The sequence below is a fragment of the Onychomys torridus genome, chromosome 5 (assembly GCF_903995425.1).
Source record: "Onychomys torridus chromosome 5, mOncTor1.1, whole genome shotgun sequence".
In the NCBI taxonomy this organism is placed as follows: Eukaryota; Metazoa; Chordata; class Mammalia; order Rodentia; family Cricetidae; genus Onychomys; species Onychomys torridus.
In genome coordinates, this window is record NC_050447.1 from 63,247,555 (window position 1) to 63,309,837 (window position 62,283).

A 62,283-nucleotide genomic window follows, 5' to 3' on the forward strand; every position below is an offset into this window, starting at 1 on the left:
CGGTTTTTAGTGAAGTTAATTAAATCCATGTCTTTATTTCTGAATGGGAGAGAATGTACATCCACAGACCAGGCAAAAGGAGGTAGGGTGGAAATGGAATCGGCTTTTGTACACAGGAAGCAACTTCTGCCCACTATCTAATTGGTCTAGAGAATAAGCACAGATGACTAGTTCTGAAGACCAGGAAGGCGGTCACACACTTACTTAGTACATTTGTTATTCATTTTGGGGGCCAGTGGCAAAGCTGAATCAAACAAGATAGAGACACCAGACTGGCAAATCCTCAGCTTGTAGAGACCATCAGAACTAAAAGAAAGTGAACTGTTCTGCATTGCTCGGCCATGAGCAACTTAGAGCAAGAAAGGTTTGTTTGGGCTCACGGTCCTAGATGTTTCAGCCCATCTTGTCAGGGCAGCATAGAGAAGCTTCCATCATGACGGAGTGAATGCATACAGAAAGACAGGAAACAACCAGGCATGATATGCTTCCTAGGAACACCCCTATCCCCCAGTGACCTACTTTCTCTTCCTTCTGTGTCTCCAGAACTTCCCAAAAAAGCAGCTCAGTCAGGAGACCAAGCATTCAGATCCACAAGTCTCCAGGATACCGTACACATCCAGACGATCAGAAGGCTGTGCTAAAACACAGGTGGTCGGGCTCTTTATTATGATTCCCTGGATCTAGGGAAGAACCTGAGAATCAATTGCAATATGTAACAAATTTCCAGGTGATGCTGCTGGTCTTGGGGTCAACTTAGAGAAACCTCCCAGAAGAGCATTAGAAATGATCTATTGGACTTTACTCCGTGTCCTTCTCAGACATAATTCCCTCTCACACCTATTTCCACATCCTTCTTTTCTACTGCAGGGAGCAATGCTGATGCCCACTTACTTCCCGCTGCTCCTCCTGCTGCTTCTGGGGGCCCCTGGGACCAGCGTCTCCCACAAGTTCTACAACGCTGGACCAGTCTTCAGCTGCCTCAACACAGCCCTGTCTGAGGTCAAGAAGAACAAGCTGGAGGATGTACCCTTGCTGAGCAAGAAGAGCTTTGACCACCTGCCCCCACAAGACCCTTTGAGAGAAGAAGAGGAAGGAGGAAAGCCTGGCAAGAACAAAAGAACTTTCTCAAGCGCTGCAGGTGGGAATGGAGCTGGAAGCAGCCGGTACAGATACCAGTCTCAAGCACAGCACAAGGGGAAGCTGTACCAGGACAAGGCCAAAAGCGACCGAGGCACCAAGTTCACTCTGTCCCTTGATGTTCCCACTAACATCATGAACATCCTCTTCAACATCGACAAGGCCAAGAACTTGCGGGCCAAGGCAGCTGCCAACGCGCAGCTGATGGCACAGATTGGGAAGAAGTAAAGCAGAGACCAGGTGGGAGGGCAGCCCATTGAGACAAGAGCCCCAGAATAAAGGTGAGGGAAACTGAGGGCGTGCCCTTGAATCTCAAAGGACGGCTGTGCCCCCCTGATCCTTCTCGCTTCCATCCTGGTTTTTCCTTCTCCTCTGTACATATACACTTAAGTGCAGTATTGTCCAGCCTGTGCAGATGATGGAGGTTAGCGTCTCTCCTGTATCCTGTGTCTGCTTTCTGGTTCCCTTCTTCAACAGGCTAATTCACACAGTGCCTCTCCTCTCCAAGCTCCTCCCTGTTGTCCACATGCCTGAGGAGAGACTGTTGAGGCTCCCTCCCTCCCTGTTCCACCTGTACCTCGGCAGAGACAAGGAGAGGCACAGCTCACCCACTTGCCACTAAATACTTCCCCTTCTGTTCACATCTGGATTAAAACCAGTGGCTTCTTGAACTTCTGTTGTCTCTGCTTTTCTTCTTTCAAACTGATTTTAGAACAGGAACTGCTAATGAGGGATGTTGCTGCTGCGGGGTCAGTTCCCCATCCCTCCCAGGGGTGGCGCTGCTAAAGAGTAAAGGAAAGCTTAAGAATCGGTCAGCTGTTGTGGTTCTGTCTCAAACCGTCTTTGTGAGATGGTCCCACAAAAAGCAGCATAATTTGGGATTTGTTCCAGAGTGGGCATCAAGCTGTGGACGAGCAGGAGGCTATACCATTCCGAATTCCTCCATAGCTCACTAGAGCATAGAGGCACTAATTTCTTAATTTCCTGTTGGGTTTTATGGTGGGGCGGGGTATGCGTGCACATGTGTAAGCATGTTAGCATTGTGGGGGCACCTGTATATTGGTGGAAGTACCTGCATGTGTTTATGCATGGTGAGGGTAAAGGCTGATGTAGTTGTCTTCCTGGATAACTCTCCACCTTATATACTGAGGCAGAATCTCTCACTTGAACCCAGAGCTCACTGACTCAGATATTGTAGTTATCCAGCTTGCTCTGGGGATCCTGTCTTTACCTTGTAGAATTTGGGATTATAAGGAGGCCACCATGCCTACCCAGCATTTTTATAGAGATACTGGGGATCTAAACTCTTGTCTTTAAGCTTGCATGGTGTATTTGCTACTTCCTGTTGCTGTGGTAAGACACTATGGTCATGGAAACTTACAAAAGAACATGTTTACTTAGTGTTTACAGTTTCAAAGGGTTAGAGGTCATAGTGGGGAGCAGGTCAGCAGGCAGGCAGACATGGGACTAGAGCAATAGCAGAGAGCACCCATCTTGAGACAGGACAAGGAAGCAGAGAGAGAATGGAAAAATATGTTTTGAAACCTGAAAGCTTGACCCCAGTGACACACTTTTCCCAATAAGGCCACATCTCCTGATCCTTCCCAATCAGTTCCACTAACTGGGGACCAAGTATTCAAACATATGAACATATGAGCCATTCTAATTCTAACCACCACAAGTACTTTACCCATCTCCCTGACCCCTTCATTGAACTCTCACCGAACCCACATACCTGCCCAGTACTGTGCAAGGCAATGTGGCAGATACTTATGTTTCTGTGATACAAGGCAAGGCTTTTGCTATCTGAAAACTAATAGGCTAACTGAATAAAAAGAAGCAAATTTGGAAAGAAGTCATTGTTACCACAATGCTACAAATGGTGAACTTGAGATTCAGAGCAGTTGTGTAAAATTACATACATATTCATAGATTTATATGACAAATTCAAAGATGAGAATATTTAATATGAACAAAATTCTCCTAAAACTGGACCACATTAAAAACTCTGTGGCTTCCTCACAGCAAGACTCAATGGCCAGATTCTCAGAAAAGAGACCATTGTCCTATTGACTTCCACACAGTGACAAATCATTAATAAATAAAATGAACTTCTGAGTGACAAAATACACAACACAACACAACACACACACACACACACACACACACACACACACACACACACAATGTGAACATCAGCACACTACCAGAGGTAAAGTCAAAATAAAAATGAAGCTGGGGTTGTAGTTCAATGGTAGATGTTTGCCTAGGTGTGTACAAGGCCCTTGATTAAATGTCCAATACATGCACAGAGAGAAAGACAAAGACAGAGACAGGTCAGTCCTGTGGACCCAGGGCTGCAGGATCTCCATGACACAGGGCAGCAATAGAATGTACAGGAGGAGCCCAGCGTCGATGGTGCAGCAGAGACCAATGATTCCTTTTGATAAACGTTTCCAGGAAAAAGTATACGGATAAAGGGTTTACTGTGTGACTCACTGTGTCACACTGCAGCTTCCATGATGAGATTTTCCCCTCCTTTCTTTTTTTCTTTTTCTCTTAAATTTTATTTTGGGTTTTTTTTTTGGGGGGGGTGGGAGATGAGTGGGATTGGGAGGTATAATGTGAAAGACACAAAGAATAAATTAAAAATAAATCAAATAGAAGCTTAGAAATGTGGCTGAACAATTTAGGCATGGCCCACTGGGCAGTTTCTTTGAGGCCTCAGCACTTAAGTGATTTTTTATCAAATTTTTAGGCTCTCAAGGTTTCTCACTCTAATTGTTGAGCTGAACTATGATTCCTATTTCCCCTATTGGCATTTTGAATCTTCGATCCCTAGCTCCTCTGTCAGTACAGATGTAATTACTTAAGTTGAGGTCATACTGGAGTAACATAAGCCCTAATTCAATATGACCAGTGTCCTATGAGAGGAGGAATTTTGGCCATAGAGGCACACAAGTAGAAAATACTATTTGAAGATTGAAGTTATGTCACAAGCCAAGACATTACCACAAACTAGGAGGGTGGTCTGGAGGAGAGCCCTCCCAAGAACATATAGAGGGAGTTTGGGCTGCTGGCTCTTTGACTCTAATGTTTAGCTTTCAGAGCTGTGATACAATGAATCTCTCTTTCATAAGTCACCCAGTTCATTGCCCTTTGTTACTGTAACACTAGAAAAATTATGTTATTTTAACTGTGGTGGTCAAGGTGGAATTGTATAACCATGTAATTACGTTTTAACTCTTACAAGAATCTTTCAGTGTAGATAATCGTGCCTTATCTGTACAAATTAGTAAATTGAATCTCAGAATAATCAAATGACCAAAAAAAGACAGGGACAGGAAGACAGAGAGAGACAGAGAGACATGCAGACAGAGTAATAAAAAATTGGAAAATGTTTGCCACGCATGTAAAAGGCACACAGCTTTCTGATCAAATATATAAAGAGCTACTTTAAAAAATATTCTCATTAGGAACTAATCCAAAACAAAAACAAACAAGGGCATGACAGATCACATAAAAACACAGGCATATGAAAATACAAATGAGCTTGAACTCTGTGAAAAGGTGTTCAGCTTCATAGACGCCATGCTACTGTAACTACCACATATAATTTCTCATCTCTCATATTAGCAAGTGTCTGTAATACACTTTTATTCTCAGTACACTACATGGAGCATCCACTCTCTTCTGTTACTCACCCTGTCCCTGCAAGTCAGAGAGACAATTAAGCAATATTTGGTGAAATTACAAAGCTTTGCACCTTTTGATTTAACAATTATCCACTTGCAAGCATTACTGGAAATTTTGTTTTTGTTTTTGATTTTTGGTTTTGGTTTCAGATTTTTCAAGACAGGATTTCTCTGTGTAGTTTTGGTGCCTGTCCTGGAGCTCGCTCTGTAGACCAGGCTGGCCTCAAACTCACAGAGATCTGCCTGGCTCTGCCTCTTGAGTGCTAGAATTAAAGGTGTATGCCACCGCTGCCCAGCATTTTAACTTGAAATATATTTAAATTTTAATCAACCTATCTCTTAGATCAATACTCCAAGCACAGAGAAATTAATATTTTTCTGAATATTACATGTTTATGAGTAAATCTTATAAGTTCCTTGGTCACTAGTGTTCCTGAAACTATGATAATATCTCACTTAATTCTTACAAGTATATTCCAAGGTATATGTATATATTCAGTTTTGAAGACAGAGATTAGAGATCAGAGAAGTTAGAAAGATAACCCAGGTCTCCCCTCTGTGAAGTGGCAGAGTCACATCCATTTGTTCATGAACTTTCTCTTAATCAGTATTGTAAGCATTAGAAACACCAGCTATCCACTCACCTCACAGAGCTATCATGAGACTCAACTGATCTGCAAATGTGAAGACATCAAAATAAGCCCCATGGGGTCAGTAGTATGTCCCCAACATGTGAGTTTACAGATGATGAAAATGTGCAGATAATTCATGAACTTGGAAGGTTGTCCAAATCCGAAACGCATCAGTGAGTGTAGATAAAACACAAGATTCTCTTTTGGCAAGCTCCGATTCCAGAGTTCTGTCTGTGTGCACACTCAAACCCTGAGTTGAAATGAAGTAGCACCTTTAAGCGTGTTAGTTGTAATGCCTTCAATGCATGGGAGGTAGAGCTGGCCATATCCACAGACCACCATTACTTTTATCATGCCAAATTTTACTTTTGTACTGGGTAAGTGTGGAGGACAGACATCAATCATTGTTTTAACATGCATAAGTCCTCTGGTCCTCCTGCTTTCTCCCGATTCAGAAGGACAGATGCACAGGTGAGGACGAGCCTGGCCGGCTGCAAGAACATAGCAATCCAACTCAAGGATAAGCTGCTATGACTACAGAGCTTTTTGCTACCCCAGCAGCCCTGGTAATCAGTAAGTGGCAAAGGGGGCTTTGAGTAAACACTGTTCTTGGGACTCCCATGAGCTCTTGGCAGGCAATCATTTGCCATTTTCCTAAGACACAATTTTTTTTTAAAGACACAATTTTTGAATTGTTCTCCAAGACAGATGTGCATGAACAATTCAATTATCTGGTGATAACTGAACAAATTCCCCAGTGTCTGTGTCCTCTCGGAGACTGTGTCATCTTTAGTGAGCGTCATGTACCCTCTTATGATTAATGGTTTGAAGGAGATCACTTAAGTTTTCTTTGATCAAGCAGAAGGAAATTACTGATCAATGCAGAAATCCACAGATGTTTCAGGCATCCCCTCTATGAGCAAGTTTTTGGTTGATCATGTTTTAGGGAAATATCAGAGGACCATGTCTGGTTTAAAATCCTGCAACTGTGACATGGACATGTGAGACAGTGTTAAGAGGAAGCACCCGGCTGGATGCAATTCATTCATGATGCTGTATAGCACACTTTTTAATTACATTTTATTTATTGTGTGCCTGTGCATACATAAGCACGCTATTCCACAGCACATATGTGGACAACAGAGAGCAACTTCCAAGAGTCACTCTGTTCTTTCACTTTGTAATTCTCATGGAACAAACTCAAGTCATTGGGCTTGGCAGCGAGCATCTTAACCAGCTGAGCCATTTCTCTGGCGTGCTAACAGACTTTTAAATTCCATTTATTACTTTCACTACAGTCTATTCTCCATGGAAACTAGGATTAGAATGTTGATTCCTAGTTGTGTCCCCAGTTGCTATGCTAAGGATAAGCGTGTGACATATAAGTGATTATGTCTCAAAGTTCTTGTGATAAAGAAGTTGTACATATTTTAAAATATAGTGTTTAGAACATTTAAGAGCAGCTAGCTTAGAAGAAGTACATTAAGCCCTTTAATTCCCACTTTAATTATGAATACTTCATAAGTAACTTAAAGTTTATATGGTTAAGTAATGGTTTTTCTAGTGTAAGAACATCCTTGGGACAGTTAAGGGTACTCACCATACTTATAGTTTAAATCTTTAAATTTAAAAAGAATTACTAAGAGTTTGTGGAAAAGTTTGTCATACTGCTACCATCCTTAAAAGGAAATAGAATATATTAAATTCATAGCCAATCTCAAATGTGGATCAAATGTAGATCCTGTTTAAAAGCAGGTGTGTGTGCTTGCCTCACTTAAAAGCTGAACATGTGCAGCAGCTGCCTGTACTCAGAAAATAAATCCCAGCAATTGGAAAATAAAGGTGGGATCGCAGGGCAAGCTGAATACTACACTAGCTGAATCAGCAAACTGCATTCATCTAAGAGACCTTGCCTCCGAAATAATAGAGAGGGTGATTAAGGAAGGCATACACAGCATCTGTCCTCCATATGCTTGTGCACACATGGGAACATCACTTGCACACACACATGCTTTCCCACATATGAATGCACATATGAATATAAGCACACACACCACACGCATACACATGAGAAAAGTCAAACCAGATTTATAAATAGTGGGAGCCATGGGTTTATTTTAAAACTTAAGAAACAATGTTCATTTGAATATTATTATGTTGTTAAATTTTAAAACAAAATAAAATCTACAAATGTTCTTTCTTGGGGAAAGGAAGGGAGAGAGGGAGCGGGGGAGTCAGAGAGAGAGAGAGAGAGAGAGAGAGAGAGAGAGAGAGAGAGAGAGAGAGAGAGAGAGAGAGAAAATATTCACTTCACTAGTGCCCTCTAGTGGCTAAAGAAAAAAGCTAACAGGTACATTAAAGAAAAAACAATGTAACAAAACTGTAAAGCACTATATAGTATATGCAAAGGGAAGAATCATCACCTATTACTTAATACCATATTTTAATATAGAGAGAAATTCCATAGCATAGCTCAGCTATTCCTAAATCCTGGGCGGGAGTGAATGGAGGCTCTAGATTGCTTTGGTTATTCTAAGAGGACACAAGACAATAAAATTCCAAGGTTTCAGAGAATAAGCAACCTTTGAATTGTGTTCTAAAGTAAGAGTTACATCACTGGCCAAGTATATACTAGCAAATGGGGAGAGACTATGTTGGTTGGGATTTATGAGACCACTGTGACAGATAGGAGTGGAAATGTAGTTGGTATGAGTTGGAAAAGACTACCCACCATGTGCAGAAGTTTATACCTTATGTCTAAGAAATGGTGAGTCATTAAATCCTGGGGCAAGGGAGCAAGATCATACAAGCTGTTCTGAGAATGCTCAGGCATGGAGCAGTGGGAGGGGGGTTAGGAAGTCAGGACAAAAGTCAGGAAAGCTGTTGAGGGGGATTTAATGATGCAAAAAGGAAGACGTAGACTCTGAAAAAACTACAGAAGCAGAATCAACAGTAGCTGGTTCTATATAGACTATAAGAAATCGGGGAGGCAGTAAAAGTTAACAGTGTCATTTAGAATCTGCACAAACAAACAGAGACCACTAAAGGAAAAAACACATTTCAGGAAAATAGTATATTTTCAGGAAGAAAGTGTTTAAGTGTACACAAAGCATCTTGGAGAATGTGTCTAGAAAGTAGAAAGTTCCGTGTAAGACTTAACAGAGAAATAAAACTTAGAGATAAAAGAGTGAACAGTCCCATTTCAGATCATGTGTCTGTGAGAGAAGTGTCTCCACTAGGGAAAGACAGTGTGGAGGAGGAGTCTGATGGAACACTCATTCTAAACAAGACATTTAAACCATCCCCTATAAGGCACAGTAAGCACCTCCGATGAGAGAGCAGGAAGCTAGGGAGAAGGGCTTCAGAATGCCATCTTCTAGTAGGACACATGAATTGCAATTGCTTTCTCTGTGATAGACTTTATCCCTAAAACCAGGAGGCAAAATATAACCCACCCCCCTTTAAGTTGCTTTTGTCACGTATGTCCTCATAGCAATGAGAAAATGAACTAATAAAGCCTTCCGTGCTGAACAAGTGTGAGGAACAGAGTTCAGATCTCCAGTTTCCACATAAATGCAAAGACGAGGCTAGACTAGCTAAATCAGTGAGCTCCCAGTTCATGGAGAGACCCTGCATTAGCGAATAAAGTGGAGAGAAATTGAGAAAGGCATGACATCAGCTTCTGGCTGCCACATGAACATGCTCACATACCCACACTCCTTGCAGACATACACACATACACACACACACACACACACACACACACACACACACACACACATGTAAAACAAACACACCCCCAATCCTGGACAGGGCAACTGAAGAGAGGATATGAAGATTCTTGCCTGCAGAATACTCATACCCAAATTCTAAAAATGCCCAACAACATTCTTGTTGGTTTGTTTGCTTGCTTGTTTGCTTGAATACCAAACTAAAGAGTTAAAGCCCACACTTGGAGAATGGAAAAGAAATATTCTGAAAGAATTTGTGATTTAAATGATGTATAATACATAGATAATAGAAAAATAACATTCATAATCTTTGTGTTTTCCACCTTAGATACAGGAAAGGGAAAGCAGAAATATTAAGGTTCCATATTTGGTTGGTGTTTTGTTTGTTTTGTTTTTTAAGGGGGGGGGCAAAGAATAAAGTCAGGCTTTTACTATGACATTAGAACTAATACAAGGCCGGGCAGTGGTGGCGCATGCCTATAATCCCAGCACTCAGGAGGCAGAGGCATGTGGATCTCTGTGAGTTCGAGGCCAGCCTGGGCTACCAAGTGAGTTCCAGGAAAGGTGCAAAGCTACACAGAGAAACCCTGTCTTGGAAAAAAAAAAAAAAAAAAAAAGGAACTAATACAAAATAACTCTACCTAGAAGAGACCTAGTAGTTCAAATGACTGAAATGACTGTAATCCTCAGAAGGTTCTCCTAGCAGAGCTGAATTCTACTGTACACAAGAAAATATGACTGTGTTGTTGATATTGATATATTTAATTTAGTGCAGAATTTTGGATTTTGCTGATTTGAATTTTGCTTTCCTTTTATTCATTAGGTATATAGGAGCTTGAAAACAAAGTATAACATTTTAACTCAGCATTCATTTGCATAGTCATCTTTACATCAGAAACTCAGCCCCACTTCCTCATAATCTTTTTCCAGAGCAGCCAGATCTTCCCTGGCATCTATAAACTCCCCTTGTTCCATGCCTTCTGTGATATACCAGTGCAGAAATGCCTTTTTGGCATACATGAGGTCAAATTTGTGGTCCAGGCGGGCCCAGGCTTCCACAATTGCCGTGGTATTGCTCAACATACACACAGCCCGCTGAACCCTGGCTAGATCCCCTCCTGGAATCACTGTAGGTGGCTGATGATTGATGCCCACCTTGAAACCAGTTGGACACCAATCAACAAACTGAACAGAGGTCCTTGACTTCATGGCTGTAATTGCTGCATTCACATCCTTAGGGACTACATCTCCTCTGTATAGTAGGCAGCAAGCCATGTACTTCCCAAGCCGAGGATCACACTTGACCAACTGGTTGGAGAACTCAAAGCAAGCAGCAGTGATGTCAGGTACAGAGAGCTGCTCTTGGTAGGCTTTGTCAGCAGAGATGATGGGGGCAAGGGTCGTGATGGGGAAATGTATCCTGGGATAAGGTACTAGGTTGGTCTGGAATTCAATTAAGTCCACATTTAAAGGCCCCTCAAAGCGGAGTGAAGCAGTAATGGAAGATAACACCTGGGCCATCAACCTATTGATACTAGCATAGGAAGGACGTTCAATACCAAGTTTGTGACGGCAGATGTCATAGACAGCCTCATTGTCCACCATGAAGGTACAGTCTGAATGTTCTATGGTAGAATGAGTGGTGAGGATGGCGTTGTAAGGCTCCACTATAGCAGTGGAGACTCTAGGAGATGGATAGACAGAGAACTCCAATTTTGTCTTCGTGCAATACTCTAGTGAGAGTCGCTCCATCAAGAGAGATGTAAATCCCGACCCTGTGCCTCCTCCAAAGCTTCGGTAAATCAAAAATCCCTGCAGTCCACTGCATTGTTCTGCCTGTGGAAAGAACATACGATGTGAAAATTCCACCAGATATATTCAGAGCTAGTGAACTAGATGGTAATGGCAGCATATGAATTCTCAAGGGCAAAAGATTCAGAAAGGAGGCTGGGGAGATGGCTCCATCAGCAAAGTGCTTGCCTTATAAGCATGCAAGTCTGAGTTTGATCCTCAAAAGCTACACTGTAAAAAAGAAAGAAAAAAAAAAGCTGGTCATGGTGCCATGTAGTTATCACCCCAGCACTAGGGAGGTGGAGGCAGACATATCACCAGGACTTGATGACTATCCGTCTTATCCTGGTTGGCCAGGACCAGGTCATACGAGACCCTGTCTCAAACAAACAACAAAGTAGATGGAGTCTGAGGAATGACAGACAAGGAATCCTCTGGTCCCCACATGCACCTGTGTACAAAAATACACACAGGAATACACACTTCAAAATTATTCTGAATGGTCCCTTTTGCCATTGTCAGCCACACAACAAACATAGCTACTTTGAAATGTTCCTGAATGCTCCTTCTGGAGTTGGGGAAGGCTTTAGAGTTCCACTACAGTTTGAGCAGTTCGAATCCCAAGCTTCAAAATCTTCCAAAATCCTCCCTTTCTTTTTTTTTTTTTTTTGAGTACTTACATGATGCCACTAATGGAAAGTCTATATCTGAGCTCATAGCAAAGGTAGCAGTCAACACACTGGCACACTGAAAGTACTGCACAAAATTGCCTGAAGCCTATGACTGAAAGGGCTAATTGAAATTTAAATGAATTTTACATTTGACTTGTTGGCTCCCCTAAAATTCACGTGTGTGTGTGTGTGTGTGTGTGTGTGTGTGTGTGTGTGTGTGCAAATATACCAAAACCTGGAGAAAATACCCATCCTGGAGTGGCCTTAATAATTCCACCAATAAAGTAATTCTGTTCCCAATCATTTAGATAAGGGAGGCTCAGCCCATAGGAGCAATTGACCATCTTTCATTGTTTTCCATGAATTTATCTACATATGATCTGAAGGTTTTGTCAGTAATAAATAAAAGAAAATTATCAACATACAGAAGCAAAATAAAGTTCCCTCCATAGGAGACAATGTACCTCTTAAGCTACACACTACATCCATGATGATATGAAAGGCACTATGTTGCCAGTGGTCACACAAAACCAAACTTAACAAAGGATCTGCAGATTCAAACCCTTAAAGAACCATGAGAAAGAGCAGCAAGTATCCTTCACAAAAGCTCTGCCCCTTGTCATCTTCACAAGTAGTAGTGACTATTAGAAAACAGTACATTTTAGAGAGCTTTGGAAGTTTCTGCTAACATACACATATACCCTGCAATAGTAGAAACAAGGGTAAAGGGAAGCTGCCTGCCAATTATAAAGGCTTCCCATGTAGCAGTGTAATCAAAGCCAACATCAGGACACCTAAGTATCTCCAGGAGGCCCAGAGTGAGAGGGCTGGGGAAGGAAGAGGGCAGCAAGTAAGGCTGGTGACTGCTACCACAAGATCACAGGCATCCAGCGTGACCCATTCATAGCTGAAGAGAAGCCACTTGCCAGCTTTCGGATCCTTTCTAGCACAAGTTCGATGACCTCTGAGCCCACGGAGTAGCGACCTCGTGCATAGTTGTTTGCAGCATCCTCCTTTCCATTCACAAGCTGTTCTGGGTGGAAGAGTGAATGGAACTTCCCCACACGGACCCCATCTGCAGAGAGGGAGGTGTAGTCAGTGCTTGCATTCACTCTAACTGCTGGCCCCTTTCTAACCCTGACAGGTCCTTTTCCCATGTTATGGTTATGGCAAAGGAATGGGATTTATTCTGCAGAAATGGCTTTTCTTAGTCTAGAAAAAAAAAAAAGTCTTATTGGTGTTGTTAGGCAAGGTACTATGTATTCCAAAAGGCCTTGAACTTTTCATCCTCCTGCCTCCACTTCCCAGGAGAAAGGGGCTAGAATTACAGGTGCACAGCACCATATCTGCTTTGATGTTGAGCTTAAGAACTGATTACAGGATTCCTACATGTTAGGCAAGCACTGTACCAGCTGAGCTATATCTCCAATAGTTTCTTACTTTTTTTGTGCATAACACCCAGCAGAGCAATACTTAGCCTGTAGATACACATCTTTGGTCTTACTCTTTTTTACCCCATCTGCTGTGGATATCACTCTGTGTAAATAAAATGCTGATGGGCCAGTAGCCAGGTAGGAAGTATAGGCGAGACAAGCAGAGAAGAGAATTCTGGGAACAGGAAGGCTGAGAGAGAGCTGCCAGCCACCGCCATGACAAGCGAGATGTAAGGTATTGGTAAGCCAACGAGCCATGTGGCAAAGTATAGATTAACAGAAATGGGCTAAATATAAGAGTAAGAGCTAGACAATGGTAGGCCTGAGCTAATGGCCAAACAGTTTAAATAATATAAGTGTCTGTGTGTTCATTTTATAAGTGGGCTACTGGACTGCTGGGGCTTAGTGGGACCTGGAGAAAAGGTCTCCAGCAACACCCATCCATTTAAATAAACCTTTTAATATTTTCACTATATTAACATTCATTGGCATCAATCCACTTTGTCACATCAATTTGTTTTGTATTCTAACTCTATTCTAATAAGGAAAGCAACTCTAGGATAGACAGAATGCATTTTTCTAGTAAGGCAGACTGTTTTCCAAAGACAGTCAGAAAAACACTTCCTATTATACATTTGCTTTTAGAAACCTGTTATGCTTGCATTAAAAGGTGGAGTGGGAATCAAATACCTTTCCTTGTGTCTTCATAACTATCTTGACTCATTGAGAATAGGTGACATGGCATTATGTGACTTACAGGGCTGGGTAACAAATGCCATGAACATCTGCCTGGTACCCATGAGATACTTGGTCTTGGCACCTGATCACCATGCTACAATGAGGCCTCAGCATCACAAAGACAGTCCATGTGAAGAGAGCTCAAAGCCCCAGCAGTATCCATAGCTCAGGACTCAGAACACCAACTTGAAAGCTAGGTGAGTGAATCACTATCCAAGTGAGTCCCCTGGCTCCCACCTGAATCTCCAAATCATGTGGAACAGTGAGAATTTTATCTTCTGAGTCCCACACATATTACAAATTCATGAACAAAACAATGGTTGCTACTGCCTTACACCACTGCATTTGAAGGCAGTTTGTTGTGTAGGAATAGATAACTAATATTCATCAGATCCAAACCTACCCTCCTCTCTAGCTGTTCTCTTAAGACAATACCTCCTTTCTATCTCCAGTATTTCTCTAGCTGCATTTTAGAAGTTTTAGGACAGGATATTTCAAAGTCTGCCATTGTTAATTATAAAATAGCATTTGAGCTATCAAGATGGCAAAGTGGGTAAAAACTTGTTACCAAGCCTGATAGCCTGAGCTTTATCCCTGGAATCTGCATGGTGGAAGGAGAGAGATTCTTTCAAGCTGTCCTCTGACCTCCACACAAGCACCACCATGGTCCAAAGGGGAAAGAGAGACAGAGACAGAGAGAGGAGGGGAGGGTTGCTAGAGGGAGAAAATGAAGGGGAGGGAGAGGGAGGAGAAAGAGAAAATAAATAAGTATAAATTTTTAAAAAATTAGCTTCCCATAATTTTAAGATTTGCATCGTAGCTTGTTTCTGTGGAATAATTTTCAAATAATCTACTCTTTTGTAGAAGATAATGACAGATTTTTCAGGTTCTTTGCCAATAGATTCTAGCTTTGCTCTCAGACCCAGGGAAAAAGCTTCAGTGTTCTGTTGAAGTTTGTGGATCGATAAATTTGGAGCTTTAAGATACTGCAGGCGAGGGACATTGAGATCATGATGGGAGGACGTGCAGAGATGACCGGCCATACTAGTGGAAGCCCATGAACTATGGACTGGTGGCTGTGGAGCCCCCATGAGACTGGACTAGGCCCTCTGGATACAGAAGACGGTTGTTTGGCTCGAACTGTTTGGGGGGCACCCAGGCAAGGGGATCGGGATCTGTCCCTGGTCTATGGACAGGCTTCTGGAATCCGGTGCCTGTGGTGTGACACCTTGCACAGCCTTGGTGCAGTGGGAAGGGGCTTGGACCTGCCTAGGCTCAGTGTGCTGGGCTCTGCTGACTCCCCATGGGAGACCTCAATTTGGGGTATGTGGGGATGCGGGGCAGCTTGGGAAAGAGGGCTGGAGGGTGGGAGGAGGGAGAAGGGAGGATCTGTGGATAGCATGTGGAGTGAGTAAAAAATTTAATAAAGAAAAATGAAAAAAAGAAATAATACTCTTAAAACAATAAGTAAACCTTACTTATGGCAAAAAAAAAAAAAAATGGAGCTTTACCTAGTTAATCCCACAGGAAAGGAGGCTACCATCCATTTGGGTATGTTTGTCATGGTACAGACTGAGGTTGGGAAAGGTCTGCATGATCCTGTTAATATAGATTAGCACAATCTCGTAATCTCACCTGCCTGGTTTGTTTGAGTTGGGACTTGGTTAAAGCACAAGCAAGTCAAATTTAGATTACCTATAACAGTTGGTTCTAGGTCCATGAAAAGCGCTCTGGGCACATGCTTTCCGGCTCTTGTCTCATGAAAGAAAGTGTCTAAAGATGTATTCCTATGTTCCATTTTAGTATTTTCCAAATGATCGTGTTGACTGTCCAGAATGAAGCCATCTGGCTGGATTCCATGTTCCAGGCAATACAGTTCCCAACAAGCATCCCCAATCTGCACACCAGCTTGACCAATGTGAATGGAGAGACACTCCCTCTGCAATAAGCCACAGTGGATTAGAATAGAGTAGGAGCTTGGACAACATAAGCACTACTGATTATAAATGACAAAGACCAAACTCGTAGAAATCACAAGACACATTCATTTTAATCTAAGGCAGTGATTCTCAAACCTCCCAAAGCTGCGACCCTTTAATACAATTTATCATGCTGTAGTGACTCCCCAACCATAAAATTATTTTTGTTGTTACTTCACAACTGTGATTTTGCTGCTATTATGAATCATAATGTAAATATATCTGTTTTCTGGTGGTCTTAGGCAATCCCTGTGAAAGGGTCGTTCACCCCCCAAAGGGGTCATGACCCACAGGTTGAGAACCACTGAGCTAAAATGTCCTACAAAGGGGGCCAGCTAGGTGGTTCAGCAGTTAAAAGCAATTGCCAGCCACATAAGCCTGGCACTCTGAATACAACCCCTAGAACATACACGCACAAGGGGAAGAAGATAACCAACCACCTTCACAAAAGTGTTCCATGGGGCCTGGAGAGGTATTTTTTTTTTTTTTTTTTTTTTTTTTGGTTTTTCGAGACAGGGTTTCTCTGTTTCTCTGTGTAGCTTTTCGCCTTTTCTGGAGCTCACATGGTAGCCCAGTTTGGCCTGGAACTCACGGAGATCTGCCTGGCTCTGCCTCCCGAGTGCTGGGATTAAAGGCGTGCGCCACCACCGCCCGGCCCCAAATACTTTTTTAAGTACTTAGTTTTTTATTATTTTGTGTGTCAATATGTGTGGGAGTTCATATTCCCAGAATGAGGCAATTCTCCTATAATTCTAGCCTAGGAAGGCAGAGATAGAAGATCCATAAAACAAGCCATAGAGCTTATCTCTGAACTCTGGGTTTGATTGAGAGAACCTGACTCAGTGAATAAAATGAAAGAACAATTGAAGATGATTCCTAATATCAACCTTGGGCCTCCATATGCACATACTACCCCAACACATGCACACACACACACACACACACACACACACACACACAGAGAGAGAGAGAGAGAGAGAGAGAGAGAGAGAGAGAAGAAAAGATATTCATGATTAAACAAATTCCAGTTATTTCTGAATAACAGAGGTTTTTTTTTTTTCTTATGTAAAGGTTACTCTTTTCATCTGCTCTAATCAACATTCATTACTTTTCTTAAAGTAAAACAACTTTTTAAGTAGTTGAGACAGACCATACATCTTAGTTAGGGTTTCTATTGCTATGACAAAACACCAAGACCAAAAAGCAAGGTGGGCCAGAAGGGGTTTATTAGGCTTACACTTCAGCATTGACGTTCATCACTGAAGGAAGTCAGAACAGGAACTCAAACAGAGCAGGATCCCAGAGGCAAGAGCTGATGCAGAGGCCATGGTGGGGAGCTGCTTACTGACTTGCTTCCCATGGCTTGCTCAGTCTGCTTCCTTATAGAACTCAGGACCACCAGCCCAGGGGATAGCACCATCTACCATGAGCTGGGCCCTCCCCCCTCCCCCCTCCCCCCGTGGTCACTAAATGAGAAAATGCCTTACAGCTGGAGCTCAAAGAACTATTTTCTCAGGCTCCTTCCTGAGGCTCCTTCCTCTGATGACTCTAGCTTGTGTCAAGTTGATACACAAAATCATCAGTAGACCATATTAACTACTTTTTAACAGAGAGAAAGAAAATCTAGAAATCTAGAGCAATATCTGATGCTAAGCTGCTGCATTTTGATTGCCAGTAGTACTAGACCAAGTCTGCACTGGCCTGCACTGCCTTCTACATCCTCAAGTCCTTCCAGCTGCTTGGCCTTGTAAGCTGAGGGGCAATCACAAATGCACTGTCTCAAAGTCTAAACTCAACTATAGACCTCAGACCTCCCACAAATCGCCAGCCAGGCCTATGTGAACAAGAAGACAGAGGTCAAGAGCTCTGACCTGCCACACCCCAGCAATCTGATCTGGGCTCTGCCATGCTCAGCAGCATCAAAACCATGTAATTTGTCTCCACTGACATGGCATACCATAGGCTTCTTTGTTGCATAAGAATTTCAGATTCAATACTCAGAACTTCAGCTTATCTCTTTGTGTGACTCTTGGTTTCTGGTGACAATGTCTGTGAACTTCACTTCAACATCACTTAGAACAAACAAATAGCATGTGAAAATCAAAACAGTACATTCCATTATGAACAAGCTTCGTAAATCCTTATCTGCAAAAGAACAGTTTCATTCGTCTCCCCTCCTCTTGGACTTTAAAAGCTGTAAACACATTAACCAAACCAGACCTTTGTCCTCTAAGCGTAAGACCAAGTTCAAAAGGAGGGTTGTTCATCGTCTCTGTACCTGAAACTCTTAATCTACAAAATTCATGTGCAGACAGCTCCCAGTACCTCCCTTCTCCAGCTGTCAGTAGACACACGAGGAACTCTACTAAGAGGTATATTCGCTGACAGTAAGTCACAGTAAAAACAATCACCAAGAGAAATAAATTCCTGCCCTCCATGTGCTCAAACAACACAGTAAGTGGTACTTTTCCTTCTCCACACAGCGGACCTCTCAACACAACTTGGCCTGACAAGCCCTGTTCTTGGCTGTAGAAGTGTCTGATTTTACAAAATAGTCACATCTGAGGGCATAGAGAACTAGATTGACCTTATTCTTCTCTTAGCCTCTGCCATCTTTCCAAGCTCTCTCTTCGAACATTAGCCATGGTATTAAATAGTCTACGATTGCAAACTATCCACTAAATGTCAACAACAATAAGCACCAGCACACTAATAAATGCCATTCCAAAACTGATTTGAGTTACTGAGAAAGGATAATTTTCAATTAAGCTTTTAATATGAAGATAACTGTAGATTCCTATGCAATTCTAAGAAATAAGCAAAAGACCTCCCATACCCTTTACTCACTTGCTCTCAGGGATATATCTTGCAAGGACAACATCACACCCAGAATGCTGCTGACATTGATCAAGTCAAGACACAGAATGTTCTACTACAAGTATCTTTCATGTTGGAAGCCTTGATTGGTAAGGTAAAAATGACTTAAAGCTGAAGAAAAAGTCCACTGAGGCAAGGCAAAGAAGAAAAAGTAGTTTGAAAGGTTGCTTCCATTGAAGAATTCAAAATTCTAAGATATTAAAAACTATTGTGATTTCCACATGGGAGGAAAAGATTAAAGGGGAAGTGTTCTAAAAGTAGTCCTAAACAGAACTGCTAGACCTAACTATATTCCTTCTCACACAGAACTAAAGAGAGAGTAGAGAAAATGCTGTGTCCTTTATCCTGCCACACATTTGTGATTTATTAAGGATTTAGGGTGGAGGAAAGTACCTAAATACAACCTACAAAATCTGCCACCACCCCAAGTCAACACTGTTGATTGTATACTGTGCCCACTTACCATGCTGGTCTGAAGATGTCCCTAAAGCCCTGTGGTGACAATTGAGGATAAGTCATTTCTAACACAGCCTTATCACTGGGCCCGGAAATGACTCCACCTGAGGGCTGAAAACATTCTTCACTTAAAGCAACACACCCAATTTTTAATTTTTCAATTCTCCAATGGCAACGCAGCCATATTGGGCCTGAATAAGCTGTGCTAAAGTTTGTGCCAACTACAGCTTAGTCTACTAAGCTAGTGTCAGCTTCCCCACAACTGTTTCTAAACTATATTCATGTTGAATATAATAAATCACTGTGTGCGTGCACACATGCGTTTGTGTGGGTGAACATTCAGGTGAATGTGCACATGTGTGGAGGACAGAAGACAGCCTCAGGTATTGGTCTTCAGGAGACATTCACCTTGGTTTTGTTAGAGGGATTCTCACTGGCCTGGCATTTGCTGATTAAGCTAGACTGGTTGGCAAGTGAGCCCTAGGGATCCACTTGCCTCTACATTTACATCACTGGTTGTCTTAGTCACTGTTCTATGGCCATGAAGAGACACCATGACCAAGGCAAGTCTTATAAAAGAAAGCATTTAACTGGGGCTTGCTTACATTTTCAGAGGTTCAATCCATTATCACAGTGGGAAGAATGGTAGTATGCAGGCAGACATGATGCTAGAAAAGTAATCAAGAGTTCTACATCCAAATCCAGCAGGAAGAAACTCTGGGCCTGGAATGGGCTTTTTGAAACCTCAAAGCCCATCCCCAGTGACACACTTCCTCCAACAAGGCCACACCTCCTAATCCTTTCAAATAGTGCCACTCCCTGGTGACCAAGTATTCAAATCTACAAGCCTATGAAGGCCCCTCTTATTCAAACCACCACAGTGGTGTAACAAGTTCCAGCTGGCTGTGACTCAGGCTCTCAGGCTTGTGTAGCCAACACTTTCTTTATCATCTTCCCAGCTCTCACAAATGTCTTCCAAATGTTTCCCCTGATATTAAGAATTGAGTCAACCAGCTGTGGAACTTGCATGGGACTGGACTAGGCCCTCTGCATAAACCAGACAGTTGTGTGACTTGATCTGTTTGAAGGGCCCCTGGAAGTGGGATCAGGATCCATCATCCCTGGTGCCTGAGCTGGCTTTCTGGATCCCATTATTTATGGTCAGATGCCTTGCTCAGCCTTGGTGGGCTTGGGGGTAGGGGGGGGGGGGGGGGTTCATCTTGCCTCAACTGAATGTACCAGGCTTTGTTGACTCCCCATGGGAGCCCTTACCCTTTTGGAGGACGGGATGGGAGTGGAGGGATTGGGAGGGAGGGAGCAGGAGGAGGGAAGAGAAGGGTATCTGTGGTTGGTATGTAAAATGAATAAAAAAAGGAAGTGAGTCAGCATTAATGGGGAAAATGAAAGCATATGAGTAACATTTGCTGCAATAGCAAATCAGCCTAAAAGGTGCTGGGAACCAAACTTTGGTCAGAGCAACAAAAGCTCTTAACTACTGAGCCACCTATGTGGCCCCAAATCAGCCCTTTCTGTTTCATATGCATTTCACAAGTATCTTCTTCTTGAATAACGTTCAACCCATTTTAAGTGCAGACAAAACCAGACACATTCAATGTGGTATGGACATAGATCATCTCTGTAATACTTAGGGGAAAACAAAGAAAATATCATTTTGCTTTGTTCTCTCTCTCTCTCTCTCTCTCTCTCTCTCTCTCTCTCTCTCTCTCTCTCTCTCTCTCTCCCTGACAGGATCTTACTATGTAGACCATGTGAAACTCAAATTCACAGTCATCCTACCTTGGCCTCTTAAGTACTGAAATCAAAGCCATGCATCACCATGCTTGGCCAGATGCACCCTCTTTTACCATCACCTCCCATACATACACCTCATCCAACCGTACTCCCAGACATGAGGGAATTTTCTAGACTTTTGCTATTATTTTGTTAATATAATATTGTATTTTTTTATATTTATTTTCCTTGGGAAGCCAGTTCAAACTCCTAAGGCTTCAGGGGAGCATTTCTCATACAAACTACTGTAATCCTCAAAGTGTGCTCTCTTTACGCAATTAGTTGCAAGGCCATAAGAGCAAAATTGAGGCTTTCCAGAGGGTGAAAAAAAGACATTTCTGCTATGGGTGACAGCATCAGCAGCTATACCAGCTCCTAGTCTGGAGTTCCAGTCTGGAGTTCCAGCCTGCAGGCCACCTGCTCACAGCAGATCTCACAGCCCCAGCAATTACAGAAAACAAGACCTTGAAAGAAATCATATAGCCATACAGTACTGGTTTGGACACACTTGGTAGCTATGCTTAGGTCTTGAAAGAATGAAAAAAAATTAAACTGATAAAAATGTGGTGCCTACTATTTGAATTCCCCTCCTTTTCTATTCCTTTCTTAAGTAGTTTTCAATAAATGGGATTTCATTGGCCAGTTCACTACATACAACAAACCAAAAAAAGTGTCACTGAATTTCTGTTGGCTCTGGGATTTTGTTTTTGTTTTTAAGATTTACTCTTATTTTATCTGTGTGGGTTAGTGTGGGCATGTACCTTATGTGTGTGGGTGCCCATGTAGATAAGAAGAAGGCATTGGATTAGGGTGAAGCTAGAGTCACAGGCAGCTGTGAGCTGTGGTCCAACATGGGTACTGAGATCCAAACTTGTATCTTCTACAAGATCAACAAATACTCTTAACTGATGAGCCATCTCTCCAGCCTTGGTTTTGTTTTTTGTTTTTTCTTACATAATACTTTTATTATTTGGGAGTTTCACAATGCACCATGACCATATTCACTTCCCTGTCTTCCCAGGTCCACACCCACCCCACCTTTGGGGCTTCCCTCAAAGAAAAGAAAGAAAATACTATTTTCTTTAAGGGTCTGGTTTTGGGTTTTTTGAGACAACGTTGGAGAGGAAAGGGTTTATTTTTTAGTTCCACATCACAATTCATCACTAAAGGAAGTCAGGACAAGAACTCAAGCAAGACAGGAACTTGGAGGCAGGAGCTAAACAGAGGCCATGAAGGAGTGCTGCCACTTACTAGCTTGCTCCTTATGTCTTTCTCAGCCTTATTTTTTATAGATCCCAGGACCACCAGCCTAGGGATGGCACTACCTAGGATGGGATGGGCCCTCCCCAATCATTCACTAATTAAGAAAATGCCCTCTGGACTTGCCGACAGCCTGATCATATAGAGGCATTTTCTCAGTTGAGGTTCCCTTCTCTCTGATGACTCTGGTTGATTCAAGCTGACATAAAACTATGCAGTGCCAGCCTTTTCCTGGGTTTGTATGACCAAGTCTCAGTATGTAGCTATGATGGTCTGAGTGATAAATGTCCCTCATAGGCTCAAGTCTTCAAGCACCTGGTCCCCAGTTGGTGGTGCCCCTTGGGGATGTTTATGTGGTGGAACCTTCGGTAGAGAGGAAGTATGCCACTGGGGACTGACTTTGGGAGTTCATAGCCTCACTCCACTTCCAGTTTTCTCTGCCTCCTATTTGCAGCCAGAGATGTGATCTTTCGACTTTCTGCTCCTGACACCATGGCTGCAGCTTACTGGCATGTCTCACCACCATGATGAACTCTTCTCCCTCTGGAACCATAAGCCCAAATAAACTCTTCCTTCTGTAAGTTGCTTTTGGTCATGGTGTTTTTTGCTTTTTTTTAAATCACAAATGAGGGTTTATTTCACAATTATAAACAAAACAAAGCAAAAGAGGTGTGGTAAGCCTAGCACTCAGAAGACAGAGGCAGATATCTGAGTTTGAGGCCAGCTGGGTCTATAGAGAAAGTTGCAGGCCAGCCAGAGCTACACACACACACACACACACACACACACACACACACACATCATACCTTTATTTAAATAAAGATTCTTAAATAACACTTTAATAGATCTCTACAGTAATTATTTTTTATGTTTAAAATATTGTGATGGCTATTCTTGGTTGACAACTTGACTACATTGAGAATTAACTAAAACACAAAGGCCTCAGTACAACTGTGAGGAATGTTTTCTTTTTATTTCTTTTCATTTCTTTCTTTTGTTTTGTTTTGTTTTGTTTTGTTTTGTTTTTCAAGACAGGGATTCTCTGTGTAGCTTTGGAGCCTGTCCTGGAACTCACTGTGTAGCCCAGGCTGGCCTCAAACTCACAGAGCTCTGCCTGCCCCTGACTCCCAAGTACTGGGATTAAACATGCACCACCATGTTCTGGTGAGGGTTTTTTTCTTAATTAAATCATTTCAAGTGGGAAGACACATTTTTTTAATAATTAATTTAATTTTACATATCAGCCACGGATTCTCCTGTCCTCCCTCCTCCCAAACCCCAGCCTTTCCCCCAAGCCACCCCCCCATTCATACCTCCTCCAAGGCAAGGTCTCTCCTGGGGATTCAGCCCAGCCTGGTAGATTCAGTTGAGGCAGGTCCAGTCCCCTCCTCCCTGCACCAAGGCTGAGCAAAGAAAGCAAAAACAAAAAGTATTTTAAGTGCCAAAAGTCTTACCACTTAGAGAAAACAATGTATTAATTTCATCTTTTTCTTCAATATAATTATAGAGTGATTTAAAATTATTATAGTTCTTGTTTTCTTTAGAGTTACATTGCTGTGATGAAACACCATGACCAAAGAAACTTGGAGAGGAAAGAGTTTCTTCAGCTCCACTCCCACATCACAGTTCACCATCAAAGGAAGTCAGGACAGGAACTCAAGCAGGGCAAGGACCAAGAGGCAAGAGCTGATGCAGGGGGGCCAGGGAAGAATACTGCTTACTAGCTTGCTCCTCATGTCTTGCTGAGCCTTATTTGGTATAGAACGCAGGACCACCAGCTATGGGATGGCACCACCCATAATGGGCAGGGTACTTCCCCATCAGTCACTAATTAAGGAAGTGCTCTACAGGCTTGCCTACAGCCCAATATCAGTGGCATTTTCTCAGTTGGGGTTCCCTCCTCTCAGATGGCTATCATTTGTGTCAAGGTAACATAAAACTAGTCAGCACAGATCTATATTTCATGTTTTTATAATGTTTGATTTTATTTCGTACCTTTTTTTTGAGACAAAGTTTCTCTGTGTGGCCCTGGCACTCCTGAAACTCACTCTGTAAACCAGGCTAGGTACACACTCACAGAGATCTGCCTGCCTCTGCCTCCTGAGTGGTAGGATTAAAGGCGCATGACACCACCACCCAGCATATCTTTTATTTTTAATTATTTCTTTTATTTTTTGAGATGATAATATAATCACATCATTTCTCCCCGTTCCTTCCCTCCCTCCTAATGCAAATTGTTGTTACATAAATACATAAATACAGCCTGCTCAGTCTGTATGATGTTACTTGTATATATTTTCAGGGTTGCCTGCTTGGTATTAGATAACGAGTTGGTATTTTCTTCCCGGGGGAAGACTATTTCATTATAGGCTGAAGACAGCCTTTCCAGTCAATGAGTGGTATTTAGACATTTCCAATTCATTTGGATTGCCTTCAATTGTTCTATTATGCACAAAATCATTAACATCTGCCTGTACAAATGGTGTTATTTTTCAGGATAACCTTCTACAAAAAGAAGAGACTACATTTAAGGCTGTTAGCAACATTTAAAATCAAAGAACGTTTCATTTACCTATCTTCATAAAATAACCCTAGAAGTCCTTTGTTTCATGCTGTGCATTTGCAGTCTTGCAAGCAGAGAAAGTACTGGAAGACAGGAAGACATGACTAGATTTCCCTGGTTGTTGGAAGACATCCCTGAGAACACAGGTATTGTTTTTGGCAATTGGCCATACATCCCACACGAATAATTTAGTGTTTATATGCACAACTGAACCTTTCTTTGGAGTCATTACTTTCAACCTGTCTAATGCTAAGCAACATCAAATGGTAACCGGCTTCCTATCCATTTTCCTGGTCTGCAGCAAAGGTTCTAGTGAATAGAGGCTGCCTTTGGGAGATTCAGGAAAGGAGTTAGAATAAACCTCCAAACCCTTAACTTTCACTCCGCTCCTTTCTCTCCGGCTTGCCCAGAGGGCCTCTGGACTAGGGCGGGACCCCACATATCCTAGCAACCGCTACCCGCTCTCTGATTGGCTGACCACTGGGCCGCCGCCATTTTCAAATCCCCGGATGATGGCGGTGGCAGCTCCCTGCTAGAAGGCAGCTTACTGCCTCGCAGAAGCTGGCGGGCACCGTGCCCGCCACGGTCGGTCTCCCGGGCACTGGGCCACCGCCCCACCCCCTACCCCCGGACATGGAGCCAGAGCCAGCGGCTCAGAAGCAGCCCCGACCGCGGAGGAGAAGCCGCAGGGCCTCAGTGCTCTGCGAGGACCGAGCCGCAGGGCCTCCGGCCGACACCCCCGGGCCGGCGGCGGACGGGAGGTGAGTGTGGCAGGAGATGGGTAGGGGGAGAGCCAGGAATGGATGCTGGAGACCCGGGAAGTGGGTGGATAGGGAGCATCAGGGATAGAGTCAAGACACTCAGGAAGCGGGTGGACGAGAGAGCCGGGGAGGTCACCGCAGACTGGGAATGAAGCAGGGGAAGTAAGGGAAGGCCGGGCAGAAATGGGGGAACCCACGGGAGGAGAGAGTGCTAGCCAGGCCGGAGACACCGAGGGCCTGCCTTGAGCTGAGGCCCTAGACAGCGACTGCTCAGACCCGCTTAGAAGGGGCGGACTCATTGGACTTGTTGACAATCTCCTTTAAACCCTTCCGGGGAACCATACTTTTCTGCACCAGAGCTGTTCTCTACAGGAATCTAGTTGTGGACTGCAGGTGCTCAGACCAAAACTGTCATAGAAAACCTGCAGTGACGGGAGTAATTGTCACCTGAGCAGGCACCAGCTCTTTAAGCTCTGAAAGCGGTTGGAATGAAATGTTTTTTTTGCAGACCAGAATAGGCCAAGCTCCCGGAATGAAGAGATCGGAGAAAGACACTCGCTGGCTTTTCGATTATTAGCACATTTCATAGTCTGTGTTGTGCCTTTATTTCTCTGTGTCTGGAAAAGGTGGATGCTAGATTGATTTCAGAAATCTGTGTCTGGAAGAGAGGCCGTGGGAATCACAATGTTAATATCAAATAGGGAATTGGAATGGCATTTGTCTGTACTGTTCTATAATCCTTTTGACCTGTGAAATACAAAAATTTTGTTTTAAAATACTGAAGATAGTGGTTCCCATCATAATACTGTTGAAGTTACAGATCATATAACTTTGAGTTCTGTGTCTGTGCAGTGAGTATATAATAGTGTCTACTTCATAAAAGGCGCTGTGAACTTCGGTGCTTAGCATGGGCTTGTGCAAAGAAGTCTTGTCTGTCAGTTTTTTTTCTGTAAAAGTAACAATCAGAAGTCTAGTTTTGTTGTTGTTGTTGTTGTTGGTGGTGGTGGTGGTGGTGGTGGTGGTGGTGGTGGTTTTGTTTCTGAAACAAGTTCTCACTATGTAACTTGGTCATCCTAGAACTCAACTACATAGAGAGACTGGCCAGAAACTCATACTATACTCTGGGCAGAGCTGTTCTCTATTGAAACTAGCAGACTGCAGGTGCTCAGACCAAAACTCATGGAACCGGTGGAGAGGAGAGGAATTGTCACCTGAGCAGGCACCAGACCTTTCTGCCTATAAACTGCTCTTTCTTCCTTGGGCTCCCCAGTGCTAGGATTACAATGTGTACCACCACACCCAGATCACTTGATACAATTTTAAACTAATCTTTTATATAATTTATAGTCCAGTTGTGCTGTATGGTTTTGAAGAATAAGCAAACACCTTACTTTCATGAACAAGGTATGCATAAACCCAGTGTATTAAGTTAAGAGCTAGATTCTCTCACTTGGTGCTGATTTTTATTAGTTTGAAGTTTAAAGAAGTATTTACCTGAATGCTTGTCTTCTGAAACTTCCTCTCATCCTGTGTTTACAGAGAAGTCAATGTGCAGAAGGAAGTCATCCTTGAGACTGAGAATTAGGAGAATCAGGAAAGACTAGTTAAGAGAAAAGAAAAGGAGGGATTCCAAAAGATGGATGGAGCCAGTTCTACACTCATTGAGTAATAAATACTATTGCACCCTCCCTAACATCAGACACTGTTGTAGCTAATGGGGATTCTAGTGAACAAAAATAGCTAGAGCTCTTGCTCTTAGGAAGCTGAAATTCTCTTGGTTAGGATTGGTAACATCAGGAAAGTAAATGACAGCCTGGTAAGGGGCATAGAGATCATTACTATTTTTAAGAGATCACAGGGAAAGTCTCTTGATGATAATGCAGTTGGAGAGAAGGGAGGGGTGGAGATGAGGGAATTTGGAAGAAATGTTTCTAAGCATAGAGGAGCACTTGCTGTTCCTCTGGGAAGAAGAATCCTACTGGGTATGTCCAGGGGGGCTTTGAAACAGGTGAGGGGGTGAAGTAAAGGAAGTGGGGGTGTGGAAAATGAAGTGACAGAGGTGTTCTTGTAGTAGTTAGCATCTGGTGGACATTCATTATGAGAACTGCAAATCCAGGCCAGTGAGACAGCTCAGCAGGTAAAGGTATGTGCTGACAAGGCTGACCTGAGTTTAATCTTCAGGACCCACATAATGGAAAGAGAGAGCCCACCTCCAAGTTGCTCTCTGACCTGCACACACATACATACACATATGTACACAAGCATACATACATCCGTAAATGTAAAAATAATTTTGAAAGAATTTCAGATTTGATTTAGGAAGTTAGAGGAAATGGTATAGACACACATGCTCATGTATATGGTATCAGTTGCTAGTGGGTTTGCATACAGGTGTTCCTCAACACTATGTTAGAGAATTTTTATCTAGTTGTATTTCTAAGAGTGTTAAATTGGTTGAGTGTATTAAATTTATTTACACATTTTTCAGCCTTTTGGGTTTGGCTGTTTGTTCATTCACTTGTTGTGAGGCCAAATCTTACCGGACTGGCCTGGGACTCAATATGTAGCCAAGGATAACCTTGAACTCCTGATCCTCCTGCCTCTACCTCAGGAGTGCTGGGGTTACAGATGTGTACTACCATGACTAGCTACTCTCAGCCCTTTCAAATAAGAACTTATCAGGCTTTTACCCGTTCTTACTTTGAATATTGAGCCAAGAATTGTTTCCAGTGGATTGAAGAAAAATGTGTTTTGTTCAAAAAATAAATGAATGTCAGATACAAAGAATATAGAGATGGAAAAGTAATCTACTAGGAACGAATAAGCAAGTGAAATAGTGTTTGGTAAGAACTTCTAGTGATAGGCAGAGTAGCATTGATGCTTAATGCTGGCTGGAGAAGACAGAAGACAGCTCCCTGTTGTAATCCCTGAGTCCCAGGAGATTGTTGGTTTGGGGTGCATAATGAATAGATGACCTTAGGCTGGATATGTAGCCCAGTAAGTAGAGTGCAGTAAACATGCATAGGCCCTGGGTTTGGTCTCCAGCACCTCATAGTACTGGGCATACTGGCACTGCCTGTAATCACAGCACCCTGGAAGTAGAGGCAAGAAGATCAGAGAAGTTCAGGGTCATCTAAGATGAATCCTTGCCACACTAAACAGATGAGTAAGGAAGCAGGTAGATAGGTTAATAACTTCTCATGTAAAAAGGCCCTGAAATAAATAGGCATGGTGAATTCTGGGTGTATGTACTCGTTCACTGTAGCTGCAGAACCTGGAAGAGGAAGTAATGAGAAATTACACTGAGGCAAAAGCCTCATTGTGAAAAAGTCCAGACTGAGGATCCCAAGGCCAAGAAGAGATAAAATACAATGCACCAGTAGGGGTGGGGAGCACTGAAGAGGTCAGTCAGCTGTTAAAAGAGTACTTGTTGCTCTTGCAGAGGACCAGGCTTTGATTCCTGATCACATGACAGCTCACAACCACCTGTAACTCCTGTTCCAGGGGATCTAATGCCCTCTTCTGACCTCCACAGGCACTGTATGCATGTGATTTACTTACATGCAGACAGGCAAAATACTTTATTTCTACTAGAACTAATGTAGTGTAATAGTACTTGACCGTGCTCAGGAGCACATCATAGGAAAAGAAAGAATGTTAGAGGCCAGTGAAAGTCACCCTGGAGTTAAAGAAAACACAGCTTAATGAACCAAACTGGCTCCTTAATGTGTTAGTTTATCTTACGCCTTAAATGATTTCATTACTTTGGTATATAAAAGAATAGTATGTCTATATAGATACAGAGACTGATTGATGCTCTACGGCACTACATTTCAGTCTTTGTCCCTTTGGAAGTGAGTTGTTCAGTGTTCTTCTAGAAAAACCACTTATGATCTTAATGTTTTATGAAAATGATTTTTTCCACAAGACAAAGTGGTTATATTTTGAGTCTAACTCTTATTATAAAAGGAAAAATAAAAGAGTATTTTCCAAAATTTTTGAAAGTTGACACTGTTACATGTGTTTTCTGTGCACAGTTCTTTTTTTTTTTCAGTTTATTTTTTTTTCCATGATGTTTAAAATAAATAGAAACTTGTTATTGAAATGGGGGAGGGAGTTACTATTGTGAACTGATTGTTGGTAGTGCTTAAAAGAATCTTGCTGTCAGACTGGGTGTATTTCCCAGTTAGTTTTTTTGTTTGTTTTTAAGATTTTCAAGAGCTAGTTTTTGTTTCCAACTGTCAGGCATCAAATTCTATGGTTAGTGTTGTTGTTATGTAACTAGTTTATAGCTTTGGTGTTATAATTCTCCATCATACTTTTCCTAGTTGACTTTCTATTGCTGTGATAAACAGCATGACCAAAAGCAGCTTGAAGAGGAGAGGGTTTTTTTTATCTCACAGCTTGTAGTCCATCATCCAGGGCTGTCAGGGCAGGAACTCAAGGCAGGAGCCTGGAGGCAGGAGCTGAGGCAAAGACCATGGAGGAAAATGGCTTATGGCTTGTTCTCCAGACTTATGTTCGGCTACCGTTCTTATACCACCTAGGACCACCTGGCTAGCTGCGTCACCACCCACAGTGAACTGGGCCCTCCCACATCAACTGTTAATCAAGAAACTGCTCCCACAGACTTGCTATGGGCCAGTCTTATGGAAGCATTTTCTCACTTGAGGTTCCTTTTTCCAGATAAGCCAGTCTGTATCAAGTTGGCAATGTACAGAGAGTAAGGCACTTTGGCGCACTCAGCCCTGAATGAGATGTTGTCATGCCCCTCCCCTTTGGGATTCTGTGCAGAAGAGACAGAAAGACTATAGGAGCCAGAGTTGGTGGATGACCCCAAGGAAACAGTATATTTCAGATACACATCTGAACTCACAGAGTCTGAAAGCATGCACAAGACCTGCAACAGGCTCAAACCTGACAAAATCCAGCACTGAAAATGGCAAGTGGACACAAAATCTCACCCAGAACCAAGAAGCTATTTGCAATTGATACCTAGTGGGAAAGGGAAAATTAGTTTGTTTGTTTTTTCCAGTGGAGTGTTACTGACATATCACCCACACTCCAGAGCAAGCCCCATGCCCAGGTGTCTTAGTTACTGACCCATTGCTGTGGAGAGACACCATGATGAAGGGAACTCATTAAAAAGACATTTAATTGTGTGCTTACTTGTAGTTTCAGAGGTTAACCCATTATCATCATGATGGGAAGCATGGTGGTATGCAGGCAGACATGGCGCTGGGGAAGTACCTGGGAGTTTTACACCCAGCTCTGCAGGCAGAAAGACAGTGTGACTAGGCCTGGCATGGGCTTTTGAAACCTCAAAGCCCATCCCTTTGAGTGACACAGTTCCTCCATCAAGTCCACACCTCTTAATCCTAATACTTTCAAAGAGTTCCACTGGTTGACTAGGCATTCAAGTATATAAGCCTAGGGGGGCCATTCTTATCCAAACCACACATCAGGGGTAGTTAGCCCACACAAAACAGATGCCATGGTGGGGTGTGTGTGTGTGGGGGGTGTGTGTGTGTGTGTGTGTGTGTGTGTGTGTGTGTGTGTAGTACATATGCACAAGTTTTGTTTTGGTATTTTGTCTTACTGTCTTTTTTTAAGTTTGTTTTGATTTTGTTTTTGTTGTTTTTACCATTGTTTGTTTGTTGTGAGAGAGAATTATGAAGTTGGATTGGTCGGGAAGAGTTGAGGGAGGGGAAAGAATATGATCAAAGTGTATGCTATGAAAAAAATTTGTTTGGTTTTTATTGGTTTGTTTTTGTTTTGAGGGGGGCAGTATAGGCACATGTGTGTTTTTTTCACCATGTGGGTCCTGGAGATCAAACAGAGTAGTGTTTTAGAAAGGGGAAGTTAGGTTCTGTAACGGGGTTCTCTTGCTTTAATTCTAATTTTTAAAAATCAAAAGAGATTTGCATTAATGTAAATAGCATGATTGTGATTTTATTGTGTTAATTTTTTATTTATTTAAAAATATTGGGAATAAGTTTTGAATTGTACCAAATGTAGTTATGAGTTCTCTTGCTGTCTTTTATGATTATTAATAAAAATAATTATTAAAACTGTTGTATATTGATAGATTTTATATTGTTAAGTTGTGTATATACTCCCAAAATGAACCCTGTTTGGTTTGGAGGACTGTTTTTGAATAGTAACCTCTCCGCTAATTTTATATAGTCTCTTTTCATCATAAAGATTCTGGGGGTAGCATATGCCCTGTTACATCTTGTGTCTGCTCGGAAGGACGTTGCTCTCTCTAGCTACTGACATTTGGATCACTATTTTAACTAGTTTTGAGACTGCAAACATGATAGCTTCTTACCTGTCAAGCACCTTACTGTATGGAAATTAGCTGTAATATCTGACGCTTCTGTCCATAGATGCTCCCTTCGGAGAGGCAGCTCCTTCACATTTTTAACACCCGGTCCTTCGTGGGATTTCACTTTGGTGAGTAGATGCCTGGGTTTTCATTTCAGAACTTGGGATCCATTCCTCAGTTGTCTTTCATTCTTCTGTAACAGCTCAGCTGTGCTACTGAATCACTCAGGAAGCAGAACTTCTAACACCATATTTGGCAACCTTAGGCCTTTATTGTCAAAAGCTGAAAGAAAGTTTTATTTCAAGTAAATAAAACATTTTTCAAAGCACTCATGAATTCACCTTTAATACTGAACCTTTCTGTTCCTTTGAGTATACATTCTATAAGTGCTTGAGTATGAATTGTATGTATTGCTGTGGGATGGTCTGTATGTCAAATGTGTTGTTCTGATTGGTTAAAAAATAAAACACTGATTGGCCAGTAGCCAGGCAGGAAGTATAGGCAGGACAGGCAGAGAAAAGAATTCTGAGAAGTGGAAGGCTAGGGCGGAGAGACGCTGCCAGCCACCACCATGACAAGCGAAATGTAAGGTACCGGTAAGCCACAAGCCACGTGACAACTTATAGACTAATAGAAATGGGTTAATTTAAGATATGAGAACTAGATAACAAGAAGCCTGCTGTGGCCATACAGTTTGTAAGCAATATAAGTCTCTGTGTGTTTACTTGTTTGGGTCTGAGCAGCTGTGGGTCTGGCGGGTGAGAAAGATTTGTCCTGACTGTGGGCCAGGCAGGACGAGAAAAACTCTAGCTATAATGTATCTACATGTATATATGTGTGAATGATTATCTGCTATTGGTTACATCAAGACAGGAACTGCCTCACCATCTTAGGGCAAGGATTATTTTTAAGATTTATTTATTTTTATTATATGTGTATGGGTGTTTTGCCTGCATGTACATACGTCTGTGTACCATGTGCATACACTACCTGTTGAAGCCGGTATCCCCTGGAACTGGAGTTACATGTGGTTGTTAGTTGCCATGTAGGTGCTGGAAATTGAACTTGTGTACTTTGGAAGAGCAACCAGTACTCCTAACCACTGAGCCACCTCTCCAGACCTAGGACAAGATTTTACACAAGCATTTAATTTTCTGTGATAGGATGAAGAAAATTGATTGTTTTTATACTTAAAACTTAGTACATCATAATACATATATAATAAATAAATCATGATTTATCTGCAGCCTCTCCTGACCCATGTCAGCAACTCCACATGCATTACTCTAGATTCTGTTCGTGTTGTCTACCTGTTAATATATAGGCTCTCCAGACAGGTAGAAATATTTAGGATTTGGGGTTAGCTGGCTTTGCAAAGTTATGATCACATCGTTCATACTTTGCTATTTTTTTTAACATGACCTTTGAGTCAATAAAGATTTCTTAAAAGCTGTCAATTTGGTTTTGAAGTTTTTTCCCAGTTCTAATTTATAATGTTCCTTCATTTCTTGTATCATTTTCTCAGTGCCTTTTAAGCTTGGTTGGGAATGGAGCTGCAGTTTTGTCTGCTTGAACATTTCTTTCTGGTGTGCCTGCATTCCCTAGTAGTGTGGCATTCTGCTCCTTTTCCCCCTGGAGTAATTTTGTATTTGGGGGTTGTTTTAATTTTTAATTAGATTTATTCATTGTGTTTTATGTGTGTTTTGCTTGCATGTATGTATATGCACAGCATTCCTGCCTGGTGCCTGTGGAGGTCAGAAGAAGGTATTGGACCCCCTGGAACTAGAGTTATGGATGGTTGTAGTTAGAGTTTTCCTGCCTGGCCCAGTCAGGACAAATCTCTCTCATCCACCAGTCCCATAGTCTCTCAGACCCAACCAAGAAAGCACATAGAAACTTATATTGTTTATAAACTGTATGGCCGTGGCAGGCTATTTGTTATCTACTTTTTTATCTTAAATTAACCCATTTCTGTTAATCTATACTTTGCCACATGGCTCGTGGCTATTATTTTTTGTTGGAAGGGGGCGCTGTATCTTATGGGGACATAAAGAAAATTTTAGGATTATGGAGTAGTCAACCTCTGAGCCAGTTGTCTTGAAACCATTTTGGATGTTGGATCATCTGGGCCATGGCGTCATCAGAGACTTTTTAGGTGGTTTTGGCTGATCAAACTTGATGTATCTTAATCTGGAACAAATCTACAGCCTCTGGCTTTTTGTGGAAACAAAAGCAGAGACTCTTTTTTAAAGCAACATATTTTTATATCTAAACTTTGAAGTTAAGGTACCTTTAAAATTTATATATTTGTTTAACTCAACAATTTTTATGATCAAATCTTTTTCTGTAGTTAAAAATCCCAAAGACAAGACAAACCAGATTTTCTGTGTAATATCCATCTTTGTAAGACTGAAACGCCGTTGTGGCTGTTGGCTCCGCCCACCTCAGCTTCCCAACATGGTGGTGGTACAGTTTACCGCCAGCTCTGGGTCTAGAAGCAGTTCTATCAAAGCAGTACATAGCCCAGAAACCTTTTTTTTAACGAGCAAAGGCTAAATCCATCATGTAGCAGAGTAAAGTGTTGCTTGTAGACTCCTCATTCCCACCACACTGCAGGTCAGACGCACACGCCAGGAACCCGCCATAGTAGCTCAAACCGGCAGGCTGCTGCTAACTTGAGAGAAACAATTAGGAAGCTGTTTTTAGTTTTATTTTAGAATCTTTTTTTTTAGGTTATAGGTGGAAACTCTTGCCCCACGTTGGGCGCCATTTGTAGTTAGAGTTTTCCTGCCTGGCCCAGTCAGGACAAATCTCTCTCACCCACCAGTCCCATAGTCTCTCAGACCCAACCAAGAAAGCACATAGAAACTTATATTGTTTATAAACTGTATGGTCGTGGCAGGCTGTTTGTTATCTACTTTTTTTATCTTAAATTAACCCATTTCTGTTAATCTATACTTTGCCACATGGCTCGTGGCTTACCAGTGTCTTTACATGTTGCTTCTCATGGTGGCGGCTGGCGATGTCTCTCTCCAGTCTCCTACTTCCCACCATTCTCTCCTCTCTTGTCCCGCCTATACTTCCTGCCTGGCCACTGGCCAGTCAGAACTTTATTTACACAGAGCAATATCCACAGCAGGTGGTTGTAAAGCATTATGTGGGTGCTGGGAATCAAACCTGGGTTCCCTGCAAGAGCAACAAGTGCTCTTGTCAGCTGAGCCATCTCTCCTGCTCCCAAGGGATGATTCTTACAGGATTTGATTTGAGATTTTTTTCCATTTAATTAGTTACATTTGATTCTTTCCCTTTTGCAAGGGAGCTTAGATAGCTTTTGTCACTTCACAGACTTCCTCTTATTTTCATGGTAGCTTGCGTTCTCTGCTTTCTGGCTCTATTACTCCCCCTGCATCTATCCAGATGTTTTCTTTTAACTACTCTGCTCGATTCTAATTGGACTCCAAGCCTTTTCATCTCATGAGGCCAAGAACTGAAGAGAGCCTTAGATGGTTAGTTTTAGGCATTTGCAAGAGGTAGTCTGGATCCCAAGGAATGTGTTAAGTTATTTTGAGATGTGGAATGATAAAAATGCTGCTTAATGGTGTTTGTTCATAATTGATTAAGAACTATAAATAACAGATATGTATACAGTTTTGCTACCACTGGCACCAAGCAGAACTGTATGAATACCCAGATCATTCCAGTATATAATTGTTCCTCTTCTTTTTGATAAATCCTGCTTCAGGCAATAAATCTGAGTTTGAACTATAAGAAAGGATTCCCCCACACAAAAAAAGACTTCCCTCACCCCTTGATAAACAATAAGTTCCTTTAAAAAAAAAAAAAAAAAAAAACAAGCAACACAAAACCACTGTGTTCCTATATAAAATAGTTTCCTTTTCCTGTAGCAGTACAGATGGCTCATAACTTACATGAGTTCTAGTCTGAAAACACCACATAAGTAAGGTTTTTAGTGGTGAAGAATCACTTTAGCAAGAAAGCACTTAGTCAGAGGGTACTGTTTAAACTGCATATGCTAGAGACAATTGGTGAATCTCCCTAATCAAAATAATGTTCTTTTTGAAGTAATTTTTTTTAATATTTGTGTGTGTCTGTGTCTGTGTGTCTGTGTGTGTCTGTGTCTGTGTGTGTGTCTAGTTCTACCTGCCTGCCTGTCTGTCCATCCGTCCATTGTGGAGCTGGAGCTAGAGGTGATTGTGAGCTGCTGACAAGGTGCCGGCGCCAGAACTCCTGTCCAGCGAAAGAGCAGCCAACATTCCTAACTGCTCCAGCTCCTTGGAGTGATTTTTTTCTAGTTGCATGGAATCTTTGTTTAATGCAGGAACATGTAGTTCTATGTATGAATCAAAGCTCTTTTTCCCCTTACAGAAAAGAAAGCGAAGAGAGAAAGATGATGACGTTGTAAGCCTTAGCAGCCTTGATCTGAAGGTAAGCTGCTGCCATGTTAAAGAAAAGGTGTACAAATAGCACTTTATCCTGTACTGTGGAAGAGGGTTGGGTTTGGGAGGGGAAAAGGCATTCATTGCATTTTTTTAAATTACAAACTGAACAGGATTGGCTACAGATACTCTCTGTGATGTTTGAAAGAGAATGCCCCCATAGGCTCGTGTATATCATTCCTAGTCCTCAGTTGATGAACAGTTTGAAAGGCCTAAATTAAGGTGTGGCCTTGTTAGAGGAGGTGTGTCACTGGGAGTGGGCTTTGAGGTTTCAAAAGCCCCCACCAGGCCCAGTAGCTCGCTCTCTCTGCCTGCTGCCCATGGATGAGTCTGTAAAGCTCTTAGCTAGTTCTCAGCACCATGCGTGCCTGCATACCACCATTTTATTCGCCATGATGGCCTAACCCTCTAAAACTGTAAGCAAGCACCAGTTAAGTGCATCTTATAAGAGTTGCCTTGGTCATGGTGTCTTTTCACAGCAATAGAACCCTAAGACACCCTCTTTTTGTGGTTCTGCTTCTTGGTTAAGAATGCGAGGACTACCATTCTCAAACAGTAGTAAGCTGTGGGTGAGTAGTAAAGAGCCAGGGCCATGATCTGTGCAAAGAAAGGAGGTAGAGCGTGACTAGTCCTAAGAGCGCCATGCCCTTCCCAAAAGAACAAGCGAGCACTCTGCACACCAGCCCATCGGTGTGTGCAGGACTCATCGAGCTGAAACTGCCGTGGAACACTTCCCAAATGGTAAATATCAGGTAGGTTCGGGTTTTTTTTCTTTAAAAAGCTAAGCAAATCGATAAGTCTGAAGTGCCCCCATGGGCTTCAAATATGCAGCCTGTAGTAAACTGAAACTCAGCACTCAATATCGTATAAAATACTTGGGTACTCTTTTTAATGTAAAACTGTTCTTAGATCCAAAACCAAGTGTCCGTGGAATAAACCAGTTTTTGTCAGTCAGTGAATGGTAGGATGTGGGTAGAGAGTGAGGATGGGTGATGTGAACCTGCTTTTGGAGAGTGAGGTTTGCTTTTTTTTTTTTTTTTTTTTTTTTTTTTTTTTTTTTTGTCCAAATGATTTTTTCATAAGTGGCCAAAATAAAAATCCACTGGGTTGGAATATGGCATTCTCACTTGAAAGAAAAAAAAAGAAAAAGAAAAAAAAAACATTAAAAATGGTATTCTGCCAGCAGCTCCCTCTTTTGTTTTTGTTAAATGTAATTAATGTGTATTATTTGATACCTGTCCTGTTGCTGGGATCTGTTTTACTTTATTTACCTTTATATTCAGTACCTGAGCCACATAGCCTGATGTGTAGTCAGTGATAGAAAACACCTGACAGATGAATGCATGAAGTAATAAAGGTCAGATGATTTAAGTAGATAGTATGAACATTGGGTTATGTGTTTTGATTTTGGACATCTTGTATTAAGAATTTAATATTGATGGTAGTTGAATTTTCATGTTGGACATTATTGTCTATTTTATTCTATAACTGAGATTGTTTCATTATGTTTCTTCAGATAAAATTATACTGTGTGTGTGTGTGTGTGTGTGTGTGTGTGTGTGTGTGTGTGTGTGTTACAAAAGAGCCTTACTCGTCTATATTATTTCTAAAGGGGTATATGCTTTGTTTGGGGGTTGTTGTTGTTGTTGTTATTGTTGTTTAATTTTATTATACATACAGGGTTCTGCCTGCATGTATGTCTGCAGGCCAGAAGAGGGCACCAGATCCCATCATAGATGGTTGTGAGCCACCATGTGGTTGCTGGGAATTAAAGTCAGGACCTCTGGAAGAGCAGCCAGTGCTTTCAACTTCTGAGCCATCTCCCCAGCCCCATGCTTTGTTTTTTTAAAGGCATTTCTCACCTCTATATTGCTACCAACTATAAACTCACCTTTTTCTTTTGACTTATGTCAAAAGTGGCCATTGACTTTGTTACTAAGGAGGGGTCTAGGGTGAGCAATGTTCAACTGCATTTTTATGGAAGTGTTCTTTAAGTAGAAGAGGTGATTAAAAACATTTTTAACTATGTGAATGTTTAGTTCTTTTTATGATGTTCATATGTAGGGAGGCTGGATCTTTTAAAAGTCTAGAGGTATGTCAGGGATCGCATTCTGAGTATTAGTATATCTGCCATTTGGGGACTAAGCATGATGAATTATATGCTTTACTCATAATAAAATAATACATAAGTGAGAATTATTTTTAAAACATCGTGATTATTCTGTATGAAAATAATGTTTTGGCAGCTTTCGACTTAACATCCAAACGCCTCTGTTGAAAAATGGTCTTACCATAGTAAGTAATTTGACAATATTCCTAGTCACACATATGAATAGTTTGAAGGGAGCTGGCATGTTAAAGCTAGTGATGTAATCACTGTCAATTGGTAAATGGCCTGTGCCATCTGCCTTTTGATATAACTCATCTGTCTCTACCGTCTTGTAAAATATAGAATATTACTTCTCTGTGACAAGATCCATAAAGGAAAGCCGACTGCTAGTACCAGTGATGAAAGAAAGAAAACCTGGGGATAGATAGAAGAAAGTGATGGTTCTTAGCCACACCCAAGTGAGAGCCAAGACTGATGCTGTTCTGAGAAAGGCTGCTGTGCCAGTAGTCCTGGCAGTTATAGCAAAGCACAAGCATTGTTAAAGCAGCACTCTGAGAAGCCAGACAGATGACAGGTGCTTAGAGACACACCAAGCCAGACAGCAGTGAGAAGGGAGGGACGCCTGTGACCAGGAAGAAGACTGGGCCGAACCCTAAACAAGACAGGTTCACTGATAAATTATGCTCAGTTTCAAGAATCACCCCAAGTCTGCAGACGAATTTCTAAATGGTCTTATTAAATAAAAAACATGGAGCCAAATATAGGGGTGAAAGCCTTAGAGATCAGGGAAATAGTAATAGCCACCAACCTTACCTCTCCAGCTCTGCAGCTACTAAAAGTGAGTTACTTCCTGTCTGTCCATGCCTTTATATGCCTTGCTGTTCTCTCCTCTCATTGGCTCTTAGCCTAGCTTCCTTGCCACTGCCTGTCTGTACAGACTTCCAGGTCTCTATGGTTGGTACTGGGATTAAAGGCATGTGTCACCACACTTAGCTCTGTTCCCTAGTATGGCCTTGAACACACAGAGACCCTGCCAGCTCAGTGATCAGATTAAGGGCGTGTGCTGCCTCACTTGGTTTACCTAAAATGACCGGCCTTTTCCCCTGATCTCCAGGCAAGCTTTAGTTATCAAAGTACAAATAAAATATCACCAGACAAGTCCTTCTCAAACTCCGCAGAAATAAAGTTTGAAAGAGAAAGGCAAAAAATACTCCCTAATTTATTCTGAAGCCTAATCACCCTGATACCAAAGCTAAAGATGGTACAAGAAAAAAAAATGATAAACCAGTATCTTAGAAATATGATCTGTAGCATCTCAGCTACAAGGTACTAACAAAGAGCTTCAGTCACATATTTAAAGGATTACATAGAATAACTATGTGGGGTCTCACTCCTAGAGTACAAAGTAGGTTCGAAAACCAGTCAGTGAACACACCAAGTTAACAGAATTAAGGGGAGAGGATATATAATCCAGTACCTTCCAACTGAGGAGTAAAAAGGATAAGTAAATGATATATACACATAATAGAACATTATTTGAACTTAAACATGAGTGGGCCTAGTACTCCTGCTCTCACAACCTCGGGGCCAGGTCTACTGTTTTGCCCAGGTGAGATGCAGGACCCACCTCCTGAGCGCTGCAGTTGGTGAGTGGCAGAACCAGCTCTCTCATTCTCATGCCCCTGAGGCCAGCTCTCCCATCTGCCTCCAGTGGGGGTCAGGGGGACATCTTTCCCTCACCCATGCTACCACATGACGTATGAGGGAGGTGTGGGATCAGCTTTCCTGCTCTCCACCCTCAGGGCCAGCTCACCTATGCCCCCACCAACAGGGTCAGCTCTAATATGCTGCCCAGGTGAGGTGCAGGGTTCACTCTCTAGTGTGCTACAGCTGGTGAGGGGCAGGGTCAGCTCTCCCACCTGCCACAGGTGGCTATTAAGCCTTTTTAATATTGATGCCATTGGCGTAGTAGACTAACAAAATGTGTAGACTATCAAGGTCATTGCAAAGTCTGTGGCAAATAACAGAACAGTTAACAACCTAAGAACATGAAAGAAAATATGGACTGCTGTCCATCCATATGAACAGAGGTGACAAGAACAGAGACCACACTAATAGTCATAGACCAAATGCCAAAGGATCTGTCTCAGTAAGTTTGAGCATTTGCCCAATGGATGAAGTGAGAAATAACACAGAAGTTTACCATGATCTACTGTCATTCACCATAGTCCCACCAGAAGCACTCATAAGGTGAGTGTTGATAGAGGAGACCACCATGCCCAGTTAGTTCCTTAGCTAATGGCTAGTCTCTGTCCATTCCTAGTGGGCAGTACTGCTTCAGATTTTAGTCTACATGTAGAGGTTGAGGTGTAAGGTCTCTGAAGTTGTCTATTGCCACCATGATTCTGAAAACATTAGGAAGGATCTGCCACATATTTATTCAGGGCTCTTAAAACAGTCCCTCCAATCATTTGTCGCCACTTTTTATAAGCCATGGTCTTCCCTCTGCATCTGCAGTGCCTCATCTCAGTCCAGCCCTGTAGTCCTTACCACCACTGCACCCCTTGGTATCCTAGCCTGAGATCCCCCATGAAATGAGCCCTCACTGACAGGCCGTCTATCTTGAGATGTGTTCACCACAGGCAATAGGATGGGGTCATGAGACAAGGGACTGCGCATGCAATGTGTGTAATTAAGCTGATGACCGCACTAGGCAGAGTTGTGCTTGCTGGTACACACTGAAGAGCCATGTAAAGTACTGCTTTCTCAAGGAACTGGAGAGGGGCACTTATTATTCACCAGCTCCTGTTGTCCATTCGTCCGTGCCCTCTGTGTCGTCTGTTCCTCGGACCCCATGCACACATTGCACACAGCAGCATTAGGAAGCACAGTGGATGGCAAGCCATATATAGTGCAGGTGGAACGTGATGCTGGGAGGAAGCGGGGCTAAAACAGGAGCGAGGAGAGTCAAGAGTCTGGGCTGAAGACACGGCAGCCTGGGCCAGGTTGGGGCCCTGGAGCGAGGCTCAGAGAAAATGGGAGGAATCCAGCATCCTGGTGCATAAGAAGAGATCCTGGTCCAGCAAGATGACTCAGGAAGTAAAGGCACTTGCCATTCAAGCCAGATGACCAGAGTTTGATCCCCAGAACCCGTGGTGGAAGGGGAGAACTGATCCCTAAAGCTGCCCTCTGACTTCTGCACCCATATTTGGGAGCACACAAGTATCATACATACAGAATTGTGAAAGATTTCAAAACGAGTAAGAGATGACACACGTTTTACTGGAAATTGTTATTATCCTGTGTATTTGAGACAACGTCGCCACTAATAGCATATGTACCCATTTCATTTGCTATTTGTGCTGTCATTGCAAAGAACAAGATACAAACTCTTTATCTTGTTTAATAGCACTTAATTGATTTCAACTGAGTTTTAAGAGCCCTGAATAAAGTTCTTACTAAAACTTGTATACACTCCTCTCTCTCTCTCTCTTTTGAGACAGGGTGTCTCTGTGTAGCTTTGGAGCCTTTCCTGGAACTCACCCTGTAGCCCGCATTGGCCTTGAACTCACAGAGATCCAAGATCCACTTGCCTCTGCCTCTCAGTACTGGGATTAAAGTCATCCTCCGCCGCCGCCACCAGCACCGCCACCAAGTTTACACTCAATTTTTGAATCCAGTGATTTTTTTTTTTAAAACAAATCCACAAATAACTTCATTACTCATTCATAATACATCTGCCCATTTTTGTTTGTAGCTTATTCATACTTTGGAATGCTGGTTTCTCAAAAGTTCCCATTTTTTAATTGGTGCTTCCTTTTTAAGTAAGTTTTCAAGTATTATTTTCAACTTATCTATATTTAACTTAGTTAGATTAAATAATAGATGTTTGTGATTTTAGCTCTGCAGTTTTAAAATGAAATAGTTCCTTACATTTAAAAAAAGGTCCTAGAGTATTTCTTGTGACCTGTGGAATGTGTTTCATACACTATACGATATTTAAATATATGTTTAGTGATATAGACACATGAGTCACATGAAGGCAGAAGGTATAAGTTTAATTGTCATCCATATTTTTCTTCAAATGAAAAACTTGTTTATGTAATCATGTGTATAACAACCCATACATGATTACAAAGTTCAGAAAAGCAGGTTGCCCCTGCATTTCACAATACTTCCTGTAGAGGGCAGCAGAGAACTTAGTTGGTCTTTGGCTGGCCTGTGAATGTTCGCCAACTTGCCAGTTGCTTCCTTAAGATAAAAGAAAGTGGCAAGTCTCTACAGCAAAAAGTAGAGCTTACTTTCAAGGTGGAGTTTACTTCGCAACTCTGTTTTCAACATAAAATGTGGGAGGGATGTAAGCACAGCCCAACAATCCCTTTTCTGTAGAGAGAGGACACAGCATGGCCTTTCTCTTTGCCTTCTCTATCCAGGCAGAACTAAGACTATAACTAAACCAGAGTCTTGGAAATGAGTAATTTTATCAGAAACTTGATCCTGTTTACCACAATGCGTATTTTTAGATAACTCACTGTTAAGTTTTAATTTACAAGTCTTATTTCCCATATAAGGGAAGTTCAACCAGCTTGTACCTCCACGGTGCCATCAGTAAAGAGCTGTGAAATACCTGCCATCGCAGCCTGATAAGGCACGAGCCTTGGTTGAAATAAGACCTCTCCTAAAGTTAAACAACTAGAATTGTCTGTGCCTGCCCCGTTATTGTAAGTCACCTAATGTGCTAGCCTTTGCCTATGGTCTCCTCTGTAAGATATTGGCACTTATTAAATGAACATCAGTATGGAACTGAATTGTAGCTAATGCTTTCTGGACACTTTATAGGTACCAGAACATATGCTAAGGGTTTTATGTCTGTTCCCTTATCTGAAAGGTACACCATAACAAAGTTAAACCAGTTCAACTCTCCCCAGGCACTAAGTCACCAGACACCTTTGGACAAATTGCTTAACTTTGAATGCCTGTCTTGCCGGTCTTTAAGATGATGGCAGTGATTGGTGTTTTGTAGCATTGTGGAATAAAGTTGCACACAGAGAGCTATAAAAAGACCATAAAGGGCCTCCTGTTCTTCATCACCCTTTTCAGTTTCCCCTGAGTAAACGGAAGAGAGTGGGTTAGTAGTCTGTGCCCGCTAAACGTGGACTTGTGTACCTTGTGCCTTTGGGGGTGTTTCCTAGTTGTCTTGCCCACAGACCTGCACATTGAAAAAGGAGACTAGGGTGAGCCAAAGGTTTTTGTTTTGTTTTGAAACTAGTCTGTTCCTGCTAGGTCCTATTTGCTTTATGTAAACGTTCTTTGGAGGCTTGTGCCTTTACCTCTTGGGTGGCCAGCTGAAAGAGGGAAATGAAAGCTGTCCTCTCCCCTCCTTATCTTGGCCATACTTCATACAACTAAATAGAAAACAGTTTGGAGAAGATATTGGGTAAGAGACCCATGAGAACTCCCTTGCAGTCTCTGTCCTAACTCCTGCTGCACTTCATCCTCCAGTCCCTCGTGAGACTGTGTGCCCATAGTATTGACCTTACTGATGAGGCTAACAGGACCAGACTACTCAGTGGGTCCCGCTCTACGCTATTTGTATTAGCTCAAAGAACTTAAGCAGACCTTTGACCTTACCTGAAAGTCCACAATCTCCAGGCACCTCTGAGGGGTGCTGTCTAAAAAAGTCATCTTACACAAAAAGCCATCCAGCTTTAAAGCCAAGCACATGACACATGTCACTCAGATGTAACCAAGTAACAAAGAGTGGATGACAAAATATAACAATGTCTACCACTCAAAAGTTTAAAAGTTCAAAACAGCCAGATGCATCATCTTGTGAGAAACTCATGTTTGCCTGGCTGTGGTAGTCCAGGCCTGTGATCCAGCACTCAGGAGGCAGAGACGAGCCTGATCTACACACTGTGTCCCAGGCCAGCCATGGCTACAGAGTGAGACCCAGTCATAAAAGCCACATTGGTGGCCTCGGGGATAGCAGTGGCTCTTCCTGGCTGAGGTGGCACAGGGCTGTCAGTTGGTGAGTCAATGAGAGATTGTTTCTAGCAGTCTCTGCTCCGTGTTTTCTACTCACTCTTCATCTCCCAGGGCTTACCTCTGTCCTACTGACAGATCACTTGAGATCCTCATTAAAGATCCGTGGATCTTCTCCTTCCTTCTTTAATGTCTGCTTATGGTTAACTCCCCTGCTTTCTCTCTCTTCTGGGTGCAGAATTCTCTTTCCCTTGGTATCCATTCCTCTAGTGTGGAACCACTTGGCCTTTGTTCTTTTCCTCCAGAGTTTTCCAAAGTAAATCTATGCAAACCTCTTTTCTAAGTCCCAAATACTAAGTAGCTTCACTGTGTCTTCTTCTGTTCTTGTGAACACTTATGTGTTCACCGTTCTTGTGAACACCTTTACTCCTGTGTTCTGTTTTTACGAACACTTGTGTATTCTCCTGTTCTTGTGAACATTTGTGTGTTCCCTGTTCTTCAGATGCAGTGTATCAAAGTGAACTTTAGGATTTTCCTGGAAAATGGCTTTACTTTTGAAATAAAAACAGTTATTCATGTGTTTAAAATGTTGGACATCTTGCATATATCCTTTTCTTTCCCGCTGCCCCAACCTTAGGCAAAGTTCGTGGTACAGCCTTGTGAGTCTTGCCTTGTTTTCCCAGTCAACTTTTAGCCGCCTGCAACACCAGACACACAGACGTTAGCAGCCTGGCTCACAGCAAAGGCATCTATCTGCACTGCCTGTCCTTAGCCTGTGGCCTTTTAAGAGTCTGTCCCTCATCCTTATGCTCTTACTCAAACCTTTGGCATGCAATATGGCACTCAAGGCCCCACAGAAACACCACCTTCACACTTTTCCCTGGGAGCTTTCCCACCTGTGGTGAAGTCACAGGGTTGCCACAAGTGGTACTTGCTAGCAGCACAGCTTTCTTGGAACCTGCAAACATTTCCTTTTAACCATCCATGCCTCTTCATGTGGCCTGCCTTTACACCATGGGATCTCAGCTACAAAGCCTACATTTTATCACCCAAGGATCTAGGAATAGTGCCTTTTTCATACAAGACTGATTTTCTGTTTGTAAATACTAAGAAAAAAAACTTTGCAAATTACTAGGGTTAAGATGAGCCTGCTCTGCAAAACAAATACAGAAGAAAGTCCACTTTATCGTAGGTCCATTCTTGAGAAATAGTGCCCTTCCGTAAAGGAAGGTCTTGGCAAAGTCAGAGGCTCGCCTCTCCCGTGTGACTTCGCCTCCCTCAGGCATTTCTCCCCTTGTAAGATGCAAGGCTTTGGCAGCGAGTCTTTTGACGCCTTTAGTGCCACATCAAGATAAGTTTAGGAAGCCAGGCAGTGGTGGTGCACACCTTTAATCCCAGCACTCGGGAGGCAGAGCCAGGTGGATCTCTGTGAGTTCGAGGCCAGCCTGGTCTCCAAAGCGAGATCCTGGACAGGCACCAAAACTACACAGAGAAACCCTGTCTCGAAAAACCCAAAAAAATAAATAAGTTTAGGAAAGGCTCCTGTTGTGGGTTTTCATGGCATAAAATGTCTCACACAAGTTCCTAAATTTTTTAAGACAGAAATGTCTGATGACATTCTGAGCCTGAAAATCTTAACTAACCCAGTATAGCGGGGCAGGAACTAACTACTGTAGTTTGTCACTTGATTTTCATTAGCTCATCTTCACTGCACAAAGTAACGGATTCACTGTGGCATTTTCATACATGCCTCTCCCATTACCCTGTTATCTATCCCCCTTGCTCCCTCCCTCTGACCCTCACGGAAAAGCACGTTCTGAGAGGCGGGTAATTTTACAGTCGTGCATGCGCCTGCACTGCTGGGTAACTAGGCTCTTTACTACGTAGTTTTTTAACCTGCACTCAGGTTTTTCCAAGGCATTGGTTTTAGAGAAAAGGGTCCCTGTCTGTAACTAAGTGCTAGAGAAGTAACTGCAATAGGTTCCTCAGGCGTTCCTGCGGCCTCCTGTGGGCTTCAGTGCTTCCGGTACAAGTTCAGGCCTTTTGATTCAGAGCAACCTGCCCAGCTCTGGCGGCAGTCTAGGTGCGCCCCTGCCGCTGTTATCTGGAGTCACGTGAGGCCTGGCCCCGCCCCGGAGTCCTGAGGTCTGCGTGTGCGCTCGCTGCTTTTGCAGAAGCACGGAGCTCCACCGCGGGTAGGAGGCATGGGCGCATGGCTGCCGGGCCAGGCTGAGCACTGGGAAGAAAAGCCGGGGCGCCTCGGCGGTGCTGCCCTGCGGGGCTGACTCGCAGGTGGACTAACCCGAAAGGTTTGAAGGGACACTTGTAAAGCATGGTGGCTCATGATGAGATCGGAGGTCTCCTGCCCATTAAAAGGACGATCCGAGTCTTAGATGTTAATAACCAGCCCTTCAGGGAGCAGGAGGTAAGAGAAACAGACCAAAGGAATTTTTTCCCAACTCTGCAGAACTTCTAAGTCTTTAAAATTTCACTTTTAAACTTTTAATCGTATTAAATCTTAAAATGCGTAACTTTTAAAGCAAGCCTGAAATGTGTTTAGGAACTGGTCTAAGCTTAAGCAGTTTTGTTTTTTTGTTTTGGGGGGTTATTTATATATAACATAGATTGTGTACAGCTTACATACAAAGAAGATTTTAAATGTATATGCGTCTCTGGGTCAACATATTTCTCATGTTTGATATGGTTGTGCTTTTGTAGGTTGCCCCCCCCCTTTTTTTTTTTTTTAACTTTCATTACTAAGTCTTGGGGACTGTTTTAAGGGAGGAAGTAAAAATAAGAATATTTTCCTCTCAATGCCAGTGAGTGAGTAAAGCCTGACCCACATGTAGTTAAGCTTGCCCTGTGCTCTTTTTTCTCCTGAAAGGATTTGAGCCCATGGAACACTGAAGCTCAGCCTGCTTTGCTTTGAAATCATTTTGGCTTTTGAGAGTCTTTATGAACATTTATGAAAAATTATATCATTTTATGTAATCGTTGATTGGCACTGCATTGTATCTCTCAGTGCCCTGCTGCCTGATCGCTTACGTGGTAGAAATGGTTATGGGTTCAGCTAACCAAATCTCTTGATGATAGTGGTGGTTTTTGCCAAAATATATGTAATTGTGTATTTTAAATATGAGCAGTTTGTTGTGTCTCGAGGAAGCTATTTCTTACACTTATGTTTGGGGTATTAAACTGCCGTCTTCAGAAAATGTGCCTTTACCTGGGGGTTGATAATGAGTTTTGTTATTTGTTTGGTTTTAGTTTTTCTTATGTACTTATGTTTTATAAAATGAATAAGCATTTTCTTCAAAGAGACTGCTTCATACAATGCCATGACTAAAAATACTCAAAGTAGCTTTCTTTTGGGCCATCAAGGCTGACCCTTTCTGGATAGTGTGAGATGAGACATGGGCTGTTTTCCTGGTCCTTTCATTGGAGCATTAAAATCACCAGGAATGGGGTCCAGGCTTTAGAACTGTAAACACAGCAGCCTTAATGACTTCAGTGTAAAAGAGAGAATACTGTGTGAGCAAAACTTGACTTTATCTTTCCCAAAAAAAAATTTTTATTCTTGTTTTTCTGGTTTTAAAGTTCTTGCCAAATGGGAAATTATGTATAAGCAATCCAAAAGGAATAAACTAAGACACATACTTTTTAAAGTATTATTTGATTGACTCTAAAATATGCCCTGTAATGACATCATTAGGAAAAAAAACTTTATAAGAAGTTCACCAAAGAGTTTCATCCAGGCTGCTGTTTATAAGTAAGATACAGCCTAGTTAAGCTTTAAAGTAGACCTAATTTTCTGTTTATAGATCTTTGGAAAGTATCTTAGGACATAAAGTGAGTGGAGGTGAATCATGAAAACTCAGTAACTTAAAAGCCCAGGGTCAGGCCGATTTCCTAAGATGATAGATGCAGCACTAGCTGTCTAAACTAGATAGCCGATTAAAGATTAACCTGAGTAAACAGCATAGACTTCTGAGAGCAGGTGTTCTTCCCTTCCAAGTGAACTTAGCCCTCACAAAAGGTTGCCTACAGAAGTTCCTTGACGGTGATCCTTGAGCGTACTTTGATTCCCAGATTTGCTGCCTGTCATTAGGGGAGAGTGGATGGTGTTAGTGTCCATGGCTGGTTATAAGCTGTTTATGTTTACTATAATAAGCTTCCAGCACTCTTAAGAGTCGCCACCACCACCATTATATATAATTAAGCCTTACCTTTGGAGATGGGGGTGGGGGTGTCTGGCTGTGTGTCTGTGTGTGGGTGCCTGTGGGTGTGTACTTTCATCACCTCCAAATATCCCTGCTGAGTCCTGTCTGTGGGGAGAGGTGAATGGGTGTAGCAACAGTCTTATGATATAGATGCTCGTGTCCTTAAGAAATCTACATAAATAAAGTACTTCTCTTGGACCTGTAGAAGAAAAACTATTGCTTATAATTTACACAGCCCAAATTAATAACCCATGTTTCTAAAGATACAGGTTTCTGCCCGTACCTTTTTAGTGACTCTTGAGTGCCTAATCCATTTCACTTCTCCACAAAAACTTGTATGTATGCTCTTTTCTTCAAGCAGTATCTATATCCTGAAATTGACAGTAGGCCATTTCCAGTGTTCAACTCCTACCCTTCATTAAAATGTTTTATTATTTGAATATGAGTTCCCAAATGGTTGTTCCACCATGTTTGACATTTTTGTTTGTATGTTTTATTTTGTTTTGTTTTGTTTTCCTCAGGTCTCCCAAGCTAGGCAAGGCTGTCCCAGAATTCTTAGCAGTCTTCTGTCCAAACCCACCAAGTGTAATATACTTTCTTATCAAGCATTTTAGACTTGACAGACTGAATAGTGACATCTTTGTAAAGAAGTGAGATTGTATTTAGTTTTAAAGAACTATGAATGTGTTTAGCCACCAAGTACAGCCGAAAGAAATACATAAGCAAAATCTATAATAGTGGTATAAAAGTGTTTTAGATAAATCGATGTTTAGTTCCCTAAGTCTAAATGCTCAAAGTCTAGTGAGAGGATGCCTGCCTGTCTCTCACAGAGGCCTGGGCTAGCCCTCAGCACAGCAATAATCATAATGATAATCATTCTGCTCTTATTTTAAACATGACATAACTTTTAATTACCAAGAAATTAGTAGTTTTACAATAATCTTATAAAGACAAGAATCTATCAATAATTTTATTTAATACAGTAATATCAAAATCCCTTTCTTCTTCACTGAACTGACTTTTACTTTCTCACTCCCTGGGAGGTGCACCTTTCCAAAGACCCTCAAATGGAAATTAAATATTTGGTGATTTACTGGGCAGTGAAATGTTGATGCTTTGACCAGGGAAGAGGTGCTAACCTCTAAAAGACAGGAGTCAGTCACAGCAGCTGCTCCGTGTCTAGTTCATGTTGGCAGATCTTGTTTGGTGAGGTCATCCTATCTCCGTTCACATAGGAGACTCTTTGTGCTGTCTTTACTAAATGGAAAGGAATGCCTCAAGCTGCCCCTGCACACGCTTGTGTCACTCAGTCTGCACAGATGTGTGGTGAAGGCATTCACACATGACCTCGTCGTACGGCGTGTGCCATTTTACTACACGTCTCGAAGGCTTCTTTTTCAGCTCATCGTGCTTTTATAGCCTGAGTTTTGCTTCGCAGTTAGTTATTTGGAGGAGGGAGGGAGTGGTTTACAACTTTGCCTCTTAAAGCCTCCAAAGTTGAATTCTCTTTGAAGTCTCTTCAGTCACTGGCGTTCCTTTTTGGTGCATGCGTGCGTGCGTGCGTGCCCAACAGGAGCTTAAAAGCCAACATGCTGCTTGGACTGTTTGACTCCTTTACGTTTCTAGCTACTTTCAAAGTTTTCTCTCCGTTTGTTCTTAATTATAAGCGTTATTTTCATTTGATTTCTTTTCTCCTTTCCTTTAAAGTAATTTGGGCTTGTCACAGAATTTTTAGGGGGGAAAATGTTCTTCAATTACTTAATTTAAAGATGATCATTTTTTGAGACAGAGTCTCTGTAGCCCCAACTGGCCTAGAGCTCCCTTTGTAGACCAAATTTGCCTTGAACTCAAAGAGATCCGCCTGAGTCTGCCTCTCAAGTGTTGGAATTAAAGGTATACACCACCACCATACCTGGCCTTGGTGATCTTAATATAATTTACGTTATATATCCTTCTGAATTCGAATCAGAATTCTTTGATCATGTATGACCCCTACCAGAGGCACCACATGCCAACAGTTTATGCTCCCTCTGCAGATCCACTCTTATTTCGGTAACTGTGTGAAGTCGTCTGATGATGTGTCCCGTTTTTCTCACTAACTTTGTGAAGGTCTGAAATGCATGAATGCTAATGCATGTTTGCTGTGCTCTTGCTATTTTAAAAGCTCTGCCAGTTCTTAGCCCAGACAAGTGAGGCTCTGGCTGTGCCATTACAAGAGCTGGAACCAGGGTTCCAGACTTGTCCAAGCCTAGGAGTCCTTTGAACCTCCCCTCTGCCTGGGCTTGAGCATTTGTTTACCCATTTCAGTGTCAGACATGTTTAAAGGTTGTTCTTCAACCGAAGTAGTTAAGAATGGAATCACATAATCCTGGGACAGGGATGAAATGTTGATTTCCTTAAGCTATTGTTATTTGGTATTGTTCTAGTTTAACGTGAAGAACAGCAGTCATTGTTTTAGTTCCCTGTCTCCTTGTCTTATACAAACACTGTTTTGTAAGAGGGTTTAATTTTGTCTGGGCTTGTATGAAATCATTACACCTCAACACATATTTATTGTAATCTGCTTTTGTTTTCCCAGGAGCCAAGCAATAAAAGAGTTCGGCCTCTAGCCCGGGTCACATCCTTGGCAAACTTAATCTCTCCCGTCAGAAATGGAGCAGTCAGGCGCTTTGGTCAAACCATACAGGTAAAAAGGAGGGAGGGTAGGAGGAGTGTACTTAGGATGCTTTTATAGACGCCTAAAATTTGTTTTCCTTTGAGCTGTACAAACATGTTTGCGTTGTTATACCACAGTGTTTGGTTTTGATCTGCTGGCAGGGAATATCTTACCAGACTAGTGTTTGTATAAGCTATGTTCACTTGGATCCTTTGTCAAAGGCTCCTCTTAGACCATTTCATTCCCCCAAAACTAAATGGAGTTGATAAGTAGTTTTACCTGTTAAATTAAAACTTAAATGATTGTTTTACATACTGAGAAATTCTCAAAAATGTGTTACTTTTTTTTAATATTTTTTTAATACAAGATAATTGTTGTAGCCTCCAAATCTCATTTTCTCTTTCATTTGTCTCTTTTAAGTCATTTACCCTTCGTGGTGACCACAGATCCCCAGCCTCTGCCCAGAAGTCATTCAGCAGGTCTACAGTCCCAACACCCACAAAGAGAAGAAGTAGTGTGCTATGGTCGGAGATGCTAGACATCAGTATGAAGGAGTCCTTGACCACTCGAGAGATCAAACGTCAGGAGGTATGCTGGCACTCAATACTCAGACCATATTTATTGAGTTATGCCAAGAAAGAAAAAAGTTTCTAAATACAGGTCTTGCCAGAAGAAATAGAAACTAACTAATGCCTAGTTTGTTTGTTTGTTTGTTTTAATTTAAGCAATTATTCATAGCTACCCAGTCCATAACAGTTTATAGTGGGTAGTGCTCATCAGATTCAACAGCTAGTAGATAAATGATAGACAAAATGCAAACGTATTTGAGAGTCCATCCTGAATTAGAATTTTCAGACCAAGTCTCTTAAAAAGAGCTGTTCAAAACATCAAGCAGTGTAAATGTCAATTACATCATTTTCATTTCTGACTTCTGCTATTTCTGGATGTTTTTAGGCAATATATGAATTGTCCCGAGGCGAACAGGACTTAATCGAGGATCTCAAGCTTGCTAGAAAGGTCAGTAGTCACTTTACACACACCAGTCCTTACAAATGACATATCACAGCTTCTAGAGGGTGGTTTCTTAACCTTTGAAGTGGAAAGTAAAAGCATTTTATATCTTTGACTCGAGATTGAAACACAGCTTTTCAAAGGTGACCACTCATAAACCTTTAGGGGTGATTATAACTGTAGTGTCTCTCCAGAATCTGTGTCCTTCTGTGTAGTTCCTGGGGTGCACTCAACGACATTTTGCTCAAGTGTTTTCTTTGCTCAGTCTTTGTGTGTTGTATTTCTTCCCCTCTGATAGGCCTACCATGACCCCATGTTAAAGTTGTCCATCATGTCAGAAGAGGAACTCACACATATATTTGGCGATTTGGATGCTTACATACCTCTGCATGAAGGTCAGCTTTGCTCTTAATTTCCGTTCATCTCTGAATAGAACACTAACACAAGTAATTTTAAGTTAATAATAATGTGGAACTCACCAGTTCTTGTTCAATAAGTGTATCATTGCTCTTTTTGCTCTTGTACACTCAGATTTGTTGGCAAGAATAGGAGAAGCAACCAAGCCTGACGGGACAGTGGAACAGCTCGGTCACATTCTCGTGAACTGGGTAAGCAAGTGCTGCAGCCTGTGACGTCACAGCAGTTTGGTTGTACCACTGGATCTAAAAACAAGACATTAAACTCCAACAAAGTTGTGGTGATAAGAGTTTATAATCTTGTCAAAAATACAGAGCTTGGTTGTGGTACAGACCTGCTTACAAATAACATCCCTGACTGAGCAAACTTCCCATAATGCTGTGCTGTTTATCCTCTATTGCCATCTTATGGACATGCTTGAGTGCCTATTGTAGGCAGGCCCTGTTCAAGGAGGAGTCCGGGCACTCAGTGATAGAGGTCGTTTCTCCGTGTATGACTTCACAGGAGTAGGAGCACGCCCATAGAGTGTCAGGACTGGCAGGAGTGTGATAGACTGGATGACTGGGAACACAAATAGCTAACATCTTAGTGAGACTTGGAAGCAGTAGCTGAGTCTTTGGTGGTCTGTGCCACCACCTGTGAAGAGCCAGGTCCTAACGGCACTGTGTCACGCTTTGTCTTTACTCTCCAGTTACCAGGCCTGAATGCCTACAAAGGCTACTGTAGTAACCAGCTGGCGGCCAAGGCTCTTCTGGATCAGAAGAAACAAGACCCAAGAGTCCAAGACTTCCTCCAGCGCTGTCTGGAGTCTCCCTTCAGTCGGAAACTAGATCTTTGGAGTTTCCTAGATATCCCTCGAAGTCGCCTTGTCAAATACCCTTTACTGTTAAAAGAAATCCTTAGACACACTCCAAAAGACCATCCTGATGTTCAGCTTCTGGAGGAAGCAGTAAGTAATAAATGAGTTTTTCAAGGTTAGCATCAATAACCATAGGAAAGCATAGCATGGTACTCTCAAGTCTCATGTCATCAAAAGACTGAGTTTTATTCTGGTTCCTTCAGCTGTCTGATGGCCTTGAACTAGTCACCTAGTATGGTTGGGACCAATTCCTCATATGAATAATGAAGAGACTGGCTGATTGATTTTTCGAGTCCCTTCCCACTTTTGACCCTGTCCTTTTGTGTAAATTTTTAGTCTGGACGAAGGGAGGGAGGTTGATATACAGCAGTTGCTCCATCTGGTTTTATTTTCTTCATCATTTTTAGGTATTGATAATACAAGGGGTTCTTTCTGATATCAACTTGAAGAAAGGTGAATCCGAGTGTCAGTATTACATCGACAAGCTGGAGTACCTGGATGAGAAGCAGAAGGATCCCAGGATTGAAGCTAGCAAAGTGCTGCTATGCCATGGGGAGCTGAAGAATAAAAGCGGCCATGTGAGTGTATTCGAATACGAACCAGGAGGAAGCCATTACTTTCCTCTTCCCAGCCTGCTTAATTTTCCACACATAAATTATGAGGCAGGTTTGTAAAAATAAACCTGCTGCTTGCAGGAAGGTTCCTGATTGTTTATGTGACCAGTTTTGGTAAAGCAAGCATTTGGTTCTGTAGTTGCAGCATAAATAAGACTTAAACGCCTCAGCCAATAATCCTTTGTGCCCAGTTGTGAACTGTAAGCCAATGTGTGTAGCTGGGGTCTCCTGTCCACACTTTGTAATGTTTCATAAACACACACCTCAGGAGATGAGTGTTTTATAGTGATGCTAGTAGATTTAGCACCATTCAAATTCTGCAGTAGATTAAATAAAAGCAATTTTATTTTTAAATATTAATTACAAAAGAACCTTCTGGATAAGGAGTCAGGAATGGTATTTTTGTTTTAGATGTGCTTTCCAAAAGTTGCATTTATAAGTTAGGGGTTCTTTAAGAAAAAGTTGAAATCCAGCCTATCTGATATCTATCACAGGGCCAAATTGTTCTATAAAGGCTTAGCTTGTGTAGACAGAGCGGAACTGTGAACATTGTAGCAGCATTCATACAGTACTGGAGTTTCAAACCTGTTTCTGCTGATTCCAGGTCTTTGAGATACATCATGTTTACTCAGCTGTTGCCCAACCTGCTAGTGCAGCCCAGTGAAAGAAGAGCTTTAGGGAGACTGAGCTTGAGTGCTCCAAGTAAAGCCTGCATGGCCTTGAGACCACTGTTTTATGACACCATTTGTAAAGGAGAAATCAGAACACTCTAAATGTCAAGTCCAGTTCTTTAACAATCAGGTTCCTTATTTAGGAAGTTTTGTCTTTTTTCTTCCTTTCTGCAGAAACTGTACATTTTCCTGTTTCAAGACATCTTGGTTTTGACTCGGCCTGTCACACGGAATGAACGCCACTCCTACCAGGTTTACCGGCAGCCAATCCCAGTGCAGGAACTGGTGCTGGAAGACCTGCAGGATGGGGATGTGCGCATGGGTGGTTCCTTCCGAGGGGCCTTTGGCAACTCAGACAAAGGTAAGCCAGAAGTTCTAGAGTAGTTACACAAAGGAGCCAGATGAGATGGGGAAAAGAGGGTTGAAGCAGAACAGCCACACATTTGAAGCCAATCTGGGCTACAGAGTGAGACCATCTCGAAAAACACTACTAAAGAGAAGAAACAGATGTACCTAAGTGAAATTAGACTTGACCCTTAAGAATTTGAAGAATAAAACCATTCCCCAGTCATGTACTGGCACAAGGTCAGGGACCTCTGGCTAGAGGCTGTCTTTAAGAGTGTGTGTGTGTCACATAAACACTAGAACGTTCCTTAAGACTGTATGACCACTTTCTTAGTCTTGATTCCTTTTTTCTCTCTTCAGCTAAAAATATCTTTAGAGTCCGCTTCCAGGACCCCTCTCCCGGCCAGTCCCACACACTGCAGGCCAATGATGTGTTCCATAAGCAGCAGTGGGTCAACTGTATCCGTACTGCCATCACCCCTTTCCAGCGGGCTGCCAGCCCCCTAGAGCTGCAGGGCCTACCAGAGCTCCACGAAGAGTGTGAGGAGAACAACCCATCTGTTGGGAATCTCCAGGCCCAGCGAAGGTCATCATCCCTGGTGCCCGGGTTTGCACAGGTAGACGATGAAAGTGTGCTGGAATGTGGCTCGAGTGTCCAGACAGCCGAAGACACCAAGAGTGTGAAGGCACACCGAGGACAGCCTGGCTTACGAAGAGCAAGGGACAGAGCCCAGTCTGGCGGCAGCAGAAAAGAGACCCTGGTGTAAATGTGTGCTCTCTGGTGGGAGGCTGTTTATTTATACATTTGTACAGGTTTTTTCTTGTAATGGGAGCATCCTAGGGTACTCTGTGCCAACTGTAATGTGTTCTTGGTTTGGGTTTCTCTCTACTCTCCCCTCCCTCCCCCTCCTGTTATTGTTGTCTTCGTCATTAATGGCAGCTAAAGATACACAGATTACTGGTAAATTGCAGGCTTTAAAGGGGTATTTTCATGGATTATTTGGAACATACCAACCTGGTATTTTGTATCAGAAGAAATATGTATGAAACTAGTGTTGGCCTGACTATAGGTTCACCATGACTTTCCAATTCCAACCAAATGTGATATTCCCAGTATTTGCCAAACTTGAAGTTTTGTAAATGCTGAAATTCTATCAGTGTTCCTTGTTAAATCTCAAATGATGAATGAAATTTTAATAATGACACCCACAATCTACATGGAAGATTTTTGAGTTTGAAATATTTGAGTATCTACAGTGAAGCACTGCTTCCTTGGAAAACAATCCTAAAGCTTGGTGTGTTTTCCGTTTCTATCAACTGGAATGCCTTATATCAGTTTTTCACTGCACATTCCTCATTTTTCATTCATTTATTCTGCCAACTATTTAATTTTTTATTGTAAAGTAGTTTTTAGTATTTGCTTTTATTTTTTTACATTGATGCCTTTTTTTAATTGGCATGTCCTTAAAGTTTTTCCTCCTGATTAAAGTGTGTGTGTGTGTGTGTGTGTGTGTGTGTGTGTGTGTGTGTGTGTGTTAATTGTATTAATTTTACTAAGTGAAACCAAGCCATACTGTTGAGCCAGTTAAGAAAACTGCCTTTTTACAGTGTATCATGTCGGGGTAGTAAAGACCCATGAAATGACTTAGTATATTCTAAACTACTGACAGAAACCACAGGAAGGACTTCGGTGTAAGTTTTTTGTTGTTTGGAAAGCAAGAGAGAAGGCAAGAGACTGGAATAGTAAAGAGAAGGGCAGGGAAGGAGTTTGCCTAGAGTAAAAAGGTCTGACTGAACCAGAGGAGCGGAGACAGGAAAAGCCTGACTTGAGGGTATGTAGGAAGTTGTAGAAGGCCAGAGGGGGTGTGAACTGTATTTGCTTTGGTTTCTCATACCTGCAAATACTGAATTTGAAAAGAAACTGTAAAATTTGTTGGAAAGTTGACCATATTAGGTTAATTCTGGTTGGTTTTCTTCACTTAAAAAAAAAAAAAAAGCTGGTGATTCTTCATTGCAAAGTGTTTGTGTTTCAGTGGGTTCGTGCTCTTTAAAGGAGGGAGGAGGGCTGAAGTTCCGAGTTAGCCCAGATTTATGCTGGCAATCAGTTCAAGTCATTGTTAACCATCATGTGAAATATATCTCCAGTGGAAATGAAAATTGGAAAAGGCTGTAAATAGATCAATCAAATGATTTCTTTGTATAAATGAATTATACAATTAAAAAAAAAGCACACACATAATAACCCAAAACATTTCTTGCCTGGTTGATATCTTGTGGGGGCGGGCAATCCACTGGAACATGAGGATTTAGCTCAGGGGGTAGATTGTATAAAACTTACAATGGTTAAGGAAATACCAAATCCTTTCGAAATTTGTTGATGAGTAAGAAAGGACAGTAGTTTATCTTGTGAGTCATGTGATCTTAAAGGATACAGTGAAATCAGAAGTCACCATTGTATTGCAGACAGCTGACCATATGCCCATCTTCTGGATGCAGTAGTAAAGCAAATAGCAAATGTCTTCATTAATTTGGTCAATCCTGGATTCTGATATAGGTGTCTCAGCCTCCTCACTTTGGAAATCCAAACTCAGAGATGCCTCTTACCTTTGGTGTGATCTGTGAAGCAAGGCACTGGTCCTATCCAGGGTATCATGGAGTTTACTTCCTGTCAGAGTGGTCTTGTTCAGCTTCCGGAGTTAGAGAAGCAAGTGCTTCAGATGGTGTAATGGAATGCTGTTTTATCTAAAGGTGTCTTGTTGCTTTGGTTCCCTCAAGGGAGCAGTAATAACATGAGCTGAGGAACCCTCAGGAGCGGCCTCTCTGTTGGGTAACATTCAATGACCTCGGCTCAGTACTCAGACTTGTCAGGACATCACCAGCAGTCAGGGATGCTTTCAGAAATAAAAGCGACTAGGCCTCACTCTAGCCCTCACTCACACCATTTCACTAGATCCAGATATCAGAAGAGGGAGCTGACCATGGGTTTTTATGGTTACATAAGGCCATTTTCATTCAAGTATATGTAATGGTTTTCTGAGACAGTCTTTCTGGGTATCCCTGACTAGCCAAGAACTCACCATGTAGCCCTTGCTCTTCTAAGCTTGTGATAATACTCTTGCCTCTCCTTCTCAAGTGCTGGGATTATACGTGCATGTCACAACACCCAGCTCTGATCATGTGTTTTCAAATGTTCCCTACTAGTAATGCTGATGCTCTGATGACCTAGCCAATCCCTATACATGAGTGATAAATAATATCCTAATGTATCTGTCTTCTTGCATAGCCTTAACTTGTTGAGAGTTGAAGCTGAGGGGTCTGATTTCTTCCCTAGCTACTTCCAGTGAGTTCACCTACTATAAGGCTAATCCTACACTTCCTAGGTGCTCGGTGCTCCCCCAGGGTGTGTGCGCACAAAGCGGTGATGGGAAGCCAGCTGTCTAGCAGTAGTTTTGATCATGGCATCACCAGGACACCCAAGAATCAATTAAGACAGTTCTACTGACCTGATGGGTGTTGGGTAACTTTTGTGCTAGCTAAGTCTATTTTGTGTTTAATGTTTTGAGTATACACATCCAACACAATACTTATTTTCAGATATATAAGCAAGGTGATAGTTCCACCTACAAACCTAATGCCCCTTTGTCCAGAGAACCTAGTTCCCCTGAGAGGAATGTACTAGAACATGAATCTCCCTAGATCAGGAGGAAGGCTAGAACTTCTGAATACAGAGATTTAATTTCTACACATCTCAGCCACCTCCAGCCAACCACAGGACACAGACCTCACATCCATGCCATGTTCTAGTTTTCTTCTCTGTTGCTGTGATCAGCACCACGTTCAAAAGCAACTTGGGGCTCCTTACAAGTCACAGTCCACCATCATGGGAAGCCAGGCCAGGAGCCCACACCTGGAGGCAGGTACTGAAGCAGAAGACATGGAGGAATACTGCTTGCTCACTGGCTTGCTTTCATGGTTTGCTCTTCCTGCTCTCTTCCATAACTCAGGCCACCTGCTCAGGTGGCACCACCCACAGTGGCCTGGGCCCTCGCACATCAATCCTTAATCAAGAGCTGCCCAACAGGCTAATCTGATGGAGGCAGTCCTTCAGTTAAGGTTCCCTCTTCCCAAATAACTAGTTTGTGTCAAGTTGAGAGAAGCTAACCAGCACATGGTTACTCAGATGCAGTAATAACTTAAAATCACTGAGGACCTGTTTATCTTGACCTTTTCTCCAGGAAAATGTGTAGCCATGCATACACACCCACACAACTTAGGAACCTTGGATATGCCCCAAACTCCCTCTGAACTCACGTTCCGATCTGCCCATGTCTGTCCTGGTAGGACTCTGGGAAGCTTTAGAGTTAAGGACTTGTTGTCTTTCCCATAGTTTCTCAAAGCATCGCCTTATCCTCACTTTGTAAATGATCGTTTGAAATCTATCACCTTCCACAGTCAAACCTCTTCTAAGTCATTTGTAACACATTTGACTATTCTAGATAAAATTTTCACTAAGATAATATGAAAATACATTTTTCTTATTTTGTAATACTGAATTCGATGCCAATGTCTTCCCTTTGCTTTTTCAGAAGACGGGCTGCTCAGGGGGTGATAAATGTGGATCTGAAGAAAGCCTTATTCTCTCTCTGGCCACGAGACACAGTCTGGCAACTAAAAGAACAGGAACTGTCATGGAAAGCAGGAACTGATTTAAAATATCTGAGTACAGCTGAGTATCAATTAGGATGAAATTACCATTGATGAGAACATGTCAATGTCCACAGTGTCATAATTCTTTAAAAAGTGAATTTTAAGCCAAGGAAATGACTCAGTGAGTAAAGGCATCTGCCACTAAACCTGACTACCCGAGTTGTTTGTTTTTTATTGTATGTTTTTTTAAATTTTTTATTCATTTTACATACCAACCACAGTTCCCCCTTCCATCCCTCCTGGGCCCTCCCCACCTCCCACCCACCCCAACTCCAAAAGGATAAGGCCTCCCATGGTGAGTCAACAAAGCCTGGAACATTCAGTTGAGACAGAACCAAGGCCCTCCCCACTGCATCAAGGCTGAGCAAGGCATCCCACCCTAGGAATGGACTCCAAAAAGCCAGCTCATGCTCCAGGGATGGATCCTGACATGAAACATTGAGGGGTTTCAGCAAGACCCTGTTGTTAGCATTCACACTCACTTCTTGGAGTCCTGGCCAATAAGCAGGTAATACCTTGTCCCACCCAGCGTCCTGACAACATCATCCTACGTAAATTCTCCTTTAAGAAAAGCCCCCCCCCCTTCTCCTTTCCTCTCTTCCCTTCTCCCTATCCTCTTTAATAATAAAACTTTTCACGTGAGTGCTGACTGCGCAGTGAGCCTTTCCCCCAGGTCCCACCCTCTGTGACCACCGCCTGCTGTGCCTACATGGCGTGTCTTTCTCTCTGGCCATGGGGCCCCTCCACTCCAACCCATCAAGGTCTCTCCTGCCCATTTTAAATACAACACCTGTATTCTCCATTTGACTGGTTCCTAGAGTTTTTGACTGTCAAAGTCAACAAGCCTGTCAAGGTAGTTTCCTGGTCCCATTCCACACTGGCCACTGGTGGAGAACAAGCTATCTCAAGATTTGGGCCCCTAAGTTCTGTTGCCTGTCATAACATCCCTCCAGACCCTGCACTCTCCCAAGCCTGTCTGGCTGTGTAGAGTCATTGACAACTTTCCATTGTGAGGTCTCCTCCCAACCCTACTCCACTGTATCCAAATAGATAACCAGCAAATGGCCTATTAGGGGAGCCCCATCCTGGGACTGCTCTAGAGACAAGCAAACTTCCGACCTGGTGTCTCTTCTGCTGCCACCACTCAGGACTTGAAGATTAGCCTCCTAAATCTGTGCATCTTCCTCTCCCATCTTCCTCAGCCCAGCCATCTTGAGCTCTCACAACTACACTTCCATCCCACTGTGTCCGAGTGCCCCAACTCTCCAGCCGCTCTTACACACAGTGGAAACACCCTGCCTCCCACCAGAAGCCTACAACCTTCCAAAGACAGTTCCTCAGCTCCAGTCTCCCAGCAGCATAAGCTTCGCTCCTTTGTGTGAACATTTCTTCTTGTCTCTTGTGCCTGCATATTCTCTGAGTCCTCCTTCCTCCCCAGCACCTTTGTTTGGCCCCTTTTGTGAACATATCTCTTGGTATTCACGTGCTAAAACTTAATGGCCAGTTTGATAGCCTTAAGAAAAAAGGCCTTTGCAAGATGATTCAGGTCATTCCTTAAAAGCTTGTGAGCCAGTGAGCTGGCTCAGTGGGCAAAGACTCCTGCTGCCAATCTGGGCCTGAATTTAATCCCTGACCATCATGGTGGAAGAAGAGAACCCACTCCCACAACTAGTAAGCACACATGCACACACGCGCGCATACGCGCACACACACACATGCACACTTTTAAAATTTCAAATTGAAAGAAGCTTATAATAAGCATTTGGGAAGATAGATCAGACAGAAAAGTGCTTGTCATGCAAACTTGAAGACCTGAGTTTGTATCCCCAGGGCCCATGTAAAAAGGCCAGGTGTGGTGGTGAACACTGATGATCACAGGAAAGGAGACAGAAGGATTCGTGATGCTCACTGGCCAACCAGCCTAGCCTACCTAGTGATTCCCAGGTCCCAATGAAAGACTGCCTTGTAAAAAGGTGAACTGTTCCTGAGAGACAACACCTGAAGTTGACTTCTGGCCTACACACACACACACACACACACACACACACACACACACACACACACACACACACCTTGAAGGAGTTAGTGTGTTCACCTCTGTCTCTCCTCTGTGTACTTATTCCCATGTGGAGGCATCTTGAAAGCAAACAACAGTGCTCTACAGCATCAGGTTTGTTTGCACTTCATCAGCTGCCTCCAGAGTGATAAGAAACAAATTTGTGTTCTTTATAAATTATCCAGTCTCCTGGAATGTTGTAACAGCAGTACAAATGTATTAAGTAAATGTATAAACTGTAGGGCACCTACACAAGCACTCAAAAGAACCGAGCTAGCAAGATAAGAAAGCACACAAAGAAACAGAAATTGTATGATCAATCTATCAGGGGCCCG

At 42.3% G+C, this 62,283-nt stretch overlaps 3 protein-coding genes across 5 annotated transcripts; 2 read left to right on the forward strand and 1 right to left on the reverse strand.

Moving 5' to 3' along the window:
* The first annotated feature begins 873 nt into the window (after window positions 1-873).
* Window positions 874-1,365, forward strand: Ucn3 (urocortin 3). The gene has a single exon (XM_036187006.1). The coding sequence runs from the start codon at window positions 874-876 to the stop codon at window positions 1,363-1,365; it is 492 nt and encodes a 163-aa protein (XP_036042899.1).
* Window positions 1,366-10,086: 8,721 nt separating this feature from the next.
* On the reverse strand, window positions 10,087-15,626 carry Tubal3 (tubulin alpha like 3). Its single transcript, XM_036189120.1, has 3 exons — window positions 15,524-15,626; window positions 12,632-12,732; window positions 10,087-11,031 (listed from the first exon to the last, which is right to left on the reverse strand). Exons 1-3 carry the CDS (start codon window positions 15,624-15,626, stop codon window positions 10,087-10,089), a joined length of 1,149 nt encoding a protein of 382 aa, XP_036045013.1.
* A 9,624-nt stretch (window positions 15,627-25,250) lies between these two features.
* On the forward strand, window positions 25,251-60,017 carry Net1 (neuroepithelial cell transforming 1). 3 transcript variants are annotated; one of them, XM_036188374.1, is made up of 13 exons: window positions 25,251-25,515; window positions 31,905-31,971; window positions 36,230-36,289; window positions 51,191-51,298; window positions 51,689-51,856; window positions 52,223-52,285; window positions 52,578-52,674; window positions 52,811-52,887; window positions 53,388-53,645; window positions 53,963-54,133; window positions 55,015-55,201; window positions 55,546-55,966; window positions 59,772-60,017. In XM_036188374.1, the coding sequence occupies exons 1-12, from the start codon at window positions 25,388-25,390 to the stop codon at window positions 55,950-55,952; spliced, it is 1,791 nt and encodes a 596-aa protein (XP_036044267.1). In that variant the 5' UTR covers window positions 25,251-25,387; the 3' UTR covers window positions 55,953-55,966; window positions 59,772-60,017. The 3 variants fall into 3 exon arrangements, with proteins under 3 accessions (XP_036044267.1, XP_036044266.1, XP_036044268.1); XM_036188373.1 differs by lacking the exon at window positions 59,772-60,017 and having other exon boundaries at window positions 55,546-56,582; XM_036188375.1 differs by lacking the exons at window positions 25,251-25,515; window positions 31,905-31,971; window positions 36,230-36,289; window positions 59,772-60,017 and adding an exon at window positions 46,547-46,820 and having other exon boundaries at window positions 55,546-56,582.
* The last annotated feature ends 2,266 nt before the right edge of the window (window positions 60,018-62,283 follow it).

What these genes read in the sequence shown, in the direction of transcription:
- Ucn3 (XM_036187006.1), top strand. Translation starts at nt 874, where the DNA reads ATGCTGATGCCCACTTACTTCCCGCTGCTCCTCCTGCTGCTTCTGGGG.
- Tubal3 (XM_036189120.1), bottom strand. Translation starts at nt 15,626, where the DNA reads ATGGAACATAGGAATACATCTTTAGACACTTTCTTTCATGAGACAAGA. An exon ending in CCTAGAACCAACTGTTATAG is followed by an intron (nt 12,733 to 15,523) that starts GTAATCTAAATT and finishes CCCTCTCTGCAG; the next exon opens with ATGGGGTCCGTGTGGGGAAG. An exon ending in ATGCACGAGGTCGCTACTCC is followed by an intron (nt 11,032 to 12,631) that starts GTGGGCTCAGAG and finishes TTCTTTCCACAG; the next exon opens with GCAGAACAATGCAGTGGACT.
- Net1 (XM_036188374.1), top strand. Translation starts at nt 25,388, where the DNA reads ATGGAGCCAGAGCCAGCGGCTCAGAAGCAGCCCCGACCGCGGAGGAGA. An exon ending in GGGCCGGCGGCGGACGGGAG is followed by an intron (nt 25,516 to 31,904) that starts GTGAGTGTGGCA and finishes TTCTGTCCATAG; the next exon opens with ATGCTCCCTTCGGAGAGGCA. An exon ending in ATCTCAAGCTTGCTAGAAAG is followed by an intron (nt 52,286 to 52,577) that starts GTCAGTAGTCAC and finishes CCCCTCTGATAG; the next exon opens with GCCTACCATGACCCCATGTT.